The sequence below is a fragment of the Parus major genome, chromosome 1 (genome assembly GCF_001522545.3).
Source record: "Parus major isolate Abel chromosome 1, Parus_major1.1, whole genome shotgun sequence".
In the NCBI taxonomy this organism is placed as follows: Eukaryota; Metazoa; Chordata; class Aves; order Passeriformes; family Paridae; genus Parus; species Parus major.
This window is the reverse complement of record NC_031768.1, coordinates 13351893-13420120: the sequence shown is the minus strand read 5'-3', so window position 1 is coordinate 13420120 and position 68228 is coordinate 13351893. Positions and strand designations below refer to the sequence as shown.

Sequence of the window (68228 nt, the reverse complement as noted above, 5' to 3'; positions counted from 1 at the left end):
TTGCTTTTATCTGCTTTGGGTGAAGTGAGAAGGGCAGTCTGGCTTGCTTAAATAATTTTTTCGGCGTCTCTCCACTCGCGTGGCAGTTGTGTTCCCGAGTTAAGCCGTCTCGGGCTTTGATAAACTCAAACTTCAAAAACAGTTAGGTACCAGTCTATGTCTATCAGGCTGCCAAGAATCGTTTTGGGGGCTGCTGCTGTGTCTGGACTGCACTTCTGTATGGAGAGGTGTAGCACAAAACCTTCTCACTGCTCATCAAGGCAAATGACATAACTCAGCAGCTTATTTTTAGTGGGTAGTGGTTTTTTCCCCTCCAGTCCCAGCCCACCACCACCGGTTTCATAGATGAAGAGAAAATCCAGCCCAGCTACAGACTGCAGGCATGGTGCAGCCTGTGCTGCCGGTTCAAGTTAGAGCAGGCAGCATCTTCCCACTTGAGCAGCACGGAGTGTGCAAGTCACAATCTGACAGGACATCTCACCGTACTATATATCATAACATGTCAGGAACCTGCGTTTCTTGAAGCTGGTACTCTAGTTTATACCCCAGTAGTTTTGAACGATTGTGGAAAGAAAAACAGGGATTATAGATGCAAAAACTTGAGTGTTAAGAGGGTCGAGTTCACTCAAGAAAAAGGAAAGGAACATTTGGAAATAACCAGAGGTGTGGCTAGCTCAATCCTGCACATTTTTGCTGTTGCCTTTTGGAAGCCCAAAAGATTTCAGCATTGTTTTCTGTTTTGTTTTTTTTTTCCCCTGGATGAAAAACTGACAGCCCATATAAAAGCCAATGTTAATTCTTCTTAATCATATCAAGGAGTGTCTCTTCCAAAATGTAAAAACAAATGCAAACACCTATTGTAAGAGACTTCAGGGAGACCTCTCTCTTTACTAAACAATGAAATAACTGTTACAGTGAATTTGTTTATATTTTATTTCCGCTATAGGCACATACAGAACTGTGGTACAGAGCCACTGACTATTTTCTGTTTTCCTTTTGACATATTACTGAACAGTAATGAACAAACATTTAATGAGTGTCGACTCGCTTACAGTAACAGCAATGTTACTGGCGAATGAGAAAACTCCAGAGAAATTATTTTCATTCCTTCATTTTCTTGCACTCTGAATTGCATTTGCATCCAAATATGTGCACATTTACTCAGTCATAGGATAATAATGATAATGGATTTTTTTTCTCTGTACTGCTTTCTCTGGAGATCTGTAGTTTTGTCAATAGCAAAGTGACACACAAATAAATGATGCTCAGAATCTTTCTGCAGGCAAACTTCTGCATAACATCTATTACGTCAGCAAAAGAGGTATAACTTAGAAAGTTCTGTCAGTATTTAACACAGCCTCATTTTTTAATAGACCAAGTTAACTTAAAAAAAATTATTATTTTTCTTTTAGTGAGATAATGAACACCATTGCCATTTGATTGTTTAGACATTGTCAGGCGTGTCTGATGCATTATTTCCAACTCTTTACTTATCTAGTTAATTCCAATATGCTTTGTGTAGAATGGATTAGGTTCCTTGTCCTGATTATGTTTCTGTTTGTGGGCAGAGGCAGGCTCGGGCAGCTGCCTGTCCAGCCTTGTGGATGGCCCGGCCCCACGGGCCAAAGAACAGCCAAACAGGAGGAGAGCTCCTAGCTCCCGATATTGCTATCTCTGTGGTCATGCAGAACTGCATCCTCTTGTGTTAACAGGGCCCACCAAGGGAAGGAGAAAGAAAAGATGGCCATCAAGGTTTTTCTATACACATTCAGCTGCACGAAAGGGAGAAGGGGGCAAAGGCAGCCCCTGCTGCAGTCCAGAGCCAACCAACTCAAAGGACTGTGCTTGTAAATAAGTGTCCTGGGTGACACCACAGAGTAAATCCCACTCACATTTCTGAAGCTGCCGTGTAAGCACAGCCAGGGCAGAGAACCTACATGGCAGCTTTTGCTTCTCTTTCCTTTTCCAGAGGATGACCTCCCCAAGGGAGAGGTTTTGCTTTAGAATAATGTCAGGTTGGACGCTGGCTCCTCCCACACGGCTGTTGCTGCATCTCCACCCACAAGCAGGAGGATGGGAGACACGGGAGGATGGTTGTCCCAGGCAGATGCTGGCTGCTCTTGGAGCACATCTTGTTGGTTTCCTTACCTGCCATATCCCACTTCATCTGCCAAAGAGGGAAAAGAATGAGCCTTGAGTATCTACAGCTTTCCTAGTCATGTGCCAAGGAAAGATTTTCCCTGATTTAGGCACAGGAAGAAGTCAGCTTCTGTTACTGTCCCTTAGTAAAGGGATACAAAGTTTTGGGCTCTGAGCGGTCGAAACTAAGATGTAGATGAGATGTAGACAGTACTGTCAAAAATGAATCAGTCTAACATCAAGTCAATGTATTATTCAATGAAATGACTCTTGTGGTGACATCTCTAAAACACTCTGGTTAGCTTAGTGCAGTTCCTCGTGGGCACATTACCAGCCTGAGAAAGTCACCATTGCCAGTGCTGCACGATACCTTGTTGCTGTCTGGGAAGGGATTCTGGGCAGGGCTCAGCCTCAGAATTGTCTCAGCCCAGGGCTCAGGCAGCGCTCCCAGAGCAGGAGCTGCTGAAGGGCTCCCGCTGTCAGCACACATCTGCCAGCGCCACGCCGCCTGCTCCCAGGACAGCCCCAGGTCCTGCTGGATGCACAAGCTGCTCCACACAGAGTCTCTCCTCATTAGCAGAGAGGTGTGTGGCTGCCTTATAGAATAGTTTTGCTTTTGATATGATGCCAAGTACTCTTTTATTTCTTATTTCTGTGTAAATCTGTATCAATAGTTCTCATAGCTCCCTGTAAGTGCTTACACCATTCTAGGCCTGCCATCCCAACATTGCATTTTCAGCTGCCATAGTCATTTGCAGAAGGGAGAAATCTAAACATATCCTCAATCTCTGGTCTTAAATAGGTGTTCCAATAAAAAGCCTTGGTAGAATCTCAGATATGGAAGAGATGCATCCTGAGACTGAGATATCGTGGGAGGACAATAATGAAATTTTACTTGCTGCAGTACCTGCTCTGTAGCTGAGCATAGGGAACTGGCATCCTGTGCTGTTGGTGTGCAGGACATTTCTCCTGCAAGATTTGTCTTCAAAGAGAGAGAGGTAGGAGGTAAAAACACCTAATTGAAGAAAGTGTGTTTTTACCCCTGTATTTCCCATAAGTGCTTAGAAAATCAAAAATAATTGGGATATTTGGTATGGACCATCATGCAGGGGTTCCGATGATTTTATAAAGTCTGTAGAAATTGTCTAAGAAAACCTAGAATCCCACCTAAAAATAGTGTTGAAACAGCCCCCCTACCATTTCATGGTGATATTTTCACTTGCAGCAAGAGACTTGTTAGGTTAAAGTCATACAGACTCACTGGGAATACAGAGCTAGACAGATTTTTTGATCTCAGAAAATTTGTTCTAACTTAGAATTTGAGACACTATCCTTTTGAGTCTGTTTATTCCTGTATGCTTACACTGAGTTAACTGCACCATACTAAAGACTTTTTTTTTATTTAATATTTTCCCTTTTTTGCAGAAAAATATTCTCTCTTCTATTTCCATTACTGTGTTTATAACAATAAAACAGTTCTAATTTATTTTTTTTGTTAAAAACTCCACTTAAGATATCAAGACATAAAGATGAAAAAGGATTGAAATGTAACATGCCTTACTGAAGGGGATTGTATTTGCAGTTTGCTTCTATAAAAATCTGTAGATGACAGGGTTTTTTTTCCTTAAAGAAACCTTTACTAACTACAGATTTTTAGTGCTTGTAGATTGCTTCTTTCATAAACTGGCCATTATTTGATCTAGGTAACTGACTAAATATGTATTTGTACACACAAATGAAGTAAAGTCAGGTATTTCTGTTTAAGGACATGTTCATTTAAGAACTTCATAACTTCTGATTACTGCAGAACGAAACAATTCAGCTTCAAAATCTTGCAGACTTCATACTTGTTGGGGTTTTATTTCCTCTCTCTGCTCCTTAATTATTCTGTTCCTGTTAACGTGTGTGTTGGCACGCTCTGTCTACAGTCCTCACGGATTTCCTCACTTACTTTGTACGTGTGAGGAAATTCGTGGAGGAAACATCCATGTTTAGAAGTAACCACGTTCCCTTGTCTGTGGTATTCCCAATTTCTTTGCTGTACAAACATGGCACACTTAAACCATTATTCCCAAAGTCAGTGGAAGTGGGTTGTGGTTGTTCAGCAGAGCCGAAAGCTGGGTCTGTTGCAATCCTGAGTAGCGCAAGGTATCCTTTTTTAGAAACTTTTGGCTACTCCTGAATGCCTGGACACAGGCAGTCAGCTGTGCATCTAGCAATGGATGTAGTAGGTCTCCACCTTCTCTGGGTAGCTCGGGCACTAAAAACACTTCTTGGGAAACAGTCAATAGAACATACAGTGCATTCTGCTGAAAACAAAATAAAGGATGAAGTCATGTCTTTAGAGCAAGGCTGTAAGATGAGGGGAAGAGTCCTAATACAAGAAAAACAAGGGTGTGAAAGCAGCAGAAGTGCAAGCCTGTTGTCATAGCAGCACAATGCTGCAGGGCTAAAATGTATCTTATGCGAAAACAGATGAGAATTAAGATACGCAGGTAAGATCCGGGCACAGCCAAGGAAGAGAGAAGGTAAATAGCACGTTGCAAGGACAGTATGGAAGTGTGTGTAGAAATCCCCGAGCTCCTAGTGTCAGCAGCAGCAGCTCCTCAGCGTGATTCCTGCAGGCAAGAGGGTTTGTTCTCTCCCGCAGGCACTGGTCTGTGCCAGGAGCAGAAGTCCTAAAGTTGCCTGTGCCTGGGAGGACAGTGACATCGCACTGGTGCCCACCACACCCCGGCCCCACTGCAGGAGCACTGGCTGGGACAGGGCCCCTCCGCTCTCCCTGCTGCTTCACTCCGTGCTATGATGCTCCCTACAGCCCTGCGCTGCTGCCAGCCGAGCAGTCTGTGCTTGCAATGCCCAGCATCCCGTGGTGCCTTGCCTGTCCTGCCTTGGAAGGTCAAACTTTGCTCCCCCTCTGACAAACAGAGCACATGGAGGACAGGTGTTTCCAGTAGGTGTCTGGACATGTTGGCTGTGCTGGGGCCATCACCCCTCAGGGAGAGCACAGGACTGGGCAGGGCAGGTGTCAGAGGCCAGGGACATCTGTGTGTCACAGCCACCAAGACCAGGCAGTGTCACAGGGCTGAGGGAGAGCTGCCAACGCTCCTATTGACCACATTTGTACTTCCTAAAAGCTGTGACAAGGCTCTGCCTTTAAGTTGGGGTTGACATCAGGAGATCCCCCTCTATCCTATCGGAAGATAGAAGGAGAAGCCAAGTTGTTAACTTAGACTGTGGGCTGTGAACCTGCAGCTATTCAGGTTTCCCTGTGGCACAGGAGGGGTTGTTCCTCAGCCTTCTGCTGGAGGAGCCCTTGGCTAGAGCCCCCTGAGAAGCAGTACAAAGATGGAAGGGCGTTCATGGAGGCATCTGAAGCGCATGGAGAAAACCACCTGTGGTGGAACTGATGCAAGATCAGACACAGGAGCAAAGTTTTATTCTTTTTCACCCATCAGGAAAAACTGGTCTTGTGGCTGCACACCAGGCTGTGCAAAGAGGTTTCTGCTGCCCAGGTGTCCTGTCCTCCAGCAGCAGTCAGCCCAAAAAACAGAGTGAGCTTCTCTCAGTGGAACAAACTTAGGCAGATTTACAAGGTGTCAGAATTAAGATGGTATTGATTAGAAAAGCTTCTCCACTTCAGATTAGAAAAGAAAAATCATATCTAGCGATTTTCTGTAGCTACCAAGAAGACAGATGGAAATGGAAATGCACGCACATCTGCCGCTTCGAGCACTAATAGTTGTCCCTCAGTTGATGACTTGTAGTTTGAACAATTTTTAGATTTTATTTTTTCTGGAAATTGTTTGGAGAAAAGATAAATCACTGTGTTTTGGACAGCTGAAAAAATAAGTTGCAGAAATAAATCCCGTGCATAATTAGTATCTTAGCATCTCTTCAGGGAACCTGATTGTAGGACTGAGAAAAAGAGCCAAGCTACTCATAGCGATCCTTGCTGCTTGCTCTCCAGCTGTGACTTCTAATGTTTATCCCGAGCCATTAGGATCTGTTGGCTTGCTCTGCCAGCTGTGTGCACGCTCGTCACCCCTTGCTAGGCTGGCATGGTCAGGAGGCCACTGCCCAGCACCCTCTTTGAACCTCTGTCCCGGACCCTCGGTCTCAGACTGACAGCAGGGCACAGCCCTGCCCAGGGGCTCCCTTGCCCTCCCTCTCTTCACCTTCTGATGAAAATGCACTTTTGAAAGTTTAATTCTGCCCATATCTGCAAAACCTACAGTGGGGATTTTTTATAAATTAATCTGGAAGCTGTGCAAGTCTTTTCCCTCTCATAACCTTTTTACGTTTTGACTGAGGCCATCTCTTGATGTGAATAAAAAAGTACACTGCAAAGGTATGAAATGCCAGAGATTACTGAGATCATAGAAAAAGTGGAGAAATTTATAGCTATCCATTAAAGGCATTTTATCCTCTTCATTTTCCTTGGCACAAGTTACCTGTAAAAATTACTAAAAGAGTAAACTAGCTTCTCATAAAATGAAGTGTATATTTAAAATTATTGTCTTTATCCTGCTTTCTAGTTATTCATTCTTGAACCCAAAACAGTGATAAAATTTTAAATAGTAGTAGGTAATGAGTTCAGAGCCTTCTCAGTCTGTCCTTCATAACCACAAGATCACACTTTTGTTTTATGAAAGCTGAGATTTAAAAATAAAAAAAAAAAAAGAAATCACAATACTTTAGACTCCAGGACTCGTGGAAAAACCAGACTTGGTGAAAATGATAGCAAAAAAATTCTAAGAGTACCAACACCAGAGAGCAAAGCTATTACTGGATTTGAACCATCAGATGGAGACTGCAAGACTAAATAAATCAAATAATAGCAGCAACAACAAAGTAATATGGCTTTGCAAAGATGATGCACCTGAGAGTAAAACACGTCTGCGTGCCAGATCATTTGCGGTGCAGGAGGATATCCATGTATCTAGCTAGTTTTATCTCATTGGCCATTCATTGACTGTATGTCAAATACAAAGTATAGTCGAGTCCTTACGATGAGTGATGTCCCCTATAAACACCACATATCACTGCTCAGCAGCAAAACCAAACATATTTTCGAGGTATATATGATAAGCAGGAGGTAGCTGTACACATCCTTATGATTAAAAATGGTGTCTGTGACCGACTTAGCTTCCAAGAGACTCAGGATGTGTTTTCATGAGCTGGGCATGGGAGCTTGTCAAAGACTGAATGGTCCCGCTGCATTTTGCTGTCGCTGTCACAGTGGAGTTTCCCTGGGAGCAAAGCTGTGCCACCAACACAGTGAGACCCAAGTGGGAAACTGTTAGTTGGGTCCCCTTTGCCCATAGATCTGATTGGGGTAGGAGATTATGTAATGTGAGTTTAAGGATTTCTGGGATTGGACCATTTTGCAGATGAATCAGCATTTCTAACACATCCCTGCTGGGAAGGGATCTGTTTCCTTCACAGGGAGGCTGCAGACTTCTTTGTTACCTGATTAAATTAACAAAATTGTAGTAATACCTTCTCACCTTTGAATTAAAGGATTTCTCCACAAAGTGAAGGGGTGCAGGTTTTTCTCACCCCTCCTTGTGGTTTCCTGCATCTTTTGCAGGGACTTAAGAATAAGAACAAGCTTTCCTTTCTGTCCTGACCATACAGCTCCAAGTACAACTCTCTTGCCTTTGGGCTCAGCTTTGATGGCACTGGTGTAAGTTGTGCCATGCTCTGTACAGTGGAGAGATGTCTCATAGAGCCCAATGTAGGGCTTGGCCATCCCAGGGCACCCAAACTGACCCTCCTGGGGGCTCTGGTTCCTGGTACCTGTGTTCCAGGTAGGAGGTAGGAGGACCAGCAAAAATAAAACAACTTGAAGAACTTCCAGCCATGGCTTTCTGAGTCCCTGGTGCAAATGGCTTAGCCCAGGACGAGTGGATGGATTTTTGCATCCTGGCATCCCCCCCTGGGCCCATGGACAGAACCAGCTGGCAGAGCAGTGTAATTTCATGTCAGCTGTGCCACAGGCTTAAACATGGCTTGGTGTAGAGGTGTGAGACCAGTACAGCCCTCACCTGGAGATATTTGCTGAAAGGTATTTGTCTCCTGGTTGAAGCCATCATTCCTCTCTGTCTGAAATTAAAGTAACCAAAGACCAAGACCAAGAGTTTACCAAATGTGAATGACTAATGACTAAAGGAAAACAATGTTCTAGAATTCTCTGTGGTGGGAATCCTGACCCAGACTTCATGTGCGCGCAGGACACATCATAAATACCATTTTCGGAAGGGAGAGGGAAAGTCCAAGGAACGGTCACTGTTCAAACAATGGGGAAAGGAAGAGGTGGATGTTATTATTTCATGTCTGAACACTTTCAGGGATCATGTGCCACCGTGGTGAGGGAGCTTGGGTGGTGCTGTGCAGTTCTCATGCTGCAGTGCTCTGGCATCTCAGCAGTAAACTGCTTTTTGGTTCCTTGCGCTGTTAGCTAGCTGAAAAAGCTGGGAGTGATGAGCAAGCAGTTCATGTCTCCCTTCAAGAAAAAACATTCATTCAGATTTTGTTATCCCTTTCTCCTAGTAGGATCAGTAGGGATAAGAACAGCTGGATAAATGAGGATCTGGTAGTCAGTTCTTTGTCCCAGAACTAGGTGCCAGGTTTATTCCGAGTATGGTTACTTGCTATTGCAATCCTCTGCACTGAGGAGTGCAGTATGCATTATGCATTAGCATATTGCTAATGTTGATCCATCACACAACAGCCTTTACCATCAGACTGAAGTTTCCTGGGGGACCTGGTGTACCATAGGCAAGCCAAACTGCAGACTGTGCAATCCTTTGAACTCACAGGATGTGCCCTTGTAAGCTCTTGGAGCTTCTGTTGTCTGTGGAAACCAGTCACCCAGGGTTATGAGTGTGGGCTCTCAATGGGTGGAAAAATCTGTGTGGCTGCAGCTGAATTGCAAGCATGGCAGCACAGAAAGGAGAGTGCCATGGGACTGCAGCTCTCACCAGGGAAGAGGCAGCATCCTGTGGCTCACGGGCTGTCACAGGCAAGCAGAGGGAGAAAGGAGAGAGCCTGCAGCCGTGCTGCAGCACAGCCCTGCCCTGCACTGAGGCAGCAGAGGGCTTTCCTAGCATTGGGTCTGAAAAAAGTGCAGATAAAGTGTGTTTGTCAAGAAGGAAGGTCTGGGTCAGGATTCCCAGTGCTGAATCCTTGGGCATGCTGGTGCAGTTCTCAGCATACTTTGTTGGGATGGAGGGAATGGCAAGTTTTCCTCTTCTTTGGCTGTTTGCTGCCAATTTGAGACCAAACATTGTGGCCACTGGCAAAGCTCAGAATATCTCTCATGGCTCTCGAAACTGCACAAGCTTGCAGCCAGCTCCAGGAGCTGCTCAGCTACCAAGATGTGCCAGGACACAGAGCTGTCTGCCTGCTTCCCTCTCCTCCCCAAAGCCTCATTGCTGAGAGGTGGGATGGGCAGGTCCTCCCCATGCAACGCCTGGTCCAGCCCAGCACGGTCTCGGAAGCACCAGGCCACTGCTGCAGAGCAAGCCTGAAATGATCATTTCCAAGAGGAAAGGAGTATTTTAGGTATGACATTTAGCTTCTAGCCTTTCACTAAAGATGAAGTAATAGCTGTGATAGATGAGGTTATTTTATAACCTAAATCTTAAAAGAAAATGCTTCAGATGTGGAAGGAAGCAAATGCTGCTGTGAGGCAGGGTGGGTAAATAGCAATATACACTGTTTGATAAAAGTTGCATGTCAGTTTAGTTTCTTCTGCATTGTGTCACTCCACAGATCCTCTCTGAAGGAGTTGTGTTGTGAATCTAATAAAGGCAGGAAATTCCTTCAATTCCTCCTGGTTTCCCTCAGCTGCACTTCTTTATGTGACGTCTTGTTTTATAGCTGTTGTCAATGAAAACCATTCAGTAGCTTTCATTGCAAAAAAATTAAAATCAGATATCTGTCTTTGATCTGGTAAATCAGGGCATTTTCCCCAAACTGTAGTCACGTACAATAGAATTTGTACCAAAAAAACAGCGGAACTTTGCAACCCCAAACTGAAAAGATGGGAAATAGTGCCCATAGAGGTTAATTTCTTTGTCAAGTTCCTGAAAATATTTTATTTTGGGGTTTTTTTAGAAGAAAGTTGTGTGAAAGACCCTAATCTGTTGCATAGACAGTTAATTTTTTTTTTTCTCCTACCACAATGGAAAATTTTGCTTCTCACCATGGCCAGGTATCATGTTCTCACAGTACTGTGAAAAGATTTGTTAGTTCAGTTCATTTCCCAAACTTATCTTCCTAGTGTCAGTATTGAACCATTATTTCTGTCAAAAAAATTAAAACTACTCAAAGGTGGAAAAATAGACCCCCAAGCTGCTAGAGAAACAAGATGAGACTATAGGAATGTTGTCATCTTTGTCTATATGATGTCTCATTATCCTGAGGAATGGAGACAACATAACTAAATTTATACCCATCTCAGACTGTGCAATGTAATCACAAAACAATCAGAATGATCATACCATATAAAAGGGGAGAGGGGGTGATGCAAGTAAGTCTCAAATACCACACAGAAGTCTTTATGATTGTTTAGTTTCAACAGATGCAGGAGGTTAGCCAGGACTATTAGGCATTTTTTTCCATTGCCCCCCGATGAGTGTATAAGCTCTACTGCTCTCCTGTACACTATCTTCTATTTTTTTAAACGGTGTTTGTCATCAGACAGAGTGATACATGTTAGCAAATTCAATATTTAATTTGAAAAACATTGTAACCCTAGCCTATTAGGGCTGTTCTCTTGCCATATTTTAAATTTCTTGTTTCTTCTATGTTTTCTAAAATGAATTCATAAAGTGTTGCAAGAGTTTTCTATATTTTTTCAATAAGAGATGGTAAGTTTTTCTGCCTTTTTGATGCTCAAAAATAACTGAACATTTTTGGGGTCAGAGCTCAGGCAAGGCAAATTTAAGAAGTATGAGAAACAAAAAGGAAGGTGCACTAAGAGCTGCTAGACCTAACAATAACCTACAAACTCTAAAGTTAGGGGACCCTCACTAATTAACAGAACCTCTCAGAGAGAGCAAGAGAAAACCTGTGTGTGTCTCTGCCATTGCTTCCTGCCCTCAGACTACAGAGGATTTGATGGGCGAAAGAGGGAGGAGAAAAGAGGGCAAATTAGTTATTGCCAGATCTCTTTTCCCTGCTCTGCCATCAGTCTCTACAGGTAGGACATGCAGCTGTGGCCTGTCCTTTACTCAGGGCGAGTGCTGGTCCCCTGCACTGCCAGGCTGCCACAGGCTCACGGTGCTCTTCTGCCTTCTGTTCCTCAGGTTGGTCTCTGAGAGTAATTGGGGAATCCTGAGCACAACAATGTCCGTGGACATGGCTGGGCTTTAGCTGGACCTGTTGAGTTTGCTTATTTAGAGAGGCCAAACAGCAGCTGCGCTGGCACATATGCACGTCACATTATGCCAGAGTTACCAGCAAAGGACATAGGGAAATAATACTGCTGATTTGATGCATGTTTCCTTTTTTTGTTTGTTTGTTTGTTGTTTTTGCAATGAGTGTGCTGTTAATATTGCGGTCACCTGAACTTTTGTTGTTGTTGCTTAGATCAAATAGAGAAGGGATGGCGGTGAGGAGCTGCTGTCGTTCTGGCTGCTACTGTGCAAGATGAACTGATGAATAACGTGTGTGATCTCTCTTTCCCTTGTAGTTGCACTCTGCAGTGACCAGGATCCAAGTTCAAAGACCTGGTTTCAATTACACATTTGCCCATATATGTATCCTGAACAATGACAAGACATGCATAGTGGACGACATAGTGCATGTACTGGAGGAATTAAAGGCTGCTCGTTCTTCTAATCGAACTAATTTTGCAATCACTTATCCGATTACTCACTTAAAGGATGGCAGGGAAGTGTATAATGGGCATCAGCTCGGTGGGGTTACTGTGCACAGCAAGGACCGGGTGAAGTCTGCGGAAGCCATTCAGCTCACCTACTACTTGCAGGCAATCAACTCCCTGAATGACATGGTGGCAGAGAAGTGGGAATCCATTTTTTGTGACACTGTTGAACTTTTCCAGAAATCCAACAGGAAAGTCAAAATGTATCCTTTCACTTCCTCTTCGCTGAAGGAGGATTTCCAGAAGACGAGCAGGGTGTCAGAACGCTACCTGATCACAAGCTTGGTCCTTGTGGTCACCTTGGCCATTCTCTGCTGCTCCATGCAGGACTGTGTCCGCAGCAAACCCTGGCTTGGCCTGCTGGGATTGCTGACAGTGACCCTTGCCACCCTGACTGCTGCCGGGATCATCAATCTCACTGGTGGGAAATACAATTCCACCTTCCTGGGAATCCCCTTCGTCATGTTAGGTAACTATCTCCTCTCTCTTTTGTGTGTTTGTGCCTCCCTGACACATTTCCCAGCAAGCAGACAAGCATCACTGCATGGTTCCTGTTGTCTCATTCCTGCAGTGCTGCCCCATGCCAGATCCATACTGCCTCTTTTCCTAAACTGTTTTTATGGTGCCTGGATGATAAAATCACGCCTGGGGCTCCAGTATGGCGTAGCACAATGCCGTGGGACGTGGAGTCTGTGCAGTAGCAAGGAAGAAGGATGTGCAAATGCCATGCCTTTTGCAGAGAGGGAGCCCAGCTGCTGCTTCTCTGTGGATGTTTGATTCTGGTTTCAGAGGGAGACCTTTGCAGTGGTCCCCATGCAACACTGACAGCCTCAGCTGTGCTGGCAAATCAAAGGGCTGCCCATGTTGGGCATTTAGGGAGTGCTGGCTCCTTTGGAGACCACAGTGATGCAGTCCTGACTTGGCAGGTGCCTGCCTGTGGGATGAGTGGTGCTTGGTTCTGGGTTGCATTTCTCCATAAGTCCCTGTGTTGGCTGAGCAAGTGTAGGGAGGGTTTCACAGCCCTGGGTGAGAGAACTTTGACACCCCTGGTCAGGATGGACCTGCAAGCTCAGCACCAGCACATCCCACAGCAGAGGGAAGCAGCACTGGCTGCTCCCTCGCTCCTGTGCCAGCAGAGACATCTTTATCTCCCTGGGTTTTGTACCACCCTCACTCACTGTGGAGTATGGAGTGGTTTCAGTTTGTTTTGTTTTCTTTGAGGGTAGGAAAGGGGAAGACAGAAGTGTGGTGATCCTGCTCCCAACCCAAAGTCAGGGCCTTCTCCTGCTGGCACCAGGCAATTTGTGGGAATTCTGCATGTTGTCTCCAGAGAGGCAGGAGGATTTCATGGGAGACAAAATGAGAGCTCTGGAGAGTTCACAGCCTCTTTGTTTGTGTTTGGTTCATAACCAGTGTGAAAAGCTTTGTGCACTGTAGGTGTTTAATATGTCCTTGTTCACGCCATTATTCATTTGTGGAGAATAATACATGCATTGATTTGATCACAGCTTCCCCAGCTGAAAATCAGTGCTCAGTAATACTTCAGGTTTCAAGTGTAAGTGTCTCCACTGACTTAGTCACATCATGTAGTGATATGACACGTTTTGAGCTATTTTTATATCCAGCACCAAGTTCCTGTGCCGTGCTGGTACTGTAGTGCTGCTGCACTGTGGTATTGTTGTGCTTTAATTAAAGACTATGCTTCAGTGCATCACACTACCAGTTAACATACAGAATATATTCAGTGACAAACAGAATTCAGCTACATTACATCGGCTGTCATTTTCAGATGACATCGATGAAAATTAAACTACATTGTAATCTAGAGGAAATGCAGCACAACAAAGTCAGAGCCAAAAGAAGGGTATCTTTCTGACCTGAGTCTCTGGTTTCTTTGGTGGGATTTTATGCCTGTTCATGTATTATAAAATTCAATTCCTCAAACTAAGTAGCGTATATTAAGTGTAACTTTAGATAGGGGGAGATTTTCAGATGTGTTACAAGAGCAGCAGAAAAGCAGTCTAATGTCCAGACATATGAAGTGAAAGTTCATGAGGAAACTGACTCAAAAATATGAAATATTAGCTTTGTTTAGGGATCAAATATCTGCTCACTGGGACAACCTCTCAGATCTTTAATTTACTGGTAGTGACAATGCTGAGACTTGAAATCTTCAAGGACATACAGATAACTATGAAAAGTTTCACATGCCTATTTTAGTGCTCCTTTAAGTGCCAAGCTGTACAGTCAACTCAACTCTTCTTTTCTTTTCCTTTTTTTTTTTTTTTCTTTTTCCTCTTTTCTTTTTTTTTTGTTCTTGCTTGGTTGAAGTATTCCACTCTTAAAAGGGCAGCTCAGCTCCCACTGTGAACAAGTCAAGATAGAGCAGCCAAGTTCACGTAAATCTTGCCTGCTTCCCCAGCTGCATAAAATCTCCCAGGGGATGGGAATATCAACAGGTGAACAGAAGGCACTGACAGCATTTTGGAGTTCTTAATGAGAACTGTTTTAAACTGGCAGATAGCTAGAAAGGCAGGTTGGCCTTTTTTTTTTTTTTTCCTGAAGTACAACAGAAAGATGCAGCATGCATTTTGAAATTTATTTCATACCTAGATGTTGTTTGGTTATAAAGGATGTTTTAAGTCAAGGAAACTGAAGGCTACAGACACCAAGAACTTTCCATTATAGCCCACTGAACTGCTTCCACTTAATTTCAGTGACCATCAGATTAGATCATAGATTAACTGACCTTTAGAAAGCTAAAGGATTTCTGGCTAACGATGTAGCCCTGTATCTATTACTCATAATCTCATGGCTAAAAGCAGAAATGAGATAGGAAAAATTATTACACCGGACACATTTCAGGCATGGCCCCTTTACTGGTGTACATCATTAATGAAGCTTCCCTGGTTTATAGCAGCTGAGGATTTTTAACTTTTCATCAGCGTTGCGGAGGCGGGGGACACTCTCCAGACATCATTTGACACAGGATGAGATTACATCTTTCATAACAGATAGTTTTCATCAAGCACTTTGTCTCCTCCTTGGACCACTTCCTCCTGTGTTTCACTACACAACCACTACAGCATTTGCATTATGTCTAACCTGAATTCCCCTTTTGTAACTTAGCTGTCCTCCTCATTTATCCACTGCATCTGGAAAATAATTTATTTTCTCTTTTCTTTGCATATTTGGTACCACTCTCATTTTCCCAGTCTTCCTTTTCATCCCAGATTTCCTCAGACTATGTTTACCAGACTTCCAGCAATCTTCTTTCTTTTGACCATTCCACATCTTCTGTGGAGTGTGGTGCCTAAATCCAGGCACAGGATTCAGACTGAGGCTTTCAGCAGCACGTAGAGTAGGAGGATGATTTTTCACATCTTTCATACAGCGCTGCTGTTCATACATCGCCATATGTCATTCATTCTTTTCTCAGCAGTATGAAATGGCTGGCATTTGGTTGGTGGTACATGGTAATTCACAGATCCTTCATGTCATTTTCTACCCTGTTTTCACAGTCATTTATTCCAAACAACATGTAGAAGTTTGCCCTTGTCCTTACTGAATTATAGCTTGTTTATCTCACACTGTTTCTCCTCAATAAGTGTATCTGGAGACCATCACTGTCTCCAAGATGTATTAGCTGGTCAGCAATGTTTTGCAATTACCAACCTTTTTGTATTTCAAGAATTACTTTCTGAATAGGTTGTCCAGTCACAAGCCCATTCTAAACATATAGGCAGTATGTCTGGAAAATAGTCTGATCAAAGTGCTTTGTAATACTTCTTTCATTCATCCTGTTTTCTTTGACATCCCTTATTCATCAGCCATTTCCAAGAACAAACAAGCTACAGTGAAGGGTACTAGCCTCTGTAGACATTGAATCCTGAGCTTTTGCATCAACAGGGAATTTAAAAAGTTACTAAATTATCATGATTTACCAAATCACAGTCTTAAGCTCAGGCTGTGTAAGTGTAGGCAGGAATATCTTTTGCTTACTCCACCTGCTAAATATGACATGCCAGTTTAAACACTTCATACTTTGGTTTTAATCTTGGTAGTTTATTCTAATTTAATTTACTTTTTAATTAAGGCAGATTACTGTAACCCAGCTTACAAAAGATGACTCTACATAGTCTGTCACTACTGTGACAGTTTTTATGGTGGGGAAGATTTCTTTTTTGCCGTTCCTGATTTTTAACTCAATGGCAAAAACTGAAGCCAGGAGAAATGTTGCCAGAGACCCCCTTCCCCAGCAGATGCTATAAGAGTGAAGGTTCCCTTTGGTGCCTGGAGGTCCAGCTGTGAGAGACGGGCAGGAGGCTGGGGCTGGCCTGACCCCACCGAGGGGCTGTGGGGTGAGGCAGCCGAGGGAAGGCTGGCTGCGGCCACTATTTCCTCTGGGATATCTTGTCAAGTCAAACTGGGAGCTGTTCTCCAGCTACAGGTTAACATAGGTCCTTCTAACCTGAAAGTGAAGCCTAAAACCTGGGAAAATTAGCAGGTTCCCACCATTTGTCTGGATGTAGTATGAATTAGCACATGTCTCTGTGGTTTTTTAAAACTGCCATCCACATCTACCAGTGTGCAAACAAGTAATTTAAGGACAAGTTTGCTGACATGTCTAGTTCTTGTGGAATACTTTTCTGAATTAGGGCTGTTCATTTTTGACCATAGAAACAAAAAAAAAATAAATTCAACAACTAAGTTGGATTTAAAATAGCTGATTTATAGTGTCAGCTGAAAAACAGAATTAAAATTCTGATTTCCTGTTGCTTTCTTCATTAAAAACTACAGATGTTTGGTCTGGCACAGATGCTAATATATCCATCACAAGTTTCCCTTACACATTAAATGCTGTTTAAAAACTGCCAAACCTTTAAAAATACCGTTTTCTTCAAAAAAATCACAGTGTTACCAAACAAATCATTAGACAACAACCAGAGCTGTCTGAACAAGTTTTTGGCGTGACTTTTTTTTCTTCTCAGAGACAGAGTGGAACCTAGGCACTCAAAATAAAATTGCAACATAGCCCTTTGCACTGCAAACTAGCAATGTGTTTGCTGTTCCTTCAGAAATGAATACAGCTTACTCGGGGAGAAGTGGCTCTCTTCAGCTGCCAAATTTGTGAAAAGCATCGGCTGTGTGAAACCGCGGTGGAACGCCAGGCGCTGCCAGATATGGGCAGGGACACAGGGCCAGCTCCGAGAGCTTATATTTAGCCTCCAGTGCTGGCAGGGGAAAACCAGGTAGAAGTTATGAGAGTGGCTTGAGCTTGCAGCACACTGTAAAAGGAAATGATAGCCAGCCGTGTGTGAAACTCATCAAAACCAGGGACAAAGGAAAACCCCTCCTTACAACCTCCATCACATCGCGCCCTGCAGCACGCTCCTTCTGGGAAGAGAGAAAAGGAAAAGTCAGCAGAGAGATCCAGGGAGGGATGAGTGGGAAGGAGCAGGTGGAAATGTCAGGCAAAACCCAAGCAGAGTCTTCCTGAGGTTCAGTCCCAAGTGGAGGAAAGTCAGGGGGAGAAGGACACCCTTGCAGGGCTGTGTCTGGCGGGAGGAAGCACAGGAGCAGGTGAGGTACGGAGCACTCTGGAAAGCACCTGGAGGAACCAGGGCTCATACTGGCACCTTACAGATGCAGAGGAGTTCCAGTCACTTCTTAGAAACACAGATTGGTTGGACACACACCTTCCACATGACTTCCCTGGGGAAGAGCTGTGCTGATGGAGGAGTGAGCTGAGATACTGGTACAGGGGCTTTACAAATGCAAAATGGAGCCCCATAGATGGGATCTGAGTTCAGAGACAGCTGGGAAAGAAGGCTGGAAGGTAAACAGTAACAGAAGGAGAGGGGAGGTCAATGTGTTTGATGATAGGAGTGAAAAGCACAGGAGGGCAAGTGAGAGGACTGCTGAAGGTTAGAGACCCTGAAGGCAACAGGCAACTAAACCAAGCAGGGCATCTGACCAGCAGCACAAAAACCTGAGGTGCTCAGGCCAGAACACACCAGTACATGGGGCTCACTGGTGCTGTGCCTCGGTGCCACTGAGGCACCTGGCCTGGCTGCTGCTTAGTTCTCCGGAAGAACATGCTGATGGGAAGTTGCAATGCATGCCAGATTTATACACCCAAAAAGCATTCATTATCCTCCCTATCAAGCATCCAAGTGTTTGCTATGTTCAATAAAGCTGAAGAGTCAACATTGGTTACATATAGAGAGTTTCAAAGAGACAGAAGCAGCCCCTCCACAGGTCTCCTCAGTGCCCTTCAGTTCACACACAGAGGTAACACACACCCCTAGATGTTTGACCTTGTATAGTATTTTTCCACCAATTTTCCTGCTGTCAGTTAATAAAAATGTGGAGCTTACTGAGTCTGGCTTTTTATTCCCCAGCTAAACTTTCTAACTTTACCTGTCCAAAGACTCTGCTGTCTTTTCATGCTGGGAGGAAGCATGTCCTCCTTCAGCTGGCCCAGCTGGCTTCCCCCATGTCCCTTTCTCCCATCTCATCCATCTCTTTTGCAATATCTGGCAGTCTCCTCCAGCAGGTCTCACCCATCTTCCTATTCCAGGCCATGGCATCTTCTTCCTAATGCCTGCACAACCCCCTGCATCTTTTGGTCTCCCTAAGCTTCCTTCATATTTTCTGCTGTTTTTCACATTCCTGTCAGTGTGCCATTCCCTCTGCCATTTTGGTTGGGTTTTCTTTAAATTTCTCCTCGCTCATCCTCCTCTCTTCTCAGCCCCAGCTGGGCCCATTGCTCCCATCATTTTCCCTATATTCTTCAGCAACTTCCTTGGCTCTCAGATAGGTCCCCTCTATACCCTGCAGTTGTATCTCAGCTGCTTCTGATTTCCCAGTGATTTCCATCATTCATCCTTTCCTTTTTCATACTGCCAAAGCACTCCAAGAGTGCCCTGGAAGTACACTTGGTTTTTTGTCACTCCATCTGCTCAGCTTTCCCAGTTCAACCCTGCACAGCTCAGTTACAGTCCTAAAGCATTTTGTGGTTTGTTCCTTTCATCCCTCTTCTAAGAAATGAATCAAATTATCTGGTTTTATCTACCCTGAACAGACAGAATCCCAGGCGTGTCATTTTCCTCATCATGCTTTTTTCTTCTCTCTTTTCTGTCCTCAGTCCCTCAGTCTTTTTTGACCTCTCTAAGCAGCCATGCATCTTCTATAGTCCTTCAAGCATCACCTGGCATTTCTGTTCCTCATGTGGAAGAGGGAGTAGGAGCAGAAGTAGGTTCCCAGGCTATCCCTCCTCACTCAATGTAGCAATTAGTCCTCCCACCAAAGTCAGCACTTTGCACCCAAAGTGGAGCTGATTAATCACCTCCTTCACCTGCTGGTCTTCCTCATCCATCTCTCCTCCTGAAGGATGAGTCTCAAGCCCCCCAAGAAACTCAAACACAGAAGCCACTATTGTATGGGAAGGAAATAGAGTTGAAAACAAATGGTGGCAGACTGTTTTGTTTAGGCACCAGCCCTTTCCTGAGCAGTGCAAAAGCAGCAGGTGGAGCTTGCAGCTGGCACACATTGCACACAGCCAACATGGTGTCTGAATTCCCCCTTCACCACCACAAAGCCCAGTGAAATCCCTGCACTCGTACACAGTTCTTGGCTTCAGAAGTCTGCTGATGACTCAGATAATTTACAATGTTTTTTGGAAGAGAGGAAGTCAGTCCAGAGAACATCTTAATGTTGAAACCAAGTGCTGTACAGCCATTTCCTCTTCATTTCTGGTGCCCCAATACACACTTGTGAAAAGTATGTTACAGGTGATGCAGCATGCTGAATGAGCATTCATTTATGCAAAGAGTAACATAAAGTTGTTACACTTTTACTGCCTTTATTCTTTTGACTGTGGGAATATCGGTGCATGCAAGGGCTCAGTGGAGGTTGTCAGAGGTGTCCCAGTCACAGGTACCAAGACTTTGGCACTGATATCCTGATTTTCTTCAATAAGTCCCTCAAGAGAGACTTTCACATATATGAGAATATACTGGAAGTTGAGAGGTTAAAGAAAGGAACCCTTTCTCTCTATACATGTAGGATGTGTGTGTGTATATATACATATATGTATGTATGTATGTGTATATGTTTGGGGTACACTTTATGCACTGGGCCTGGGTGATCAATGAAGACCTGGGGAGTGCCAGCAGGAACTGATGTGGCTTCATCTCATTTCATTTGGCTGTGAGAGAGATGGTCCACGTTGTAAGCTTCAAATAAATTACATTCCCCCAAACAGGCAAAAGCCAAGAGGCTTGTGTGCAGAAAGGGGACCAATAATTTTCAGCTCATCAAACCTTTGGTGGAGAATCCAGAGGTGGAGTAAATAAACTGGAATAAGTCTGGATGCTTTGTGAAAAGCCCAAGTTGAGTTCCAAATTCGAAAATTTTTTTCTTTTTAATCAGTAAAAATAGTAGATTGTATGTGCTTTAACTGAATATTTGCAACTTTCTGAACATTGTGTTTCACATATGGTTGATCTGTATATTTTGAGTAAGAGTAGTGACAAACTTCACTATAACAGGAGAATTTAAGTGTATGCCTGAGATGTTGCAGTTGTAGCTTTCTCGCCACAAAAGGAGGAACTTGAAGTGTGGTAAACAAATCATATTCCACTGGCCCATGTTCCACTGGGACAGCACTCCTAGAAGCAAATGATATTTTAGCTTGTGGCCTTAGAAATTTAAAGCACATTTAAAACACGTTTGCCCCAAATGCGTCCATTATGTCTTACTGCATTTTTGGGAGGTTTGCTGTATGTCACTTGGCTGTGCTGTAACATGGTAAACATTAACCTAGCACAGGTGATTGCAGGAGGCTCTTCACTTTTAAGTGCTTCTTTACACAGCATGCATAAGATTTGTCCAAAAATCACTTGGTGATGAAAATCAGTTTTCAGTTTTGTCTGCTGATATGAGTCATAGCATGTCATATGTGAGATGAGCCCAGGTTTCTTAACAGACCAACTCCACATGTGACCATCTCCTCAGCTAGTGAGGCTTGAGCTATGTGCACTATGGGGAAATTCATCTTGCCAGCCACACCTGTCATCCCTTTACTGTCCTGGCATGGCATTCTCCCATCCTGTACAGCTCCCGTGGTGCACAGGGTGGTCCTGGCTCCCCACACACCCTGGGGTCTGCACCCCATGCCAGCAGCAGTGGTGAGCAGAGCCGTGCCTTCCTCTTCTTGTCATCCTCCATGCGGCTTTCTCCCTTTCTTCAAATAACAGCTTATGCAGGGCACTCTGCTTCCTGGGGGATTCCCAGGAGCTAAGGAGGATGAAGAGGCGTTTCTGGGAGGACTTTGGGGCAGGGAGACCTTTGGAGGCCAGACAGAGTCAGGTGTTTGCTCCAGAAGCACAGACTTGCACGTACGGCGCAGGTTTGGCTCAAATGCTTTCTCTTCAGATCTCCAAAAGGTCTGGGGAGTCAGAAGATGAGCAAGCCATGCAGACATAAATATTCCAGCAGCTAAAACCAAATTTTGCTAACACACAGCTCCTTCTGTTGCACTGAAAGAAATATGACTTTTAACTTTTGCCAGGTCTTTTGTGAAAACAGAGGAAAGCAAGTGACACATTGAAACAGAGCTGACAGCCTGCTACTTAAATGCCAAAACAGCCCTTTACTGATTTTTAAGTGGAATTAAATGTTCTTATATAAAAAACTAAATTTTGAACCATAACTCAGTTGGCTTACCAAAATACAACAGCCAATCAAGTTTTCTCTCAAATGTATCTGTTTTAAAATGTGTTTATGTGACATTTTTGCTATCACTGTGACAACAAAATCTCAAATATTACATTGTTTCAAAAGTAAAATATGATACAAGAAAAGCATCAATCATTCTCCCAAAACCTAAATCAATAATTTTATTTTATTGAAATCAGTGGGTCTATTCAGGATTAATAATGTAAGTGCTGAATTTCATGTATAATCATTACAATCAGAAGCTGTTAATTTAAACAGAATTTTGGTATACTTTAAAAAAATAATTTGAAAATGCCATATGAAATAGTAAGTTTTTTTTATTAGTAAATACACATACTCCAAAAATAAAAAGTGGTGAACCATGTTACCACCATTGCTGATTAGGGATTGTGGTGAAGTCTAGGACTATGAATGCCATTGTTTAATTCTATTTAATTAGAATTATTAAAATACTTCTTATTCACTTTGTTTCTTTTCCCCCTATATAGATAGAAAAATTACAAAATGTTTATATGTGTCTTGTGTCTGTGTATGTATAAAAACATAAACAAGATATATATCACAAAACTAGAGATTTATATAGAAGGATTTTCATTTCAATAATTTCAATAATTACATGTCATCATGGTTTATATATATATATGTAATATGTGGTCATGGTTTTAAAATTAGCTCATGACTTGTACTATTTTCTAAAACATTATTTGTTTGCCACGATAAAAAATGGAATTGGGGAGTTTATAGTTGGCGTGCACCATGTATCCCATTGCTGACTGTGTCCCCACAACTTTGGGTGAGACCAAGGGGGTGATTTTATTTTGTCCATGCCTGCTTTGTGCAAATGTGTACTTTTTAGTATAGGTCAGAAAGGGCTGCACCTTACCAAAACAGCTTGTTTTGCAGGAGAGCAGAGACTTGATTGGGTGCTCCATTTCCAAAAGCTTAGTTTAAAAATGTAGTATGTATGTATGTATGTATTATTCATTGCCAGAAGACTGGGATCTGGATTACTCTGGTGCAGCAGATCCATATGAGTCTTATGAGGAACCTACTCCCTTTTGTGACTGGGAGTTCTGCACAAGACCTAAATGAGTCCCCAACCTTGTGCTGGATTTCCAGACACACCCCACTTTCCTGACTGTGCATTAAGCAATTTGAGTGCAGGCTTAATGGCCCAGAGAGTCTTTCAGCAATATCTACGACTGAAAATACCATTGTGTTCTCCCAGTGTGAAGCACTGAGCACCAGCTGAAGGCATCTTCTCTGCACACACCCACCAAGCCAGCGTGTGCTGCACAGGGACACTTTCCCTTCACGGTGCGTTTCTGTGGGCACAGCCGCCCACAGCTGTGAAACACAGCACATTCTGAGAGTGTATTATTAAACATTTTGGTTTCTCTTATTTTGTTGCCAAGTAGATACAGTATAAAACACAGCTCTCTCTCCAGAGACTGAGGCAGATTTTTGTCTGGTGTGCATGCACCAAGATACTGTGTTTTTCGTGCTGGTGGTAAGTTGAGGAATACTTGGGTGTGCATGGGGCTTTCTGATTGGGATGGCCAGTGCTTTTGTAAACACAGTTGGAGAGATCAGCCTGACACTCAAGGGTGAATGGCTAATAATCAAATATAAAGCAAAACCAGAGATTGATCAAATGGTTTCATGCCTAGATACCTAACAGGTACCTACCTAATTTCAGTGTGTTTCTCTCTTGGAAAGATCCCAAGTCAGATGTTAGTACCTGCAGCCATAATACATCTTAGGTGATAATATGTGTAAAATTTAGTAGCTTTTAAAACAATCATTGCAAATACTGAATGTACCCAACAGTACTGTTACCAAGTTTTTGAGGTATGTTTTCATACCTGTAATGCAGTTACAGTACTGACACACAGTCTGTGTGACAGGAGGTAAATAAAGCACTGTAATGTGTACATGTAATGTGTAATGTGAGCCTATGCTCACACTGGTACATCCCATCCCATGTTGCTCTTCATGTGTCCTGAATCCATGTACCATGCCTGCACATAGCATTCAGGCTCACTTGGCCTTTGAACCTGTGCTTGGAGGTATGAAATGAGGTCAGGCTGTGCTTGTGTGGCTGGGACTTCAATCACTTTGCCAAAGAGGATGTATTTAACACTACTCAACTGTCCACAGTCCACGGTCCCCTAGTCACAATTTCCAAGAAATGAACACAGCTTCCTAACAGGGCTGTTTAGATGAGTACTTTACAGGATGTTAGTATCCTCTAGGATTTTACTCTACACTGTGAACTGGGCTCCCACAAACAGGCAAGTGTAGGAAAAGCAAGTAGGATTCACAGTGCATTTTCTTAGCTCAGCACAAATGTTTGGGACAGACAAGTCTGCACTGTGGGATGTTCAGTAATACACACCCTCCTTCAGGTCTGACATTCATGCAGCAAAACTGGAGTATTGCACCATTTGTGGGCCGCAAAGTTGGACATTGTTTGGCGTTTATTACAACAGCACACTAATAATGGTATAGGTGGTCAGCTTAACCCTTGCCAGTGAATTGTTATCCACTCAGCGGAAAGTGTTGTAGAAATTATGCTTGCTGCTGATTCTGTCTGCACACTGAAGGGTCTCGTTTCAGTATAGTATTTCATTATTTTAGTGAGAACAAGGTATGGAGCCAGATGTTTGCTTCAGCTGGATGCAAATATTCTTGCCCTGCCTGTCGCATTCAGCAGCAGTTTGAGCCTGCTATATGTTCTGGGCTGAAATCGTGCCTGCTGGGAGAGGCTGCATGAGGCAGGCCGGGTATTTAGTCAACAGCTGGTTGATTGCAACTCCTGTGACAAAGGGAGTCCAGATTAGCAGTTTCACTTGGCTTGTCAGAAGACGGGAGCTGATGAGATCACTGATCTAGCTGGAAAAAAATAAGTCAGTAGGGGGAAATTATCTCAGCCTCTTTGTTGACATTACTGTGGAAAGCAGTCCTAGAGTTGAGCGGTGCACATTGTTATTTTTAATACTGTCAGCTAGGAAAATTCATTGCACCTTCATTATATCATATGTTATTGCAGGTACCGTTTTGGAAAGGGCAATTCCTGCGATATGATTCTGACCTCCTGTGTACTATTTTTGCACAAGAGCAGTTCTTGAGACCTTGCCCGCATTGGCAGCAAGCTGGGATATGAATTTACAGCATCCTAGCTATTTCATGTTAATTCATCTGGTGTTTGTCTCTGCAGATGATATTTCACTCCACTTTGAATGTGAATCAAGCTGTGCTTCACAGATATCCACAAAGAAAGCTGGTGCAACATAGTTTGCCCTCTGTACATTCACACCCTTTTTCACAGGACACTAAATTCCTCTTGCAGACAAGTGCTCCAATTTGGTGGAGTGATTTCAGGCTTAAATCAACCTGAGTGGGACAACATTGGTCCAGCTGAACTGATAGTGTTACAGGGGTGCAGCTATTACAGTGCAAGCATAAATCTTAAATCAAGATCCACACTTAACCTCAGAAATTCCATCAGACCATGCTTCCACTTCAAATTTTCACCCAACCAGTTTACAAGGCTCCCATATATCCTACCATGAGTCATTACCCATTTCAGACAGTCTTTTGTGCCATCAACATCAGGAAAAGATTTTGTTTCAAAAGTAACCTTAAAAAAAACAATAAAATAAAATAAAATAAAGGCTACTTTCTGATTCCCACCATTCATTTAGTTCCAGTGCAGATTAAAACAGTTGAATTAGGTAACAGGCAGCCATGGGGGAGAAGAGAACTTCAGTAGGAGAGGGGAAGTAACACCTGAGAAGGGAGAAACATCCCATAGCCCAGCTTTGCCACACTTGAAGTCTACTCCCTCTGGAAGTCAGTTTGATGCTTTATTGGTGTTAATTGTGGCAGTTAATGGGCACCATACATCCTGATGCAGCACTTAGCCTCCCTGAGGAGCAGATCTGTTGTTATTAGTGTTTGGTGTGCCTCTGCATTAAAATGGGATTAATAAAATCTATTACCCCTGAAATGTGACCTTCCACACAGAAGGCTGGAACTTCATAACCTGTGAGCATCAGAGAGATTTTACTCGAGTATCAAACACCTACAGAAACATACAAGCTTCAAAACAATAAGGACAAAAAAGATGAGACCCACAGTTTACTATTATTCTCTACTTTCATAGATGGGTAAAAGTGCAACAAGAAGAACCAAAAACTTCTTTCTCAGTCATTCCCCTTAATTTCTCTGATGGAAGAAGATTTGGATATCCAAGCCTCATCTTACCACAGTAAGATCAAAACTTCACTTGATTGTACTGCAAAATTGAACGTACCCCTCACTTGTTTTACAAAAGCAGGCAGCAGCCCTTGATTCAGGTAAGCAATTAAGCCAAGCAAACGCAGAGCTGGTTTGACTTTGGTGACCAAAAGGTCACTTTGCTGCCCTCTCACAGACTCTAGGGCTGCTTAAATCCCTTCTCCTCCCTCCGCTTTGGTCTCGCCGTTTGCAGTCAGGAGCAGAGCCAACAGCAAGGCTGGGCTGCCCATGCCAATTCCTGAAGGCTCCTTGCTTGAGCAACCACTTAACAGGGGAAAGGATGCATTTATTTTTTGAGGTTTCAAAATGGTACTAAAAAGAACTATTTCAATGCCTACACATAAGTAGTATTTTAAAATGAAGTAAATGATTTGATAATTTTAAGGAAGAGAAAATTTTGCTTTCATTTTCACAACTTCCTACAAGTGCTTTTTTTCTGATGTGTGCTCTGCATTGATTTTGCAGAGCATGTGTAATTGAAAGACTTGTGTGGTGGTTTCAGTTCGATCCAGCACAACTTCTTTCTGAAGGAGGGAAATTAAACTTTTTATAGCATTTTTGGGCTACTCATAAAAGTGCTCTATTTAAGTTAGGCCTAATTTATTTGGTTTATTGGTAGTATTGCTATTATTATCAGGTTCTAAAATTAAAGGCAGCCCATCTCAGGATGAAAAGCCTGTGAGTTCCTTAGCATTAACAGTAATTTCCTTCTTCATTTTCTTTGGCTACAAAAGTCAATATGCCTGTCCTCAGTCCTCCAACACATGGTAGGAGTATTTCCTAAATGCAAAGTAGCAGAAAAAGAGAATAAGAAAAAAAGTTTGATTCCCATTTCGTCCAATACCTTTCTCCTATCCATTTAACATTTTCCTTTGACCCTGAACCTCTTTTTTTAAACAACTTCCATCTTTCTGTATACTTCATGTTAGCTCATGATTGTACAGCCTGACTGTAGGGCACGACCGGTGAATCATAACAGCAAATGTCAGCAGGAAAAGATCTCCAGTAGCCCATTAGCTGTTTGAGTTCATATTTATTATTTACTGAATGACCGTGAATAATGAACAAGTTGCTCTAAATGATCACGGATTTGTGGCTAAATCTCTATTAAAAAGGGAAAATCAGTTGAAGCAATTACAGAATTTATTTACATGGAAAAAATTGCCTTCGTCTCATTAATATTACATGGAGTAGATGTAGCAACAGCAAGAGAAATAGAGGTAATTGGTGCAAATTGATTAAGCATGCAAAAAATGAAAACTCTGAAATGACAGAGAAGTGAAAGAAATTCTCTCAAAATGCTTCCATGGAGATATCTGCCCTAGTCTCTGTGGGCTAGATTTATCTGAACATCAGCGAGTTACAGTGCTGGAGGTTGTTACCCAACTTATGATTACAGTCAGTATTTAGAGAGGTAAATTAGGTTAGGTCTAATTTCTAGCTCAACACAGATAATTTTTTGACTTCCAAGCCTAATCGGTGCTTAAGTTTGGGCCTAATTCTTTTCTTGGGGAAAACTGGATCAGGTCAGGAGTGCCACTAGTGCAAAAAGTCTGCAGTTTTTTCATTTAGGCATATCCTCCTGAATGTAAATCGTATAAATGGACAGAGGAATCACAAACTGTACAATTGAAGGAAAATACCAGCTCCTAGTACACAGATTGTGTAGCAAACAACAAAAGGAACCTATCCGAAAATAGGAGAGTATCCAAATATTTTTCTCTTGACTTTGTGGAGCACATGTGGTGACGCCTCTTCATGAATTTACTTGAGCAGTTCTCTAAATCAGATTCCATTTTAGGGTAGTCTTGAAGATTATGTAAGAGCAAATTATGGTTTTATCTTTCCTGCTTAAAGAAGGAATGTGGTATCAGAAGTCATGTTATCAGGCGTTGTCCAAAGCCTTATACCCATTAAAACGTCATGTTCAGCGTCATATTTAACTAGCTCTAGTTTACTTCTCTTATTGCAGAGTCAAAGGTTCTCCAAATTAATATGGCTATTTGAGTATTTTTAGGCAAGAGCTTATTAATGCTGAATTTTTTTATTTTTTTTTTACAAAAACATGCTATAGCTAAAGCTCATGATGGAAGTAATTTGTAATATTCAATGACTTCATTTTATTCTGTTTTTGTTCACTCAATGCTAATGTGTATGATGCCATGTGAAATTCGCAGACGAGCCTGTCTGCAGGACTCATGGGAGCCATAAATGGATTAAACCTCTCACTCCTTACTTTGGCAAGTGATCAGTTACATTTAAATAAAGGTCAGTCTGTCTTTACAAAGAACACTGAAAGCAAGCTTAATAGCTTTCCCTACCGAGCCTAGAACATAACTATTTGAAGCATAATTAGCAACGGGGTGCCAGTCACTGATTGTGCTTTTTGCTTGGTTTTATGTCTGGGGAGTTCCAGTATTCCCCATTAGCTTTAAGAGGGGGCACAGTGCTAGTTATCAAATTGACAGTCTTGACCTGGCCTCTGAAAGCAGCTGTAAAACATTGTTGGGGAAAATTAAGATGAATACCAAAGCCAGGTCTGTAATACTACTACAAATTGGACATTTGAGGTCCATGCAACAACTCTAAACAACAAAATAGGTGAAATACCTGATATACATCAGAGTGTGGACTTTGTTACACTAAACACCAGGTGATAAGGAGATACACCAGCTGTCCTATTGTCTCTTCTTATGAGCTCTGTATTGTGACTTCTTTATAAAATACTCCATACCTATTCTTTTCAGCATAACAGAGAGACCAGCTTTGCCATCTGTCCAAATACAGATTTCAGGAAGGGTGGAGTGACTCAGCAACAACTGCCCCTAAAGTAAAAGGTGCTGACCACAAAAGGGTTATTTTGTCAAGTTAATTAAATACTTAGCCTGTATGAGAAGAATAAATTCACAGCACATTTATTCACATTTAAGATTAAACTCACAGCATCATAGAACAGTTTGGGCTGGAAGGGACTTTCCAGATCGTCTAGTTCCAACATCCCTAATATATCATGTGGTGTTCCAGTTCTTCAAAACACCTCATTTGCTTGGGGTTTCTTGACTGGTATTTATAGCCTTTGTAGCAAAAGTGATAATTGTCTACAGGTGGATAGAACAGAGCTGATACAGCAATTTTAGTACTCTGCAGACAGCCTGAAATGCTAAGAGAGATCTGTGAATTACCTTGACCTTCCTGACTGGAACATCAGCTTCAGAAGTTCAGTGATTGCTCTTCAGTGTTATCAGCAACTAATTTAGCACTGATCATTTTGCCTAATACTATCAGAGAAGATGGGTAAGAGCAAAGCACAGTGGACTGACTTTTGGGAATTTCTGGAGATAATCCAGGAGCAGACCAGAGAAGTAGACAAGTGACAGCAAAATCAGCAAAAGAATACAGAGGAGGAGGAATTAAAAGGCAGCAAAGAGGCTGGGATTATATGGAAAAGATCTCTTAAGATGAATGTTGCAATGAATTATTATGAGAAAATAATACCATCTCATATTTTAGGTGTGACACAAAGACTGTATTCTGTTTATCTCTGTGTAAATCATTAAACTACGATTACTTCAGCTCCTCTCACCTGGTAGAGGGTCAATGGCTGCATTCCCAGCTCAGGTTCACTACCAAAGAGCAGAAATCTGTGTCCTCCAAATGCATCTTTACAATGCAGAAACTGTAAGAGGAAGGTGAACAACCAGGGATTAAAATAAAACCATGTACTTTTCCTGCACTTGGGGGTTAAACACAGGATTTTACGTCAACAGGTTTTCTTTTCCTTTTATGAATGGTATATCCATTTTAAGAGTCAATTAAATACATTACAAAATGTAGGCATTGCCAAGAAATATAGGGCTGTATTTGGTTTTATAAGCTCTTAGATCTATAAAGAAGACATATGCCTTAAGCAGCTCCATATCAGTTTTACGACTCTCCTCTAAAATTTATTTGTGCTTTATTTGTTTGTTTAATTTCTAGGATTTCTTTTTCCTGATGGAAAATTTGTACAGGAAGTGGAGAAATCAATAACTGATTTAATTGACAACTTTCAGTTTATGTGGAATTTTCATTTTTTACAGATTTTCTACACAACAGCCAACTAATGCTCTGCTTCCAGCATGGGCACTTCAAGGTTGTATTTCTTTGTTTTCACCACAGGTCTGATACCATCACCAGGAAAAACTAATTTGAAAGCATCTTCCATCACAGGCACTCGGAAATAATGAAACTTAACAGCCATGCAGAGTAAAAAAATCCTATTTTTTTAACCCATGAATCCTGTGCCAGCAGTGCAGAGCTCTCCTCAAGCTTTAGCAGTAAGGTTTGCTAGGCAGGTAGCAAATGCGCTTCTGTGTTTTTCTCCTCCATAATCATTTCTCTCTTCTGCAGGACGTCTCCTTCAAGCACTGGTAGCATCCAGTTGTGTCTCCTTCGAGCCTTTTAGTATGTCCACGTTACTTTTTTCTGTGTAATTCGGGATTTGAATACTTTAAACACTACCTTTGTTCTCTATTGTAGGTCATGGGTTGTATGGGACTTTTGAAATGTTGTCCTCCTGGAGGAAAACTAGAGAAGACCAACATGTTAAAGAGAGGACTGCAGCTGTATTTGCAGACTCCATGCTCTCGTTTTCTCTCACCACTGCCATGTACCTGGTCACTTTTGGAATAGGTGCCAGTCCCTTCACTAACATTGAAGCAGCCAGGATTTTCTGCTGCAATTCCTGTATTGCAATTTTCTTCAACTACCTCTATGTACTCTCCTTTTATGGTTCCAGCCTGGTGTTTACTGGCTACATAGAAAACAACTACCAGCATAGTATCTTCTGCAGAAAGGTACCAAAGCCAGAGGTATTGCAAGAGAAGCCTGCATGGTATAGGTTTCTTCTGACAGCCAGATTCAGTGAGGACACAGATGATTCAGAGGAAACGAACACTTACGAGAGTCATCTTTTGGTGTGGTTCCTGAAACGCTACTATTGTGACTGGATAACAAACACTTACGTCAAGCCTTTTGTAGTTCTCTTTTACCTTGTTTATATTTCCTTTGCCTTAATGGGCTACCTGCAGGTCAGTGAGGGGTCAGACCTGAGCAACATCGTAGCGACTGCGACTCGGACCATTGAGTACACAACTGCCCAGCAGAAGTATTTCAGTAACTACAGCCCGGTCATCGGGTTCTACATCTATGAGTCAATCGAGTACTGGAACACCAGTGTCCAGGAGGACGTGTTGGAGTATACCAAGGGCTTTGTGAGGATATCTTGGTTCGAAAGCTACTTAAATTATCTTAGGAAACTCAACATATCTACTGGATTGCCGAAGAAGAATTTCACTGATATGTTGAGGAACTCGTTCCTGAAGACCCCTCAGTTTGCCCATTTTTCAGAGGATATCATCTTTTCCAAGAAATACAACAATGAAGTTGATGTTGTGGCCTCCAGGATGTTCTTGGTGGCCAAGACAATGGAAACCAAGAGGGAAGAACTTTATGACCTCCTGGAGACACTGAGGAAGCTCTCTCTCACCTCCAAGGTGAAATTCATCGTTTTCAATCCATCATTTGTGTACATGGATCGTTATGCCTCTTCAGTGGGAGCCCCCTTACAAAACTCCTGCATTAGTGCTTTATTTCTGCTCTTCTTCTCTGCATTCCTGGTGGCAGACTCTCTGATCAATGTCTGGCTCACTCTAACTGTTGCCTCGGTTGAATTTGGAGTTATAGGTTTTATGACTTTGTGGAAAGTGGAACTAGATTGTATTTCTGTGTTGTGCTTAATTTACGGAATTAATTACACAATTGACAACTGTGCTCCACTGTTATCAACCTTTGTCCTGGGCAAAGAGTTCACAAGAACTAAATGGGTGAAAAATGCCCTGGAAGTGCATGGGGTAGCTATTTTGCAGAGCTACCTCTGCTATATTGTTGGTCTGATTCCTCTTGCAGCTGTGCCTTCAAATCTGACCCGTACACTGTTCAGGTGCTTGTTTTTAATAGCATTAGTCACCTTCTTTCACTGCTTTGCCATTTTACCTGTGATATTGACTTTCCTGCCACCCTCCAAGAAGAAGAGGAAAGAGAAGAAGAATCCTGAAAACCGTGAGGAAATAGAGTGTGTTGAAATGGTGGATATGGATAGCACCCGAGTGGTTGACCAAATTACAACAGTCTAACTTGATTTGTTGGTTGCTTTTTTACACTAGGTCTTACTGAGAAAAAAAAAAAGAAACCAGTACTGATTAAATGTGTGGGAACAGGAAGGAGATTGGAGGTTTTCCTCTCCCTCCTCTAAGCTAAATCCAGGAATATTCAAAATTATGGGAGAAATTAAAAATAAATTAAAAAAAAAAAAAAAGAGAGCCGGGGTATTGTACCTTGCTCAGTTCCTATAACAGGTAATATGGGAGAATTTGCACACCCATGCAAAGAGAGGTTAAATTTTAGATGCATGAAGTAAGATCTAATGGAAGAAGTTGGGTTCTTAAGCAGTCGTCTGTATCGCCTGTACTGCAGATGCTGCAATTATTGTGGCTAAACCAAATCATGTTGAAAGGTCAACTGTCAAGGCTGAAGTAGCACTAAATGTTCGCTGGATGTAAAGGCTTTACAAACTTTCTGCACAGCAATAACTCAAGTCAGTGAGTCAGCTCTTATAAGTCTTTGCCATCACATTTAATTTTTCTTTTCTCCCCTAATCTAAACATTTATGCAAGACTATATAAAAGATAACAAACTGTACTGGGGAAGAAGGCAGTACACAGCAACCAAGTGCTTTCCAAACACTTTTATGTTATAAATCACTTTTTTTTTCTAAAAGTATCATTGTTTTTAAATGGAAATCATCCCTTGTAACATTTTTAATCATGGTTTTATAGCTCTTTCTTTTTCTTATAAAAACAGAAAAGAACAAAAAAAAGGACCAAAAAAATCCATGTGACTCTGTCACTCTATAAAATATATAATTCTATTTTATACATGTCTCGCTACTAGTTAAACATGTAATCTGCTTTACCAACTGTAATTTTGTTAGCACTCTACTGAGACATATGAGTGGATCTAGGAGCAGACAGAAGATGGTGTACTGAATATTTCAGCACCAAAATCCATGATGCAAACCTCAAATACTAAAATGTCATCAAGAAAGTGAATGTTAGGGCTCTTTTAGTGAGAGCCTATTTCAGGCCATTCACTGGTAATGCACACTAAGAGGATTAGTGGGTAGTTTTACATAATGTATAACTTAATCCCTCAATCTTCCTAGAGTACCTGTAAAGCAATAGACCTTGCAGCTATGGGCTCTTCCAGTAGACAGTAAGAGTTGTGTGGAACAAACTGAAGGTTGGGATTGTGGTTTAGCAGCAGCAAGTTTAATAATGTCCCCAAAGAGCCCATATCTAAAGGACCTATTGAAAACATCACATCTGAGAGGGAAAAAAAAAAGAAAAAAGGAAAAAAAAACAACTTAAAAAGATTACGTTACTGAGTCTTTTTGGAGCCGTGAGTTCTAAATCAATAATTCTGTCAGCATCTGTGATGTGGAATAATACAGATAAAGCAGCATCTCTTCCCTCCTCCGCCCTCTCCATCCTTAAGAGCGACAGGCTCATTACTGCAAGGTTTTATCATGTGGTTGAACCCTTGTGGGGATATGTAAGCCAACTCTGTAGGTTTTGCTGGGAGTATTCCAGCCATGCATTGCCTGTGAAAACCCAGTAGCCAGAAGCTGGCTGCTGTGACAGGTGGTTTCCTATGGACTGTTGCTTTGTGGTGCAACATGAATGTATTCCAACCAGACTCCCTTTTGCAGCTCATCTGGAAACTAAGAGTACTTGAAAAGTTTTCAGCATTTGGCACAAAGTTTGCTTCAATAACAGTATCTGGAGGGGAAGGGGTATTGCAAGAGCCATGGGGCTTGGAGCACTAGGAGCACCATGGCTCAGGAGGCTGCCTGTGGTGCCTGTATGGTCACTAGGATGTCCCTGGTCACAAACACAGGATGTGCTTCATTGCATGAAACGTCTCTTTAGCATCCAAATCCCAGTGACCCTCAAATGCCCTGTGCAAAACCTGCAAATGCCACCTACTGAATATTAATTTTCAAGCAAAGAAATACTTCTGACTCATCCTTCCTAGCGGAAAATAAGATAACCAGATATTTAGCCCTGAAGCAAAATGTTACATTCTCACTCGCGAAACAAGTCAGCAGTGCAGCTGGCAACATTTACTTTCCCCTGGATAAGTCCCTTCCCTGACCAGAAGAAAGGAAGCTGCGTCCAGGAATGCACAGGCTCTTTGCTTAAGTAAACAACAGTTGCTTCAGTAGCAGCTGGGAATCTGTAACAACAACTTCAGCCTTGGCAGAACACAGGCGGACACCTTGAAGACAGCCAAATGAATGTAAGGCTAGGAAAAAGATCTGTTTCCCCTGTTTTCCTTAGACTCAGGCTTGGGGCTATGTTTTCCAGCCAAAAAATATTCCTTAAATATATTTCACTGTAGATTTTCTGTGATCATCAGTATGTTGTTTAAATACCAGTCACCTGTCCCCTGGCTCGTCAACAGGCACCTGCAGTGGCTTTTAAACTTCTGAGGGCATTAGCAAATTAGCTGAGAGTTACAGAGGAATTGCAATTCCTCTGCAGTAATCTACTGACCTGTGGGACACTTGGAAATGGGACATGTGTCAAAGAGGTTGCTTGTACACAGCCGGGAGGAATACATGGTGAGCACTGATTTTACACCTCTGTTATCCCTCATGCTATCATTTGCAAACACCAGACGCTGAGATAGTTACCATAAACCTCACGTCTAATTGCAGTGCATAGGCAGGAGCGTGTTTAAAGAGATGTCCAAAGACAAGCTCGCAGTTTCACAGATCTCTTATTAAATCTCACCATGTGAGGCCTTCAGAGATCTTCAAGAAAGGTGATAAAACCAGGGATAAAATTACTTCTCTATCTCCAAACCTGTCGGAAAAAGGATGTGGAGGCATTTCTGTGACAAAGTGTTGCAGAACAGGCTTGAGTGTCTGCAGAAGGCAGGGTGAGAAGTCACGCAGTCCATGCCCTTGCCCCCAGGGCAGAGCCAACAACATTTAAATGATTTCTGAAGGATGTTTGTCCAGCCCATTCCTAAAAGTTTTTTTAAGGGCAGAGTCCTCTCCTGGCAGTTCTTCCCAATGCCATGTTACCCTCTCCAGTAACCAGTAAATCCTGCTAGCCACCCAAGACTGGGATGGAGAACAGGAGCCATGTCCCTCTCCACAGGGGGATAGGACACACAGGAGACCTGAGCATCCCCAGAAGTGAGAAAACCCAGAACAGAGCCAAACCCAACTTACATACATTTTTCACTGTGTTTCACATCAAGCTGCCATTCTGTTCCCCACCTCCAGGGTTGGCAAGCTACAGCCATGGAAGTGTCCAAGGTGCACTCAGCCCAGGTCCGTGAGACTTCTGCCTGAATCCTGATGTGTCTGAGGGATGCACCAAGTGCTCCTTCTCTGCAGGTAGCTTGAATACCTCAACATGAACCATGTTCTCAAGGTTTCAGACTATGCTAAGCCACTTTAGCCTTCCTCCCCTTCAACTTTTTCCTCTGGAGCAATTATCTTCACCAAAGTCAATGGACCTCCCTGCACCTGTTGTTTAGTAGGTGCAGATGCAGCACTCTGTTCTCAGTCCAAAGCACTCCCAGTGGCTAACTGTGCATAAGATTTTTCCCTTACCGGTGAACCTCCAGTTTGGAAGACTACCTAGGCTTAAGCAGATTTTTGTCATACTCTTAAGTGGCTTTTTAGCCCAGGTATCACTGTGGTTTTGTTTGCAATATAGATGATCCAATTTTTTATAAATTCAGTGGGTAGAACAGAGTATGTCAGGCACTGACTAAAATCTAACAGTGAAAGTTTTAGCTAAGGCTAACAAAACTATGTAGGACTATGGCTCACTGAGCACATATATCTTCTACAAACATTAAAATTCCCATACAGTAAAGTATGGTGTACAGTATATTTTTACTACAGGGTAAGCATGGGGAAAAAGAGCCAACCTACGTGCATATGGCCCTCAAGATCAATCCAGTTTTCTTGTAATATAACTTCTGATATTGTGTTAGCACAAGTCCACTTTCAATTTACATTTACTCTAACTGGAGGAAAAAAAAATAAAGAAAATTTGTTATAGCTGGAATAACTATGCTATAAAAATTAATTGATGAAGACAGAATTTTCTGCCCAGAGCAGAAATGTGAAAATGTTCTAGTTAGATTAAAACTAGAGCTGGAAATATTGAGGAAAACCTGTCAAAGAAAAAGAGCTTCTTTTCCAAAGACAAGCAAATACAGTTATCATGGTCAACTGCATGAACCTGGAGGGAATACAGTACCAAAGTGGCCTGAGGTTATGTTGAGTCACAAGAGGATTCACATCTGCTCTCAGAAGCCTTCTGAGCCAGCGCTGAATTCAGGTAAAACATGTACTGTAAATTGAAAGGTGTACTTATAAATGTTTTTTTCTAGACTGACTGTCCTCCTGTGAGCCATGAAATCCCACATCAGCCAACACCTTTATTTTTATTCAAAGGGAAAACAAAACTAAGTGGTGGCACAAGTGGACAGGGAACAGGGGAGTCCAGAAGGAAGACTGGCTCCTCTGAAAAACAGAGCCAGCAGAGCAAGTGGGTTGTGGGAGAAGACCTGATGACTTCAATACTTAGAAAGTGGTGTTTTTTCCTATTTTATTAACTCGGGAAGAAAATAGCATGTCCAGCAAGACAAAGGGAAGGGAAGCCAAGTTAATAGGAGTCAGCTCTGGGTTTGCTGTTACAGGAGCTCCTCTGGCATGGTTGGGAACTCTCAGCAGGATGGGAGTGTGGGAGGGTCAGGGACAGCACTGCTGTGTGGGCACTGGGGATGCCAGATCAGGGGCTGTGGTGGTGCCATTTCCCTTGTCCCCATCCCACAGCCCTGCCCAGGGGTTCTCGGGGTGTGCAGCCACAGAGAGCATCAGCTCCCGTGCAGGAACAGCTCCTCACGATTCTCACACTGTGGCAGCACTGCTGGCAGGTTCCGCTGAACCAGTGCTTGCATGGTAAGGCACGAGCCCTGTAGGAAACCACTTTCTGGAAGCTCTTGGTTAGAAAGAATTATTCTGAGCCTTTTCCTCCCCAGCCTTTGCACATGTTAAAACCCTGACCCACAAAAATCAGATTGAACAATTAGACTGTGTAGGGACAAAGTATTTCTTCCGTGGCTTTATCCCTACATTTATCACTAAAAGTACTTGTCATTTATTTTCTTATAAATATTGTGAAATAAGTAAGCCTTTCTGGGGTACGCACAAGTCTGATGAGAAGGAGGTGGGGAGGGGGGAGAGCCCCCTCCCAAAGGTGGGAAGCATCTTCCACCCTCAGCCAGTCACTACACCATCGCTGCAGGGCACCCCCAGTGACCCCAGCTCAGTGCAGTGGGGAGGGAAACTTTATCCCTCCTCCTCAGTATTATTAGAGAGCAGGGAGAAGCTTTAGCTCCAGATTGTGGGGGGATGAGTCCCCAGGGAAGCCCTTGTGAAACCCATCCACTGCCAGGAAAGCGCAATGGTGGACTTCTTGTTTGGTTGGGTTGTTTTGAGAAAGATATGACAAAAGTATCCCAGGAGAGCATTTGAACACAAATTCCTGTCCATGGTGCGTGGGTTGGAGCAGAATGGCATGCCCTGACATGCCACCCCTTGCCCTGTTGTCCTGGCACAGCTTCCTGTCTGGAGAGAGGGCACCTCAGCATCACATGCGCCTGCCTGGGGCAGCCGCTTCTCAGGCACAAATTGTTCTGATGTCGTTGGCATTCTGCAAGTCATTACTTTTTTTTAATTTTTGGGAAAAACAAAACAAAACAAAACAAACAAACAAACAAAAAAAATAGATCAGCAGAAACAATTCTAGATTATTTAAGCTCCAAGAAGTCTTAATCTGTGCATCAAATAAATGGCTTGCAAGATGTCAGGGGTTTTCATTTAGGCTTTTTTTAACCTATTTTTACTATTTTTGTATTAATTTAGGGGAAAAATTGTATAATGAATCTCAATGTATAGCATAAGCCTAAAATAAAATGGCTGTCTCTCTCTTTGCTTCTTGTACTCCCAAACTGCTACAGAAATCCCATGCAATCACCAGTGCAACAAACCCATTTTCCTGGCCTAGCCCAAATAATAAGGATGAGCATGCTCTCCAGGTCCCCGCAGAGAGGGGTGTTGGAGTAGTTCAGGGCCACCTGCCCAGCACAGAGCCAGTGATGTCCCCAAGGTGATGGGTATGCTGCTTCTCCAGGAGCCCCTCTTGTTCCAGGCTGCACACTGCTCAGCAGCAAGCACAAGGAAAACCACATCTTTTCATTTCCATATTACTGGGATCTAAGTGTTTTTGGAGGCTGTTTTATATAACCCAGCAGCAAAGCCCCAGCCTTGGCAGGCAAACCAACAGCTAAGGCAAAAATCTGAAACTGATTTGATCAAAAACTACAGGTTATTTCCTCAAACAAGAGCTAGACCTTCTGATATCTGGTAGGTAGGTAGGCCCGAAGTATTATTGTTGAACAGAAGTATTGCAATTGAACAGAACTATTACTATTAAAAATTTTCTTACCAAGACCTTAGCATCCACAAACTTAGAAGCTAAATCATCATTGAGACACCCACCTCTCTCCCACCAGCAGAACTACAGCTGCTGTTCCAGGATCTTCTTATGACTGTGCTCAATCTTCTTCCCATGCCCAAGCAGATAACCCATTTACACTTCTTTCCTATTGTTTTGGAGAAGGGGAGCAGCATCCCTCAGGCCCATTTGGACCAACTGCCTTAAAGCAGAAGCAAACCACCCCACCAGGTGATGAGGGCTACAGGTGCTCTGTCACACCTGACAGCAGAAATGAGATATGCATCACTTTACTGTAAAAGGCAGGTGAGCCAGATCCAGTCCCAACTCACTGCAACAAATAGAAGGGGTTTGAGGTTTTTGGTTATCAGGGGTTTTCAGCCACTTTAGTTTAATGAGTCTGCAATTTAAAGGTGATTCCTGTCACCTGTTATGGCTCCTGGCTTTGTCCCTTTCAGTCATTTTCTCATTGCCTTAAATTCAGAATCCAGAAGCACTGTTGCCAAAAATTTTGTCTGAAACTGAAACTCAAACAATACCAATTTTTCTAGTTGGTAGTGTAATATAAGAGAGGCTATGTCTAAGCATCACACAGGAACTCAAAGAGCAAAACCTCCCATACCAGGCTGGTGTTCCTCATTTGTGTTAGCAAGAGCTCCTTCATGCAAATCTCCACTGATCTAATTTACAAAATTCAGGCTTTCCAAATGTGTAATCAGCACGTTCATTCTGAAAGTTCATATACCTTGGAAACAAAGGCATGTTAAATCTGATTTTTAGCTTATCAAGGAATGCAGTTCAGCCCAAAAAATATTCGTGAGCAGTATGTCTGAATTCCATATGCAATTCTCACACTGCTGCATACAAGTCAGGATATTTTCACTCCCAAATATCACATTTCCTTATTTATACAACTAATTTGCACACAGAAACTAGGCAGAATTGTGGACCCAAAACAGTGAAGTCTGCTTATGTTTACATTAATTCTGTGAATATCGCTTAAACTTGTAAAGGTTGATGGTAATATAGAACTCACTGAGAAGGACAGGATATTTTGCTGACTTCGGTTTACTGGCAGAATATAACTCAAATATATGCCAAGCACTAGCTAGAAAGAACCAGGGAATAAGACATCCAACAGTCCATAAGCAGAGAAAAAAAGTCCACTTGAAAATTTATCCATATGGGAAATGTAAGGATCATGTTAAAGGCCTTAGCTGGGTGTCCAGACTATACATAGCATATGTTATATATGAATACAGAATATTCCATTCTGATTCTTTTTGGCTACATGGAATCTGCTGAAATATACTCTGTTCTGTGAGGAGGCATACTTTTGAGCAAAACTGACATTTATCTTCTTACCAATTTGCACAGGTGAAGTTTGCTGGAAACAAAATTTTAAATGTATACAAACAAACTGATGCCAGAAAACACAATTTGTAAAAAATATGCCTTCACATACTGATTATATTTCATAATAAGCAATCTGTTCCCTGATGCTACAAGTAAAAAATGATTTTTTATTTGTCAGCTATATTCAGGAAAATGAGATGCCCCACTAATATATATATAGTGCATACACCCCCATACCAATTATGTATTTCTTATACGCCCAACACAAGTTGGCTCCTTATAAAGAGGAGGAAAAGCCAACCAAGAAATGCAGTTGAAAGCTGGCATGAAGAATAGTTTATCTGTACTGAGATTAGTAGTGGATCAGAAGGGGAGGAGCAACGGAGAAGTTTGGTAAGGAGATTAGGAACAAAGAAATTGGCTGCAGAAATGCAGAGCTGTCAATAAAACTCAGGTTCTATTGTGTCAGGAGGATGAGAAAGAAATTATATAAAAACCTCTGAGTTGTAAAGGGAAGGGAGGTCTAAGCTAGTATGAGACTGAGAAAAATCATATGAACATATGTGCAGCTGTAATATATATTAAGGCTGTTTAATAAAAGACAGGATCTGTCCATACAAGGAAAATAAAAAATCACAGCTGCCTAATTATATGATTTCAAATACAGATTCAGTACCTCATTGTTTTGGAATAAAAGGAGGATATCATTTAAAATCTAACCTGGAGCCCAGAGCTGGAGAATTTAACATGATACATAAACAGTATCATACAGAAAAAGAGATTGGTCATGGATTCTGGCTCATAACTTACTTAAAAATGACAAATTGACCCTCATTATTTTACTGCAGCTCTTACTTAGAGAAGAGCAGCTGACTTTAATGTTCTGAAATAGCCATACCTGCCTGACAAAATTCTTGTGTGTTGGAAGGATTTCTTTTCTTTTCTTTTGAAGATGTGATCAATTTTCCCTCTGGACAAAGTGAGCCCTCAGACACATAACCTAGAGCAAGAAGTGGGAAATTTCAGCTCTCCTTAGGCAATTTCTGATTCAAGGACACCCATCTGCAATTGAATTTCTCTTTTCTTTCTTCTCTGCGTACTATTGCAGGCTCTTCCAAACCTGTCTATTGACAGCTTTACCAATCAGTATATTGTACCCCTCTTTGCAAGAGAGGTGGGGTTCTGCCAAGCATATCTTGGTGTTGGCTCCAGAGGCAGTGGCCACATAATAATTTCAGGATTATTCCTGCTCATTAGCCCCTCTCCTGGGAGCCTTTCTGACAATATCTTGGATCCTACTGGAAGGGTAGTTACAACAGCTGTCACAGGACAACCAACAACTTTTTGCTGACCTGCCATGCCTCTGATACATACAAGCGACATAACATTATTAGATCTAGCAAGGAAAACCATCCAAAGCTCACTGTCATGTCACTATATCATATGATATTTAATATCTGTGAGGATGTTTATACAGCAGATTCATTATATGGAATTTGCAGAAATAAGGAGAGGAGAGAGAGACAATAACAATTAAACTGCTCATTCAGTACTTTCCAAACCTCTCCATCAAAGGAAGAGTTCTTGCCTCACAGTCAGTGGTGATACCAAACCTGAAGAATCTAATTTACAGAAGAAGATTAAAAGAATTTGTCTTAGAATGCGGAAATGTGAAGCAGTGATATGTGACTTCAGAATTATGGATAAGATTGCTAACATCAGTGAGAGGCAAATAATAAATTCATGGAGAATATTTCACAGGTAGAAATGACAAATATATATTGGAAACTGTAAAGTCAAGGGAGACAAAAAAAATCAACTCAGATGAGAAATGCCTAGATTTATTGTAGAGAACTCCATTTAAACCTCCAGACAGAAAACCTCCTAAATGTACTCACAGCCCTGGAGAGCTCTTCAGGTGGTCTGTTCCAGCACCAGATCAAAAATAAGGTAAGAGTTTTAAATTATTGACAACTACAACCAACAGAGCTTTAAAGTGTGGAACCTGGGTAGGAGAGAAATGGAAAAAATATGGGAAAAATACTTTAATGAAGTGCACTTTGTGTTCATCAGCATCTCTCCACAGAGTTCTCAGGAGTTACAGCTAATAACATTTATTTAAAGCACCACCCAGCACATTCCAGACAGCTGTTCTCCCCTTCCCCTATAAGCCAAAGGCTGAGTTTCATTTTGTCAGTCTGCTTTCAAGGCAGATGATCCCTCTGACATAGTCTGAGCAACAAAGGACCTGAGACACAGAGGCGAGCCCAGACCAGCACAGGAAACCCATACCTGAGCCATGGCAAGGCAAAGCATTGTTCCTCCTTCATCAGACAGCTGTGCAAAAGAGGAAATTCCAATTTCTAATGTACTTTAAAAGCTTATAAGAGAAATTGGCCTCTGTGGTACTCTGTGGCTTCCCTAAGCAGTAGATGTGCTATGGATGCTGTCCAGACATCCATACACTTGTGCTTTCCCAAATCTTAGTAGCCCTCAGCCTTTGGCTTTATGCCACACAGCCTCTCTGACACTCATACTGAGATACCTTTTTGGTGAAAAAGACTTTGTTCAGAACAAACAAATATTTTTAAATATGAACGCTTCTATTCACCCCAGGTTTCCACACCTGCCATCTCTATTCTCTGTTAGTACATTTGGAAATGAAGGTGGCCACAGCGGGAAGGAGAGAACTGGAAAGGAAGCAAAAGTGCCATAATTTCAGTTAAGTGGCAGCTAGTTTTGTGAGACTCATTTTCCAGTACCAAATTTTTAAAAGGTGCTCACTATTCCACTCCCAAGCCAGGAGGAGCTATGGATTTTCAGTATACTCCAACCACTGTGTTGAAACCATGTTGCCCAGTGGAAATAAAACATTGGGAAGGGGAGGAGAGCTTAATAGAGTTGCTGGATTTGAAATTTTCAGCAGAAAAGACTGGGTTTTCTTTTTTTAAAGAAAGTTCACATTTTTTACCTTTATTCTGAAAGGAGAAGTCTTCAAGTCTGAAAAGCTCAAAGCACATAAAATCATGTACTAAACCTTCTGTTCAGGAGAGGAGAGGCCAGACGTGAGCTGAGAAAAGATACCAAGGCAGTAACAAATGCAAACAATAGCAAGCATTGCACTTCTAGAGAAATACGGATTTGAATGCATAATTAGCTAAATGTTACCAAAAATCTCCTGATGCAGGAAAAATAAAGTCAGGGAAAGATTGTCAAAAAAACATTTCTATGGTTTTTAACTTCTTTTTATGGGTTATTTGTAAGGTCACCAGATCTGCGGCTTTCACACTCCATTCAAATCTGTAACTGCTTTTTTTAGACATAGTTATCATTAATATACATTCAACCATTGACCAAATATAAACCATACTCGGGTGACCAGCCATGGATCTCAAGTCATCCCCACTCCTGAAATACATATAAAGTACATGTATTTCACAGAATAATGGGAAAAATCTATAGTAAATTCTAACCTATGTGAAAACAATTTGTTTTAAACAGGCCAAACAGAAGTGAAAAATTGTTTGCAGCAAATACTTTTATAAGCTCAAAATGTGAAGGTAAAGTAGCTCTATTCAAGCCTTTTGAAGAGAATGAATGAGAGAATGAATGTGAAAAAGCACATAGAGTGCAATTTAAAGAAGCAAGCAAGCGAATCATGACCAGAGAATGTCTATAAAACCTTGGCAGTTGACCTTCAATGGGTGAGGATGGTAAGTGGTTTGGAGAATCAGCGTTTCATCAAGTGGTTGAGTATATTTTTACCCTTTTCAAATATGAACCAGCTCATCAGGTAAAAACTGATCATGCAAGGTTTGTCCATTTGCCTGCTCTCAGTGAGCATGAAAAAAAATCATATTCCTAAATCAGCCTGTGGTTTCTGCTGACTTTGGTTAATTCCCGTATGTTTCTGTTAACCACTAAGGGGACAAAAAACAGAAATAAAAATGCTCCCAACCTTTATTACTTTTTCTTTCCTCAAGAATCTATCCTACACATCCCTTTACCTTCTCCTTTTGCTATGCCAAACCTCTCTTATGAAATTCCCCAATTTTGGCCAGTCGACTCAAGCACTCCCCTAATACACTCTTACAATTGTAAGTACTCAGGGGTTCCACTAAAGGGGTGGCTGGATGCAGCTTCAGGACTAATTTTATCCTATGAGTGATAGAATTATGCACCAACAGCTAAAAGGACACAATTACAAAGTAAGCTATTGTGACACACACTGTGTAATGTCATACAATGAAATGCAATGTTTAGTAAACATGAACCTCTTTGTCATTTTGTATTTATTTATACAGGTTAAAAAAAAATAAAAATAAAGCACACATTTAAAAATATCCCTTTCTCCATTGTGTGTCTGCCGCATTATGCAACTTCCCGTTGAGGCTGATGGGAAGGCAATGACTCGGTCAGTGCCTGGGGAACTAGGCAATGACTAGCAAGGAATATGCAGTTCTTGTTTGTATTGATTTATACCTGCAAAGAGAGGGATAGAACCTTCCAGAGAGTGTGGGAGAGACAAGGAATGGCTCACTAGGCATAGGTGGGAGCAACCAAATTTCTGCAGAAGTAGGACCCTTAACTGGGTCACTGCCTAAAGGACTGCATTTTTCCAGCAATGTGCCAGTAATGAAATACCAAAGGGTTTCTAATTCCTGGGCTCCTCCCTCAGCTACAAAGTCTGGGGGAAAAAGAAAGGGGAAAAAGGTCTTCCGCTTACAAATGGAGAAATGGCATGCCCTCAAAACAGGGAGGTGACAGAGCTCTGCAGGCAGCCAGGTCCTGCCAGTCTGCCCAAGGACCGGTGGGTTATCCCACCAAGTCTCTGTGCCACAAAGGCTCTGCTTTCCACACCTCCAGCAGGACTGTTCCCTCTCTTCTGAAAGAGACAACACACATTTCAAGATCACTGTCTTCCTTCAGAGGAAGATTCTCTGGCACCTTGCCCTCCTGCAATGCCACCCTCCTTCTCTCTCCTTGCTTCTCATCCTCATTTTTCTCACAGACATGCACATAAGAGATTCCTGTGCAAAAGGCTGATCTCAGTCCATTCCCCTATGGCCTAAGCCAACATGACTTCCATTGGCAAAGGAAAATAATCCACAATTCTGACAAAATGATCGTTTTTCTCCTTTCCTCAATACACCACAAGAAAGGTGATCTAATGATGGATATCCAAAATACTGCAGAGGGAACAAAAGCCAAGCATGCTACTAATTTTTACAAAATATGTACTGTGAGTTTAGTGTTTAGTGTTAGGAGAGGGCATGTCATTGTTTTTTACAACAGTTACAGAATCACAGTGGGTTTTGTGGTAGCAGTTTTGGTCTGTGCTTTGAAAACAAAACAATTACAATGTCTAATGGCACTATTTTGAAAAAACAAAAGTGTTTCTGAAATTTAATTGTGTTCAAATCCCAGGGTAATTGTGGTACAATAGGAATTATCGGGTCAAATTTCAAATCCATCTCTACATTTGCATGCGTGTGTATGCTCATATTTGGTGCACTCAGTGGTACTCTTAGCAGACACACGAGGAGAAGATCCTACATGGGCTATTCAGGGCCAGCTCCATTCAATGTTTTCACTATTACCAGCTTGGATAGTGCACAAAGGAATATATTAATAAAACACTGTCTGCCTGAGTTGGGAAGAACTGCAGAATTCTGAAGGCTGAGAACAGAGTCAAAAAACACTCAGACAGACCATTGAAAGAAAGAATGATGTGAAATCAACTATAAGAGATTCAGAAAAGCCAAGTCCATGGGGAAAGAGAAATCAGTGGTGCAAACACAAAGTATGGAAAAACTGATAAAACAACAGTTTTGCAGAAGAGCATCAGAGATTGCACTTGGTCACTGCTTCACAGTGAATAAAAACTGTGGCAACGCTACAAAGCCACCACATCTAATCCTTACCCAATTTATTAAAAGAATCACATAGAGAAGACATGGAAGACATTTTTTTCTGTTCTCCTTAGAGGAGATGAATCTTCAACTGAACACTGTGGGCATGACCCTTGGAAAGAGTACGGAATTAAATGAGAATGAGGAGTCAGAAAAATGCACTGTCTTCAAGAAAGTCTGCTTATTCTAGGAGAGATAAATTTGAGAATCACAGTAACACTTTTCTGTATGAAAAGGATATATAAGAACAAGTATCAAATGTTTCTTGGGTCCCCTGAAGGTGGGACAAGACACAATCAGTTTAATTTGCAGCAAATATAATTCAATTTGTATATCCTAATTCCAAAAATAGGCATGCACTGGGAATATGCCTAGGCTGGCTGTGGGACCATGTTTAGCAGGGTTTCAAGAAGAGGTTACACAAAAAAACCTGCTTGCAACAACCTAGATACTGATTCAGCCCCTTTTTTCCAAAAATCCAGTGTTTTCCAGCTCAAGTATGGTATTGCAATTTAGCTTGCCCCAAGCTATGTCCCTTTAAATTGGCTCAGATTGTATATTCAGAAACAGAGACACCTTGCATTGCTTGTCATGTTACTTAGCATAAAAGCTGGATTCCTGGCCTGTAGAGGCTGGGATGTGTTCAGAAAAATGAGAGATTTATGTATCTGTAGCTAATACTTTTAAGTATGGTAATTTAAAATTTGTAGCAATTCAGCCACAATAAGTGGAGAAAATGTGATGTCTTCTACTGTTTCCCGATGCACTTTAATACATATCTGTGAAATTCAAGCTCTTTAGCTCACAGAAAATCTCTGCTGTAAAACACTCAGTAAGAAGGGTCCATGAAGTACAGAATAACAGAAGAAGAAAGAGACAAATTAATTTGCTGGATAGACAATTATTGGAAGCTTATGAGACAAGAAATACCAGATTAAATACTTTCTCCATTTCTTTCTTGCAAATCAGTCTTTCAGTGTTTAATGAGTTCCTATCGGTCTATGCAAATAATTCACAATGAATAGTTTATCTGATATTTTTTCTGTTTGTGGGATATCTAAAAGCAAATTGGTTTCCTCTCACATAATCGTTATTCAAAATTATATTAATGCAGCCTTCAGTGAGTGTGTTTTCACTGCAGTTGCCTTGCCCCGTAATTCAGTTTTCATACCACCTACACGTGGCAAGAGTCCCGCCAAATTCCTCTTGTCCTCAGGGCAAAGATTCCTTCAAGATGAGGTAAGGTCCCACTTTCTACAGGCTCTGCAGGATATCTCCCTGTCCACTGATGCCATGGGGGGGTCTAACCTCCTAATCTGAGCACCTGGATCTGATGTGAGCGTTGGGATTAGGCTGCCGGTGGGAATTACTGCCAGTGCTAAATTAAAGATCTTCTTGAGCTCCCACTTTCCAAATTAACTGGCTAAAGAGAATCAAGATTTCTCAGGGAAAGAAAAGAAGCGCTCCTGCAGGCATCCCATTTCTGCCACTGATGTTCCCTATCTCTTCCATTGGCTATTCTATCATAGAATCATGGAATACTTTAGGCTGGAAAATAATTTTAGGGTCATTCAGTCCAACTGTGTATTTATTACATGTAAGCTTGCACTTGGTTTGCACACAAGAGGTAGGCAAAGGATTATGATCTTTGTTCTGAATCTCATTTTAATAGTTCCTACCTGAAGAAAGTTGCCACCATACCTGAAGTCTCTGCTGTTTTGGGTACAGTCCATGGAACTTCTTCTGCTCTTTGGAACAGAGAATTAAATGCTTGTGTGGAGAACTTTCAATTCACCTCTGTCATGAAGCTTAGGGATGTCAGACAGACCATCTAACACAACAGGCATTGTTCCTGTCGTGAAAAACACTGAGAATGCCAAATGATGACAGAGAGCTGGAAGGTCCTTCAGCAAGCAGTTTTTGAATAGGAAGAAAAGCTTGATCTGCAGTTGTTTTTCCAGATGCAGTCAGATCTTTTAATAATCACATTACACAGAGGCAGTTCTATAAATTTTCTCATGACTTCAGTGCAGACAGTTAAGGAGTTTGGTAACTGAGAACAATTAAATATTTGGGTTGCTAGAGGCACTTGACAAGGAGACACACTGTATTAGAAGTTTAGTGTGTCCAGCTCCTTCAAATTCCTTCTTTAACATTTTCAGAATGCAGAATACAGAATGCAGAATACAGAATGCAGAATACAGAATGCAGAATACACTGCAACCTTTACCTTTGCAGAACCGTCTTCCTCAGAAGCTCACCTCAGACTTCCTCTTTCACCATCTCAGTGTACTAGAAGAAGTCATTCAAAGTTATCAAGAATATTTTTATTTATCTTTACTGCCATAAAAAGCCAACTTAAATTGCTGACAGCCTGTGGCTAGCCTATTAATGTAAAAGTGAGAGAACTTGCATGGGGGAGATAAAAAGGGGCAGATGAAAGAATATAAAGCATGCAGGGAGAGAAAAGAGATTAACAGAAGAGGGGGGAAAAGTAAAATAAATAAGTGGAATGGGAAAAAATCAGAAAAAGAAAGCAAAATACAAAGATACCATCAGTAGAAAGGAAGAAACAGTGAAGAAAAACAAGGATATTGGGAAAAGAGAGGGATCATACCGGATCTTAAAATAATTCTGAGAAAATAGATAGTGATGTCAAAATCCCAGTAATTGAATTTCTGCCTTGAAAAGCCACTGACAGCTTTGCTTAAATGTTTAGCCACATAAAATCAAACTCCACGTCCCTGACTGCATGTATCTCTCAATGAAGTCAACAAGAATCAATAGCAACAGCAGCATTCAAATCCATGCTGTTTTTGTTGTGGAAAAGGTAAATACAATACTCTTTGCATACCTGCACCATTTCTCCATCTTCTTGTAGCCTCTAACACACTTTCTAACATATGTCTGTCCCAAAACCACTGTTGTTAGCCCTTCCTGAATTGATGGCATCCAGATGAAGCGAAGCCAGTGAGGGAGAGCTCGCTATTGTCTGTTCTTAACAAATAATCATTAAAGGATAGATTGGCAGCACCACAGCATTGTCCAACACTCAGTCTATTTGCCTTGAGTCAGCTGCTCTGTACTTTCTCCCTATTCTTGAATAATTGAATACTACATCCTACATTTCTTTTTTTCTCTGTGCAAGGACTGGTCTTACCTGAAAAATATTGTAAACTCATTCAAATTTCATGAATTCATTGGACCTAATGCAAACGAGGTACAGGAAAACCAAATAAATTAGTACCTCTCCACTACTTATTAATAGTGGTGTTTTCTGTTTCCTTTAACTGCAACTCAGGCCTGCCTGGCCTCTCCCCCATCCTTTGCAAACGACACTGAAAAATTTATGAGCAGCCCAAACTTACTCAATCATTTCAATGTCTCAGACTTACAATGTATCGCATAAAGTGAGTGCTCAAATGCTTGAATCATCACACTGAGGCCACGTTCTTGGACCAGTGGTGCTTCCATCCATCCGCCTGATGGGTCTGATGAGACACCTGCAAACAGGGGCCAGACAAGGAAGTAATAGTGTCACGTAAGAGTTAGATAAATGCTTCACTAGTGGAACCAGTTCAAGGATTTCTTGGCAGTTTAGACAAATCCTGAATGTCGTCAGCACAGGAGCAAATCAGTGAGTAGGTCTCCTTTCAGACCTGAAATTTAGTTGATCATGGTGGTGGAGGAGCACAGGGGCACACGGTGTCACCAGGAGGGGCAGGGAGCCAATGAGGGCCATGACAATCCAGAAGGGGTGGCAGGAAGTCAGAGGGTTTCTGGAGTTTGTGGGGATGTCTGTTTCCTACCTTTCCATTCATCTCACAGGTGCTGACCCAGGTTATTTGATCTCTAGTGGGACTTTGGTCTGTAGCAGGGGCACAGCACCAGACCCAGCCCTGCTCCCATGGGCAGCCCAGCCCATGCTCTCCACTGGCGCTGCCGGGCTGTCCTTGCCCTGTCCCCCAGCAGTGACACAGCTGCCCGAGGGGAGCCCCACTTCTTCCCAGACCTGTGTTTTCCAGCACGTGAGCTCAGGTGCAGCACACAGAGGAGGGGACAGCAGGGACACTGCAGGCACAGCTCCCAGCAGCTGCCAGCCTCCCTGCCTGCCTGCTGGGACATGGCGAGGAGCTCATTGCCCCCTGCGTCAGCCTGAGTCAGAAACACTAATGCTGAAAAACACATCCCAAAATCTAACAGGCCCAGGGCTTCAAGCCCATTTTGCCTGTGCAAAAACTAATGATTCTTCATCTGGACATCAGTCTAGATAGCAGAGCCATGATGATCCATAGGGAGCCATCAGGCTTGTAGGCTTCTCTGTATGTCTCATTTGGGATGGGAAGACAGATAATATACAATCATGTTGATTAGCCAGAGGGAGTGACTTACTGTTTCATGTACTGTGTGCTTTGTACACCTAAACAACAGAACAAGTTCATATACATTCATTCCTGAGTGGCCTATATAATGAAAAATATCTATATCTAGGCCCTAAAACAGAGCGAGGATTTGTCTCCCTTTTAAAAGTCAAGATATCTAAACACATAATATAGAAGGAAAGAAAACTTAGTATTTCCCTCAAGAGGTTTTTTAACAAAAGAATGTGTCACAATGATGTACAGCACGTAGAAAACAAATTTGATAAAATAAAAATATAGAATAAATATTATTTTTAAGGACACTGTCCCACAATATTTTTGGTTATTATGCAAAAGCATATATTTGATTTTCACAATAAGACCCTTTCCAGAAATACTCTCTATTAGTCATAAAATGTCATGTTGTAAAGCAGAATCATCCATCAAAATGCAAAACGAGCAGGTTTCTTATTTTGGGACAAATAGGGTTCACCAAAGATATGAGGTCAGGTGAAAAGAAGGAAAATTTTCTGTATTTTTCAGCCACCAGGGTTGTCAGAAAAATCCTTTCTGAATTCTTCCCATTTATGTGCCTGTGATGTACCTGTGCAGCTCGAAGTTCCTTGTACACAGAGAGCAGGATGCATTAATCATGAGGAACAGAGGGCCTGAAGCTGCAGTGTGCCACTCCACTTGAAAAGCCTCTAAAATATGCTAGTGCCAGATCTGCCTGGGCTGAAAATTGTGTACTGCTCACAATGCTGCATCTGAAAAGAGTAAAATTAAATGTATGCTCTCGGAAAACTTGCCGCACATCTACTCCCAATTTCTTTCCATTTCTGCCTACCAAAGGGTTGTAATTTCCATCTCTATCTTAAGCATGCTCCTTCTGTGTCTCTCATCAGACCAACAGAGCTTCCTCCTGCCTTTCTCATGAAAGTTCACCACAATGAAATCAGCGGGGTAAGTCAGGCGAGCGAGATTTTCACACTACCTCACAGGGAATTCATCTGCTGAGGCTTCATTTATTGTAATGTATGGCTTTTGCTCCTGGCCTCCTCCACACAGTTCTGCACCTAGGCACGATGGTAATCTGGCTTTCTCCCCGTGTACACCTGGCAGATGGTGGTGTGTATTAGCAAGCACTAAGCAATGCAGCCTGCTCGTTGTCATACTGGAGCAAGAACAGCCTCGGCCACGTTCCCAAGCATTTACTCTTTGTCTGGAGTTCCTCAGATATTCCAGTGCCAGCCATACATCACAACTTTAAGAGCTAAGGTGACAATTCAAAATATGAAAATCATTGCAGAGTAAATGAAGCAAATGATCGTTTTTGACAAATACACATGAGTGTGGCACTCAGAAATCTGGCTTGAATGTCTCTAAATAATTAAATTTATCTACCTCAGTAACCACATTTGAATTGTAAATTAATTCTCCACCTCAGCCCTGCCGCATGTGTGCATCTCCACTGGTACCTGAGCTCCCACAGCCCGGGTGAGCTGGCTCTGAGTGCAGGAGCTCCTCTGGGCAGAAGCATTTCAGGGCAGAGAACACCCGAGGGCGATGACACTTGGCTTTGCTACACAATGTTTTGTTGTCAGCCTCCTTGCATTTCCTTTTGGTGCCTTTTGGTGGGTGCTGTGCTGTACAGCACATCCACAGCCCAGGGGCAGTGCCAAGTATGGAGCTGCTGAGGCAGGGCAAACCTGGCTTAGTTCCATCATGTATGTTGTGTTATCTTTTAACTGCATAAACCATCCTCTCTACCACACTCCTGCCCTTTTTATGCAGAATAGACAAGGCAGCACTGCTCACCTGATATTCACTGCTGGGGGAATGACAACATAAATTGTTAAGTCCCTGTATTGTTTCCATTTCAGTTCTCCACAATGCCACCCTTGTTACAAGTTACTCAAATTCCATTGTAAAACATTTTATCCACCTCCCTACCATTTCTCAGCATATAAGCATTTTCTCAAGAACAATGACTTTGCTCTCCCAAATGTCCTGTGAGATGAGGAAACTTCCTTAAATCCATTTTACAAATAGAGGTTTGAGGCACAGAGATATTAATGTCAACAGGGCTAACTCACTTTAAAAGTTTATAGTTTGACTTTCTTAGGGAACCAGACATTTTAGTGCACTACATTTCTCCACAGCAATGCAGTTTCTTGGTCTCCATTGGAAACTCCAAGCATTCCTCATTTCATTTCAACAAGTCAGACTGAAGGGCTCAGATAAGAAATCCAGAAATTGAAGAACACACAGGCATCACCTGTGAGAAATGTCAGTGAAGCGATGTGATTTAAATCCCAGTGGAATTCCTGCATGTCAGGAAGAAAAGAAAGCTCTCCAGGGCAATATTTAACAGCCCATCCCAGAAGACTTCCTCTCATTCCATCTTATTCACTGCACAGATTCCCAGTTCCCGCAGCAAATAATGCAGAGGTCCTGGAGGTGACAGTTTCTCCCCCAGCTGTGACAGGGCCCCCAGCCCATGTACCCTGCACTCGTTGCCATTCAGGATTCTAAGGTCAGTTTTGCACAGACAAGTTGAAAACCGATTTTTTTTCTAGTTCCATGCCTCCTTCTGGTGCTGTTAGAAAACCCTTAGGACAAGGGAAGAAGGGGCTAGGAAGTTCCCAGGTTTCATGCTTGCAGCCCTGAGGCGAGCCTGAGGCAGGAATAATCCTCTGCATAGGTGTCACAAAGCAATGGCAAATGGCCACTCTGGTTCCTTAGCAAAAGGAACTACACTCCACCATGGCAGTAAGGGAATTTTTGCCCCTGCACCCTGAGCTATGCTATTCCTCAGGCCAGGTTCAACCCTCCTGACACCTTGTGACTCCCGATGCTTCAGTCCTACCTGAGCCTCATCCCACAGGGTTCTGTCCTGCCTCCCCCTTCCTCATCCCCAGCCCTCCCTTACCCATTCCCATGTCCCCCTCCACCACAGACACACACACACACACACACACACACAACACACACACACACACACACACACACACACGAGCATTCTGCACAGAGAATGAAATCAGTCAGCAGAAACTTCAGTCTTGCAGGAGTATTTTAACAGAGTAAGGGACAGATCCTGACACCTGCCCTGCTCCTTACCCAGCTTTCCAGCCCTACCCTAAAGCTCTATCTGAGCAAGGCTGTCCCCTCTTTCTTGCAAACAGGCAAATTGTTTCAGAGAATAGAAATCGTGCATGTTTTGGTAAAGAAAGTTTTAAATATAAACTCTTAAATTTTAGCAAAGTTATGAAACATAGAAAAACAATTATGAACATTTTTGTATCCTGGAGTGAGGCTAGATTATCTGTCTGCATTATTTAAGGAAAGCTTTTACAAACAAAAGGAATATGCATGTGATCTCTGGATAACCAGACAACCTCAGCTGAAAAAACAGTAACTAAATGACCAGAGTATTCTGTTTAATTTTCTCTGTTAGGTGGCCAGTTCTCTACTATTCAGAGAGAAGAGGTGAATTCTCTCTATAGCATCGTTTCTCTGTATCTGAAAGCAAAACCCAAAGCTTTTTAGCAGCACTTCCAATTTATCCCTTCCACTAATAGGCATCATCCTCTTAAAAATCTTTTCATCTCTCTGCAGTACTAAATTACACAGTCCTAATCCCAACTGAATCAGATGATTGTGCTGGTCTGTACTGTAGAGGCACTTGGAGACAGCTTCACTCAACATAAGTAGCATCTGCTCTGCAAACATCATACCTGCTATCCACACCTGAAAGTGGTTTTGGCTGACTGACAAGCATTACTCTTGTAACGTTAGCCCAGCTAACGTTAGTATAGTATACTATAGCCCAGCCGTATAGTATTCATTTATATAATCTGTTTTATAGATATATGTTTATTTATTATTATTAATAAATAATATACTAGAATAATTGAATACAGTGATAAATTACATAATGGTTGGTTGATTGGTTGGTTGGTTGGTTGGTTTGTTTGTTTTGATAATGAATTTATAATCTGTTGGCCCAACTACATCTTTAGGTGTAGACAGAAGTTTGGAACAGCTATAGGGTCTCTGGAGTCATCTGCTATATATACTGGCTACAGAGACCATGGATAGGTCTTGGCAGGGGGAGGAGGTTTATGTGAGTGTGCTGTGTGTATTTTTAGAAGGAGTTTTCTCAAACCTATCAAACAAAAAAAGGATGTTATACTGATTCCAAGTGACTCCATCACTTCATCAGCTGGATACAAGATGCTGGGTGGTCATAGTGCCTGCTCACAGTTCAGTGTCTTACACCAGCTGGGTTGCAGCATCACCTTTCAAACACAGACAGGCCTGGCTTTCCATGACACATCTATCCTTCCATTCAGGCCTAAGCCTGAGGTCTGGGATGAGAAGCCAGCCTGGCAAGACTCCCAGCCTGCCTCACTGCTGTGACAAGCTCATCAAACCTGGCTTAAGACCACGGTGCCGTGGCTGGACCCCTCACACCTGTAGCTTCAGGTTGCTTCCAGGAGGACAAGGGGAACTTTGGAACATGGTTCAAGCTGGCCAGATGTTCATCTGCAAAGTAATGTGCAAGTTTAAGGAGCTGCTGTCTCAGCAGGGAGCTCCCTCTCTCTCAGCTGGGTGCCACAACCTCTGCTGGAAGAGCTCAGACTTGTTAAACAGCTCTGAGCCCTTTCCAGTGTCAGTGCCAGTGCCCTGGGCTGGTTCATACCTGCAGTCAGTGCCCCAGCAACACAGGCACAGATTTAAAAGACCAGTTCCAAACTCCCTGTGTGCCATCAGCAAAACTGATCCAACAGGAGCTTGAAGGCATCATCATCCAGCCAAGAACCACAGGCTTGGACTGAAAATCTTGGGAAAGAAAATGTGGGGTCTGGAGCCTATTCCTGGATTCAGGGGGAAATTGCTGGTGCTCTCCTGAGATTCATGACTGCCTGTTTGGCTCAGGGAAACAATCCCAACATCCCTGCACTTGCAGAAGTCACTGGGGGTGGGAACTAGATGATCTTTAAAGTCCCTTCCAACCCAAGCCTTTCTATGGTTCTATGAAATCTATGAAATATCCTTCATTATATTTTAAATAGAAAGGATACTTCTTCTTGTGCACTTTGTTTTCTGAGCCTTTGGAGTACCCTTATCCAGGCTGGTCTCTTTGACAATGAAAGCCTCCTCATAATGCAATATAGTAATGTGACTTCTGACAGGGAAGCTTCAAGGAAAACTCCAAAAGCTGCAGTAGTGCTCTCAGAGCCAGCAGAACCAGGAAGAGATCACAGGAAGACTCTCAGCACATTGCTTACCCAGGGACACCCTCCTCTCTGACTGCCAGACCCTTCGTTTTTCTTCCATTTCTGCTCCACCATCTCTCATCAAAGTGACAGGTGTGAGACCATGGATTTCAATTAATGTCTCTTAACTGCTTGGATGGAATTTGACAGAATATGAAATTATATTATTAAATGCACAAAAATAACTAAAGATAGGATGAACTGCACATATATAGAAATATAATAACCATATATATATGTATGCATAATGGTTTTTTTCTCAAGAAGCCAATGGAAAGTCAGTGACTTTTATCCCCTTCTGAGATACTTTCTGATTATGTACAGCCTTGACAATTATTCCACTGCTGGTTATATGAAACACCAGTGTGTCTCATATGTAAGCAGTACCCTTCCAGAAAAAATTATCCTTTTGACATAATGTTATATATATACTTCTTTGTTTAGGCATCCTCAAGATTAATAAAATCAAGAGCCAGATGCCTTGTGACAAATTAGCTATTTCCTGTCAAAATATAATGCAGCACACTTAATTTATAGGCAACATTGGTTCCATGAAATGCTTTGGGCTGCCTGTGCTGCTCATCCCTGTGGAAGCACCATTGCTATTGCAGCCCTACAACCACACAGCACTGATCCATAAGTATAGGAGGTTTTATCTAAATAAGAGACATTAACAACATAAGATGGTTCCACACCAAAAAGAACCATTTGACTTTGAATTTGCTTAGTCACTCTCCAATTCATTTTTCATCTACAGGATTCTCTATATTCACTTATAAAACCAGGTGGTTTTTATGGAGATTTGAATAATGACAATGCTCGGCAGCTGCTTGGCACTGCTTATGAAGTGGCATTTGTGACAGGGAAGATGCCTCTGACAAGACCAAGTGATCCCAGAATCATACAATCATTAAGGTTGGAAAAGACCTCTGATTAAGTCACATCTAACTAATCACACTGTTGTTAATAGCTTGAGAAAAGAAATATTCTGAAAAAGTTTTTTAAAAAAAAGCCACGTCTCCTATCATCCTATATTTTTCTTGTATATTTCTAACTCATCCAAGGGCTGTTTTCTTCTCTAGACTTTGGTTAAAATACTTTGGTGCCCCAGCCTAGTTTGGAACAAGTTGGTGAGACTCATTTGCAAGTAGCACAGTTATTTTTGGAAGACCTGTTGCTGTGCCATAGTTAAATTGCATTATGTTTTATCTTGTTGTTTAACATGCAAAACCTGTGGTATCACCCTCAAATGTATACCACATAGTCTCTTTTTAAAAACTTGACATTTGTGAGATTTTTCAAGAAAGACAATAATTCAGGCTGTAAGTGCTAAGTAATTAAGAATTAGTCGCCAAAAGCTCATGTTTTGAGTTCTGTGATTTACTGGAGACCTTCTACACTGACGAGGTCAAAACAGAGAAAGAGAAAACATACTGAACATTTTATGACTTCTCAGTGGCTCTGGCTTTATTTTACTTTCAAAATTCAGACTTTCTGCAGTCAACTAACATAAAATTTCTGACAGTTTCTCCAATTATTCAATGCTGTATGAAAAGCCATCTTAATCAGCTCAGGTGATGAGTATGCTGGGACCAGATCACACAGGACCCTCTCTGTCTAAGGCTCCCAGCCTCCACCAAGGAGACAGAAATAACCTGTGCTGAGCTTTCTTCTTTAATATAAAAATTATAGAGGGAGAGGAGGGCATTCACTAATGATTTGTTAAGACAAGGTGGAAGTCCTGAACTGGCTAACTTTAATGAAAACAAAGAAATCTGTTCCTCTGCCAAAGCTTATGATTCTCATGGAGTGCCCAGCCCATTTCCACTTCCCTTTGATTTATAGCAAACTGATGCATTCCTTGAAATGGATAGCTTTTTTACACTCCCCTGATGAAAAAGCTAAACAACAAAACCAGCCAGTAAAAACAAACAAAAAAAATCCTCTTTTTTAAACAATAGTGACCTTTTCTCAAGAAAATACCAATTTTGATAAAAGTTTATTGTTTCCCCCAGATTTCTGGTGACCAGGAAGGAAAAGGTCAAGTTCCCACTAGAGCATTTTTCATCTGGGCAATTTTGAGAGGACAGAGAGCTCAGCATGCTGAATGTGAAGCCCCAAAGGTGACCCTGTCAGCCTGAGCACTGCCTGCCACCAATGATCCAAAACCAGCTCCCTGGCCCCAGTATCCACACCCACCTCCCTGCCTCCCCTCCTGCCACGATGCAGAACAAACCCACCCAAAACACAGCCTGCCCATGCCACCCTGACACCCCTCAGAGAGCAGGACAGGCTCTAACAAAGCAGAAGACCCCTTTTTTTCCACACAAAACAGAAAGTTCTACTCAGAGCTATGTGGCTCTGTGAGGAAAATTGGATGTTGGGGGAAAAAAAATCTCAAATCTTTTCCATCTACCTGAGTAAGTGACAGCTGTGATTAGATGCACACGCTTGGGAAGTTACAGCATGTGGCAAGGACGAGGTACCGTAATCCTTTTAAAAATACTCATGGTCCCAGAAGGGACCCCTCAGATGGTCCAGAAGACCCCATCCTTCTCCCAGTTCTGCTCTGTGTGTCCCCTTTACTCCTTCCCACACGGGAATCCCGTGCCCACCTCCCCACTCCCATGCAGAGCACTCCTGTGCTTTGCAGTGCAAGCAGCAACAGCAGGAGGCTTCACAGCTCACTGCCCTGCAGCCTGAACACGAGGAAGAAAAACAGGGACAAAGATTATAGTGACTTTGATGGAGCAGGGGAATGTGGATATTAAATTGCAGCAGAATATTCCAAGCATCAGAATATGGATTAGAAGCAGTTGAACCTGGTTTGGCACAGAAATTCTGCAATGTCGATTGCCTCTGCAAAGCTACATTTGGCCAACCTGCTTGTAGCTTCTGGTAAGGTTTATTTATAGGCCACCCTTTCATTTTTGTTTATGCACAATTAGGAAGAGCAGAGAACTAAATTATTTGCAGAAAATGGAATTTGAACAGGAAAATTCTTCCTTACATCCCATGGAAAATGTGTTCCTGACGTCTACCTCAGGAATCTTCTGTTCAACACCTCTGGATCATGCATGAGTTGCAAACTGATGTGCTTTAGCTTATAAGGGAGCCCTTTCTGCTCTTTTACATCTGTCTTTTTGGGTTCCAAGAGGAAGGCAGGAGCTTAGCAGTGAATTTTAGAAAATAACTTCAATTTGTGTATGTGAATTCCCTCACTATAGAACCTACTCACACCACTCAAATCTCACTATAAAGAACTTATTCAATCCAACAGGTTGATTTCAAGATACAAATGGAAAAAAATCTGTGTATTTGCTGCATGATTTCACAGTGTTCAACACACAATTAAACTTTCCATTTTAAGGAGTACTACAATAGGGTTTTAATTCAACAGCATCTCCAGAAAAAGATTTATATCTCATACTTCCATATTTATAATGTCAAAGGGTATAAACAAATGAGCATTGTCACATTCTGACACTGAATAAAATGTCTTGAAAGCCAAATGACACACTTAAAAATTACATTTTTTTTTATTCTAAGAGAGAGAGAAACTGTTAAATATATTTAATGAAAAAAAAAGTAAAGCAATCAAAACAATGAAGGAGAGGATCTTTCTTGCTTTATTACCTTTTGAATGCCAACCTTGTCTTTTTAACAGCCAGGCAGACAAAGACCTGTCATCCAGTATCTTCACAAATTACAGTCCAACCTGTAAATACAAACAGAGCACTTGATATGATCTTCAGGCATTTCTATTTTCTATTTAATACTGCTTCATGCATTCATGTGCTAATAAAGGTTAAACTAGGTGATCCTTCAAGCAGCCCTCTACACTTTATCTGCCAGAGCTATAAAAGCCAAAGAAAATTGGTGCATTTATATTGTGAAAAGAGAAAGACTCCAAGCATTGTAATGAAGTAGGGTATTTCTTCTCGTGTATCATTTCAGCAGCAGTTGTTTACAACAAAAACATTTAGTCAGAACTGGATTTTTATGAGAAATTCTCATGTGTTACTAATCTTCTGCTGACATCAGACTGATTCTCTTGGATCTTTCATTTGCTTCTGGTGAATCACCCTGCTCATAAAACAAATTCCCTTGTCCTGACTTGGATTTCCACCTTGATTTTCAGTGTGGCTTCAGGTATATGCAACAGTTTACCCTTGTGAAAATTCAGCATAGTCATGCTAGCACAGTCTTCATCTTAAAATAACACACAACATCACTGTACAATGAACAAAATTTAAAAATTGGAGGAATTAATTCTAAAATAATTCCAATATAGAACAGCCTTTTTACCTCAGACTCCAAACCCAGAACCAGATACATAATTAAATACAGGATTGCCCACATAACCACAGATGAGAAGCAGAAAAAAAGTATTTATCAAAATATCTCCTTATCCCCTTTGACTTCCCATCCTTGTCTTCAGACTTCCTAAGGTATCAGTTTCTACTGCTCCATACTGCAAATACACAAGTCCCCTTTTAACCCTCTCAGTAGTCTGAAATACATGCCATAAAAACCCTTTGTGGAGTCCCACAAAGAATTTTTAGGCAAAATAAGCAGCTGACTAAAATCACCTTTCTAGATCTCCACATCCTTCAAAAGTTAAGAGCACAGTCCTGAAAACGAATGGTTGGTTTGGCTGAGAACCGGCAGATTTGGGATACAAGATGAGGAAAAGGTGTATGGAAAGCCTTTATAATACAGACAAAAAATATTGCCCCCATGAATAAAGGCAAAGAAACACATGGATAGAGAGACTGGGTTTAGCAAAATTGCTTCCACAGTTTCACCAAATAGCTGAGATAAACATGAACGGGCAAATCTTGATGCATCCACTCATTGGGCTAGAGAACAAATTATTATTACGGAATAAATAGCATTCTCCTTTGGGCAGAGCTGATAAACAGCAATCTAGAGAGAAGAGGGAAAAGCAGGAATGTCCCTTGCAAAGGAATTACAATAAAAACCCCATGTGTTACTATAATGTTTCATGATCACACAGGACGAGCCAACACCAATTAAAGGCCAAACATCTCCCATTTACAGCAGCAATGATAGAAGAGGCAAATTTTGGCCATGACCTCGTCTTTTATTAAGATCCTAGGTGCCAGAAGGCAGATTTACAAAGGCATTTTTTGAACTAAAATTGCATATGGGCCCATTGACACAAATACAGGGATTTGCAGTAAATCCTCACAGGATGCCTGAAGTGGCTTTTTAAATTTTTAATCACAAACAAATGAGTCATGTTAGAAAGAGTACACAGAAAGAGAACTACTACCATCACCACCAGCACTGATTGTTTAAAAAAACCTAAATTAAGCTTGCCAAGTCTAGCACTTGAAGTTTCTTTTCTCTGTTATTTGTATGCACACACACAGTCTGACAAAGCACTCCCAAAATTATAACATAGATTTAAACAAAAAAAAAAAAATAAAAACTGCGCAAATTTTTAGAAATACTCACTGTGGTGCAGTAAAATTCTTTCATTATTTTCCCATCTTTTCATTTTAATCTGTTAAATGTACACATTAAGCCCTTCTCTCAATAACATTTTTTATGGTCAAGTGGAATCTGACTTTTTCCAACATAGTTATTCTGAACTACTTCTTTCCTTTTCCAAATGCATTTATTGCCTTAAGTTGCTTTTTTACATTTGAAGTGGAGCAACTGAAATTGGAATTGAGCAAAACATTTCATTTCCTTAGATGAACAGATTCTTAGGACTTTCCAGATATGCTTTAATTATTTTGGGAGTACAACGTTAGCTTTCCTTACTAACTCAGAGCAGGTCCTTCCTTGTACAGCAGGCTAGTCAGTGCTTCTTTAGCCTAAAGAAACAGCTCATCTTTAAAATACTGAGTTAAGCTCTTTGAACTATGTGCTTTGTCACATCATGCTGCTTTTTGTGGTTTTTTTTTTCTGAAATGTCTTCCTTGAACATTTTTTTACCTAAGCTGGTAAAACATAGATTATCTAAGTGTCTAAAATTGTTTGCATCATCCTCCTACATCTACTGTAATCTACAGATCTCAAGATTCTGGATTTGACAGCAATGCCACCGTCACTTAGAGTCCACCAAGTCACTTAAAAAAAAAAAAAACAAATACCATGGCTACAGCAAGATCTTGATCCTCTCATGTGCTGGAGGGTTTCTGCATTTCACAGTTATTGTTCTTTGTTTTGAGGTGGTACCTACAGTTCTCAACAGCAAACTTATCCCTCCTGGGTATCAGGTGATGTGTAATGAAAACTGAAAGGGAAGATGAGAATAGTAACTTGTTGACTGGTCTTTTTCCCCCAGCTGTCATTAATGCCCTCACCCATGCCTTCATTTCTGTTTAATGTTTTAAGTTAATGTTTTAATTTTCACCAAGCTCATGCTGAAATTTGACACAAAGCTATTTAAAATACTTAGGGTCCAATCTAACTCCTATTCAAGTAGATGGAAAGAAAGATGGATTTTATTTCTTTATTTCAGAATAGAAAATATTCCTGTATTCCAAAGGCCAGCGCAGGACATCAGACTGCTAGATTCCATCACATCAGAAGAATTTCCCACATGTTTCTTAACAATGTGAGATATAGATGACAACAAAAACCTTTTCCCCAAGAAACAGCACCACACCAGTCCTGTCCCAGGCCCCTGGGCCTCACTCCTTCCTGAACTGGGAAAATTGTTCAAAATCTTGTCCACATTTTTTTCTATTCCCTCTCCTTATATTTACTGCCCAACTTATACTGGCCATGAAGCCAGCCAAGTCATTCCTTTTTGTCTTGAGGAGAACAAGGTGGGTATTTTTCTGTAAATCATTTTTACAAATGCAATATTCATAGTCCTAGAGATGAACTGAAAAATCTACTGTAATGACTGAGTAGCTGATCTTAAACAAACTTGCTTGATTTTATTGCAGGTGCTTTATTTTTCCTTTCTCTCTCCTCTCTTGCTGTCTCTGTCACCAGTACCAACCATTTTCACCCCTGACTTCATACTGTAATTTAAGAAAGTTCTTGTTTTATGGTTTAAAAGACTATTTTAATGACCTCCATTAATTCAAATACATCTTCAAGTCTTTGTGATACAGCTATTAAGGCAAGCGGGCATCTCAAAATGTCTATGAAAAGTATTTATTGGAAATTTTACATCTAAAAAGACTAGCTAAGAAATCTCTTCACAGGCTTTGATCCCATGAAGCAGCCATGATCTTCCTCCAAGACCAGACAGACAAAAAAAGCCACTGAGGAAAATGAAAAATAAGAATCATAATACAGAAAATACTACCCTGAAATAGAGTTCACATCTAAATAAAGAAAAAACTCAAGGACTGCATAACATCTGCTAGGATGTTTGTTGTAGATATCGATGTAGGAATGTGCATCTCTATTGAGATGAAGGATGGTAGTGCAGAGCTGGACAGAGAAACAGGGCAGCACCTGAATTCTTTATGCATAGAATCATCATATAATCATTAAGGCTGGAAAAGATCTCTGAGATCATTGAGTCCAACCATCCAACTGTATGGCACAGGAGAGGTGTCCTTTGAGATACAACAGCTTTTTGTGTCCTCTTGCATGAAAAAATGTTACCCTGTCACATGCCATGAGTTTGCAAACCATGTATCCCTGCATGTGGAGAATAATGTGGAGCCAGACTCATGTGAAGTAGGAGCAAGAAGCCCACAGGACGAGTATTCCACTACTGTGGCCTCCCTGCATCACCAGAGCAGCTTCTGACTGGAAAGACAGGACCCAGGAAAGGGACGGAAGAGGTGGGAGGCAGGACCATGAGGAAGCTTGGCTCCCAGAGCAAACCAAAGGGAGGGAGACCATCCAAACCATCAAGGGAAAGCAGGAGACCAGGGAGGCCTGAGTCCTCACCTCCTTTGCTACCCTTGTGTGCACACTGAAGGAAATGCAGTGCTCACATCTGCCTGCAGCACAGTATTTATTCCCTAGGCTCCCACTGCAACTGAGCAGCCTTTGCTCTGCTCTTGCACAGCTCTGCAAAGCCTCATCTGAAACAGTTAAGCACAAGGAAGTGTAATTTTAAGTTCTATCTGTAACTCTCACTGAGCTATTATAAAAGGAGGAACACTACCCATATTATAAATTTTACATGAGTAAATGAGGAATATGAATGAGTGAGAGCTATTCATCTCAATGAGCACTTCTCTCCTGGAGAGTGTTACAAAGCCACAGGATGTCCCCAAGTTTCAAAATTTGCATTCCCACCTTCGAGTTAGATGAAAAACTTGCAAAAGCATATGTATCTAGATAGCTCCTTAATGACCCTGCCTCTCAGGGGAGTCTCATGCATTGAATATTCATCAACAGTAGGTTGTGCCATGAACGCTTACCAATAATAATTGCTATTTAAACAGCTATTTTATTCTGAAAAAAAAAGCTTTACTGGGCACATACTATCAACCCTCTGAATAAGGGAAAGCCAAAAATCTTCTGAAGATGTAGATGGGGAGCAGTGGGGTAGCAACCATTGCCTAAGGCTGTGTCTGTATTGCAATTAAAAGATGTATGTGGAGATAAATGCTTAGTGCTTAGAACCTAATGCCACCTTATTTAAAAAACAGGGAAGGTGGAGAGTGGGGATGTGTTCAGGTATGGTCTAGTCTGATCTGATGTGCTGGGTTAGCAATGGGAGCACTGGTCTCCATTCAGGAAGAGCTGAGTTCAGGAGTTCTGAGGCCACTCGGTACCACAAACCAAACTACCTTAGTGCAAGCAACTGGAAGAGCTGTTTCAAAATGCATTCCAGATCTGAATAAAACCACTAATGTAAATGCACACTTCTTCATCCTGTTCCTCAATACCTTTGAAAACACTGAAATAAGTCATGCACAAAGGCACAACTCAAAGAGAAGAAAGATTGCACAGTCATTTCTCTTTTGCCCAGGCTTCTATGCCTTTCATGTTACTTTGATAATAAAGGGAACGAAAGTCTGAAGTAGAACTATTCAACACTCCATTGCCTGGCTCTAAATAAAGAAATTTCAAGCTTTTCTACCTTACCTACTATGCTATTCTAAGACAGAAAGATTTCTATAATTTTAAAGGTTTGTTGGGATTTTCCTCTGCATTAATGAGATTTATTTTTCCTCTGAGAATTTAGCACTTTTCTCACAATTACCATTCCACCTCCAGTTTCTTTAGCACACCTGTTTCTGCACAGCAGACAAGAATGAGCTGGTTTTGTTAGGTACTGTCTTCCCAGTAAGACACTGCCACTGCAGTGCTGAGCACCTCTCACAGCAGCACCAAACTCTTCTTTATGAACCCTCAGTGCCAAAGCTGCACGTTGATTTTGCTGTGCCCGAATTCCATTCAGCAGAATTCACTGCTGCACCAGAAGCAGCCTTCCTGCGGAATTAACAGGGATACCTCTGTGCCAGTGCAGGAACCGGAACGAAAGCGGGCAGAATTGCAGCCTCTCTCCCAGGTTGTTTGTGCAGGCAGGTGCTTCATTTAGTATATTTCTTAAACTGGAAATTATTTTTTTAAAAATAAAAACATACACATACCAAAAAAACCTGACTACTCCTTTTTCAGCTCTGGTGCTAAGAGAAGCACCATTTCTTTCAGGTACAGAGAAGGTAAGTAACATCTTTAAATCAAAGTGATCTGTTTCAGACAAACACATTTGGGTTGGGTTTTTTTCCTGAAACTTCTCTCCTGCTCTTCCACATGCTCAGACTCAAGAACAGGTAGTTCTTGAGTTCAACAGAAACTCCTTCCTGCCAGGAAGCCAAACCACAAGCAGACACCTCTGGGGGTGAGCACAGGGCAGGAAAAGAGCCCAGTGAAAGCTGCTTGTAAGGCAGACCCACACTGTGGATGCCCTGCAACTGCCCCCATTCCCCCTGGGACTGCCCACTTAAACAGGCAGCCAGCAGCTCCTCAGTGGCTCTTCCCTTTCCAAAGATACCCTGGACCCAACCTCAAGCCCTGCTTTGGTGTGAGCAGCCCTTTCCCCCTGGGCTGGGGACATAGCTCTCTCCTGGTTTTGAAATTAAACCACTTGTCTAACAGGTCTCCCAAGGTCCAGGCACCATCGCAAGATGCCCAAATCACCAAGATTTTCACACTTAGCTGGGTTAGGAAGTTAGGTGGAGAGAAGAGCAGCATTTTCATCTGGGAGCCCAAGGAAGAGACACTTTTGGTCCCACTGTGAAAGCACCAAAGGATTTGCACTGCCCTGTAAGCAGATCTCTCTGCGCTGCCAGCCTGAGCTTTGTGAAGGAGTGGGGAATATCTCCACTGCCTTCACAGGATGCCACCTCAGGATCTTAGATCTAACTTTACTATGCTTTAAAAAAAAAACAATCTGTTTTATAGGATTGGTCTGTTTCTGCTCCTTGGTGATGTTCATGACAGCAACACAGCAGAAATATAGCACATGCCCTTAATTTAGTTCCTGTAAAGCTCTCCTGTTACTGCTTAATGCAATCAATTACTGAGTAATCTGAACTGTGCCCACAAAATGAGCGTAAATTGGCATCGAAGCTAGGACAATGCAAGTGGTGGTGTTAATTCCCAACCATCTATTGTAATTCGGTAGTCATTGGAAAGGTTTCTCTCCTGGTAAATTTTAGAAGCTCTTTACACAAATGACTGCTTTCCTTTGATGTGGAGCAACAGGGAATGTCTTTTTAGCATTAAAATTACACAAAATATACTATGCATATATGTACACAAGCAGAGCTGAACAGTATTTATAGAAATTCTAAATTCATTTGCTTTGGTGGATAAATGCTGTATTTAGATAAAGTCCATTTACAAAAATACATCACATATATATATATATGTATGTGTAAATATATTAATATATAGATATATAAACACATCCCTTTGGTACAAAAAATTCCCTTAAAAAGTGTTTAGAACTACACTGTGCATTAACTACAAAATAAACCACATGCAGTCTTGGCGATGACAAACAGCAAAGGGGGAATGATTTGCATTATTGCAGAGCGAGGTAAGGCAGGCAGCGCGGGAGCCCTGCCCTCCTGTTCGCTCCCTTGTCTCCGGGGAAGGGAGGGAGGGAGGGAGGCAGGGAGCCGCTGATGTTGGGAAGGCTGCACGGCCGTGCTCCTGCGCTCCCTCTTCCTCTCGCCCTCTCCAGTCTTTTCCTTCTCACACTGCCGCAGAGCTTTCCAAATGAAGAAGCTGTTTCCATGACACCAAACCTTTAATTTGAAGCATACATATAAACAGCCTATGATTGTGATCACAATGCACCATTCCTTATTTATTTTATTCTTTTTTTTTTTTGGTTCTGTTTTGGACAGAGACAGGCAGTTCTTATGAAATACAGCATAAAAATCACTGGTTGTAAACAGCAAGCAGTTTCACCTTTAGTGCTTTACAAATACCTTGATTTCTCTATTAAATTCCTTGTCATGTTTAATAAACCTAAGAAGCAGACTAGTTGACTAATCAGAGTGCTTTGTATTTATGCTTTGTACTTGTAGCCAGACTCATCTCCGTGGTGCTTTGTTCTTCTGGTGAGGTCTTACCTTAGTGCATCCTTTCCCCTAATAATTTACTTTTCTTTAAAAGCTATTTTTTGGTCACTCTCTTCCCCAGAACAGTGTTTTATAGCCTTCTATCATGGCAAACTTACAATAGTAAACTACAAATATAAGTATTCTTTCTTTTAAAATTTATTTAAATTTTTATCTATTTATCTAAAAGACAAATAAAAGAACATTCTTCTTGCATAAAAAAAAATCTGTAAGAAAAAATGTGTCACATCAAGAAGGACACAATCTTAAACTTGCACTGAATTTATATATCAATAGTGGAACACACCCCATAAGCAAATATTTTATTTTTTATTTCCTTATTTGTACCTTCTTAAGCACAAGATCAAGGTTTATTTATCCTTCTAAAGAGAAACTTTAATCAAAATATTCTCCAGTTAAAACAATGTAAATTTGTTTGATTCCCAGTGTAATGGAATCAGAAAGTAAAAACAGTAGGAAGACGAAGGTTTTGTGCATACACAGCATCCCCTCTCTCACCCAGCTACTGCTACCAAAGAACTGCAGTGGCAGAAGCACCATGCAATAGCAGCTAAGTTTTATTCTTATGCTTAGCTTTATTAACAAGTCTGAGACCCCTACAGCGTGTACACCCACACACCTGCTGAGCCAGCGGCAGGGAAAGCAGGCGTTTGCTGAGTGCCTGATTTCCCATTGCTCCACACCTGCCAGGCAGCTGCCCACGGGATGTGGTGCCCTCAGCCCCTTCTCAAACACAGCAGCCCCTGCCCCACTGCTACAGGCAGGAATTACAGGCAGGTGGGGATTGCAGGTAGGGATTATGCCATAGCTGCAATTCCCATGCCGTTCCCTGAGTGTGCAGGGGCACACAGGAAGGTGGCACATTTCTATCTGGCCATCACTGGTATGTTCACTGTGGAGAGCAACTTGTACCTTTGGACCAGATGTTTCACTGTCCTGAAAGACAGGAAGCAACAAGCAGCCAAAACAACGTTGGGAGCAGCTTTTCAGTATGGAGGCCCGGAGACCGATCCCAAAATCAACACACAAAAG

General features: G+C 41.8%; 1 protein-coding gene and 1 long non-coding RNA gene across 3 annotated transcripts; one reads left to right on the top strand and one right to left on the bottom strand.

Annotated features, from left to right (window-relative positions):
• Positions 1-10268: 10268 nt before the first annotated feature.
• Positions 10269-37996, top strand: PTCHD1 (patched domain containing 1). 2 transcript variants are annotated; one of them, XM_015634961.2, is made up of 3 exons: positions 12414-12503; positions 25947-26139; positions 30599-37996. In XM_015634961.2, the coding sequence occupies exon 3, from the start codon at positions 30625-30627 to the stop codon at positions 32251-32253; it is 1629 nt and encodes a 542-aa protein (XP_015490447.1). In that variant the 5' UTR covers positions 12414-12503; positions 25947-26139; positions 30599-30624; the 3' UTR covers positions 32254-37996. The 2 variants fall into 2 exon arrangements, with proteins under 2 accessions (XP_015490437.1, XP_015490447.1); XM_015634951.3 differs by lacking the exon at positions 25947-26139 and having other exon boundaries at positions 10269-12503.
• Positions 37997-44247: 6251 nt separating this feature from the next.
• On the bottom strand, positions 44248-59376 carry LOC107207589. Its single transcript, XR_004496128.1, has 3 exons — positions 59275-59376; positions 49391-49498; positions 44248-48287 (listed from the first exon to the last, which is right to left on the bottom strand). It is a non-coding gene; the product is annotated as an uncharacterized LOC107207589 (long non-coding RNA).
• Between the last annotated feature and the right edge of the window lie 8852 nt (positions 59377-68228).

What these genes read in the sequence shown, in the direction of transcription:
- PTCHD1 (XM_015634951.3), top strand. Translation starts at nt 12,161, where the DNA reads ATGGTGGCAGAGAAGTGGGAATCCATTTTTTGTGACACTGTTGAACTT. An exon ending in AATCCCCTTCGTCATGTTAG is followed by an intron (nt 12,504 to 30,598) that starts GTAACTATCTCC and finishes TCTCTATTGTAG; the next exon opens with GTCATGGGTTGTATGGGACT.